General features: G+C 35.3%; 3 protein-coding genes across 5 annotated transcripts; 2 read left to right on the top strand and 1 right to left on the bottom strand.

Annotated features, from left to right (window-relative positions):
* Positions 1-46059: 46059 nt before the first annotated feature.
* Positions 46060-59318, top strand: LOC107775273 (phospholipase D zeta 1). 2 transcript variants are annotated; one of them, XM_016594990.2, is made up of 21 exons: positions 46060-46390; positions 47722-47823; positions 47946-48061; positions 48165-48306; positions 48762-48932; positions 49799-49972; positions 50799-51041; positions 51120-51236; positions 52002-52141; positions 52285-52434; positions 53482-53638; positions 53710-53956; positions 54043-54185; positions 54613-54723; positions 56244-56390; positions 56458-56655; positions 56933-57034; positions 57813-57944; positions 58136-58201; positions 58559-58620; positions 58764-59318. In XM_016594990.2, the coding sequence occupies exons 1-21, from the start codon at positions 46196-46198 to the stop codon at positions 59011-59013; spliced, it is 3165 nt and encodes a 1054-aa protein (XP_016450476.1). In that variant the 5' UTR covers positions 46060-46195; the 3' UTR covers positions 59014-59318. The 2 variants fall into 2 exon arrangements, with proteins under 2 accessions (XP_016450476.1, XP_075073742.1); XM_075217641.1 differs by lacking the exon at positions 54613-54723.
* An 847-nt stretch (positions 59319-60165) lies between these two features.
* On the top strand, positions 60166-61417 carry LOC107775275 (deoxyuridine 5'-triphosphate nucleotidohydrolase). Its single transcript, XM_016594994.2, has 3 exons — positions 60166-60461; positions 60546-60637; positions 60884-61417. The coding sequence occupies exons 1-3, from the start codon at positions 60280-60282 to the stop codon at positions 61126-61128; spliced, it is 519 nt and encodes a 172-aa protein (XP_016450480.1). The 5' UTR covers positions 60166-60279; the 3' UTR covers positions 61129-61417.
* A 1730-nt stretch (positions 61418-63147) lies between these two features.
* On the bottom strand, positions 63148-66690 carry LOC107775274 (putative protein phosphatase 2C 34). Of its 2 annotated transcripts, none has more exons than XM_016594991.2 (6): positions 66403-66690; positions 65451-65741; positions 64903-65211; positions 64203-64320; positions 63899-64122; positions 63148-63385 (listed from the first exon to the last, which is right to left on the bottom strand). In XM_016594991.2, exons 2-6 carry the CDS (start codon positions 65700-65702, stop codon positions 63173-63175), a joined length of 1116 nt encoding a protein of 371 aa, XP_016450477.1. In that variant the 5' UTR covers positions 65703-65741; positions 66403-66690; the 3' UTR covers positions 63148-63172. The 2 variants fall into 2 exon arrangements, with proteins under 2 accessions (XP_016450477.1, XP_016450479.1); XM_016594993.2 differs by having other exon boundaries at positions 66400-66679.
* Positions 66691-72089: the final 5399 nt, after the last annotated feature.

Genomic DNA, 72089 nt, shown 5'->3' with positions numbered 1-72089 from the left:
CAAGAAAAGGAGAGATATGTCCATGTCCTAACCATGGAAATATGAAACACGAATTGGCATTTGGTTCTCCATTAACATATCCATGAATTGAAAGACTATTTTTCACTCTTTGTTCTCTCTTTCTGATACTAGTGATGTGGATGAACTGATTTTGTGATGAAGAGCCTTAGAACTTATAACGAACCTCGATATTGTTATTACGGTAATTGTTCATATGAATAGAAAATAGTTTTAAAGTGGAAACTTTTTTGCCTAAAATGTGTAAAATGAAAAGAGAAAAGTTACCGAATATACACGATGAAGCTCATTTACTTCCTAAGGATCCCATTTCTTGCCTTATAACATAGTATTACCCTTATTTTATTGATTTTTTTTTCCTTATTTGGATAAAGTAATTAAGACAATTGGAGAGAGAAAAAACAAAGAGTTGGATTTTATTGTTAAAAATATATATCTAGCTACCAAATATTTAGACCACCTACTATTGGTGCAACGCTAGAATCTCAATTAGCTAGTATGTACTTTAATTAAATCCAACTTGTTATAAAACGATAAGGAGAGAATGGTCTAAGTTCGACTTATCGTGTGAAAACTAAAATTAATCGTATAACCTGCTACTATGTCTTTTTCAAAAGAAATGTAAAACTGAGAAACATTAACTGGGACGGCAAAATTGTTTTTACATGAGAGCTCGTATCAAGTTTTTTTTTCTCTCATTAAAATTAATGGCCTCCAGGTCCGGGTCTAGGGCATGATCATTTGCAAATTGCCTATTTTTTCTAAACTAAGTTATTTTAATCATTCCACATTTTCATTTACAAATTCTCTAATTTCTTTTGTACATATAAGTCATTTTTTCTACATTGAACGACAATGTTATTCAGTTTAATCCTACCAAGAAGCTATTTCACATTATAATTTATAACACTGATCACGCCCAATTATGCCTTATAAAAGGACTAAGCGGTCGTTACAAATATAATCCGGTTAGAAGTTTGGAGTCGAATCCCACAGAGAACTAAGGCTTAGCTACAGTTGTTCAATATCGCTAAGGAACACAAGTCCAAACAATTTCCTAATTATAAAGATTATAATGTTTATTTTTATCTAATTAACTAACAAATACTAGAAAGTAGTAAAACTAACAATTAACAAGGATAAGGATTGGAGACAAGATTAAGGAGGTCTAGAGTTATGATTTCCCCTATTGTCGGAATCCGTTCCGCTAGGTTTCTACAAATTCTCCTAAGTATTCTCTACCGATCATGAGCGCTCTAACTGTCGTAACTCTCTCCCGAGTAATTACAATAATTTACTAGACATATTCTCCCAAATTATGCTAGCTGGCATTAAGTACCGCTCACTCGGATCGCACCCAAGGTTTTGTTATCCCTAATCCCACCTTTAAACCCTTCGTATTGATCTCCCATATACATTAGGAGTGATGTTGTTCAACAACTACCAAAATATGCACTCTCTCCCGAGTAATACACACAAAATAGGCATAGTCGATTGAGAGCTCTTCAACCAACCACAATAATAACGTAGTTGAACAAATAGAGAAAATACTACAACAAATCTATATTAACGTAACAGGAAAATCATCCTCCAATAGGTTCCATCAAAACCCTAGATAACAAATTAGCTATTCATAATAGTATGCATAACTACAATACTAGCATTCATAGCAAATAGTGAAAATAGGAAGAAGGAAGTGAAAAACTCGTAGAAAAATTCTCCGCCTTGATCCTAGTATGTTCTTGCCTCCTTAGGTCGAATCTCCGGCCTCCTTAGCCTCCTTAGGTCTAAATTATGTCAAAAGTATGCCCCCTCCTTAAAATAACGTTTATACATATATTTATACCAAGTAGGGTCGGTCCAGATGAAAATACCTTCTCCCGCGTAAAATAGGACTCTGGCTCTATAAAATTTGCACAGACATGCCGCATGCATCGCCGCACTATGCGGTGTGCTTGTGGGGAAGTTTAGAGAGCTGATTCTGACAGACTGCACGAGAATTCCAAAGGCGCGGTGCACACTGTGCCGCATTGTGCAGCGCGGTAGTGAGAATTTGCGAAAATGCAAAACATGAAGGTTTTATCCCTTTCAAATATCTTTCCAACGATATATTGTGGAGCCCAAACGGAGTTCTGAGCAAAACGTTATGTGCATTTTACTAAATAATGTGTTGTATGCTCGCTCGCTTCTTCGTTTCGTTCTTAACTATCATCCATTGATCCCCAAACACAATCTCGGCTTAATTTCTTGGGCTTTTACTCAGACTTCAAAGCTCCAAATCATTTGAATTCATTCCATAATATCTACATAGCACGGGGTATTGAAATAAAACTGTGTATGTATTTAATTTTTCCTCCATTGTATCTTATAACCATAGTTAGTTTAGCTAGCTTAGTTAGTTAATCATAGTTAGTTGGTAGTTAGTTGTGTCCTAGTTGTCAAGTTAGTTGGAATTAGTTAGTGGAGTGGTACCCCACGTGTATATATGCACTATTAGAGATTGTAATGTAATACAATTTATCATTCTCTTTCCCAGATAGATCTTCTTCTTCCTCCGGCTCATGTGAAGCTTCTAGAACTCATCAATGGAGTCTCTAACAAATGGTGAAGCTTGAGCCAAAGCTACAGCTTGACATGGTATTAGAGCAGAGGAATCTCCGACTCAGTCGTCGCCTAGATCAGAGGATCTGAGCTGTGTTCTTCGTCTTGATTCAATTCTCAATCAATCCGGACAATGTGAGCTTAGCCTCGTCTTCAATTTCATTTTCCTAAGCTTTCTCCTTCTTCTTTTACTCTGTATTCCTTGAATTTCTTAATATGGCTATTTTCAATCAAACCGATGTAAATGATAATACTCCAAATGTCAAAAATGTTGAAGCTACTGTCAATTCTGTTCTAGATCCTAGTGATCCTCTCTATCTGCATCCGTCAGATAATCCTAGAGCTATGCTAGTTAGTGTGGCTTTTAGTGGAATTAGATATAGATCCTAGAGGCGTGCAGTTTTGTGTGGCCTTTCTGTCAAAAATAAGAGTGGTTTCATCAGTGGAGAGTGTAAGCGTCTAGATCCCCAATCTCCTAAGTTTAGACAGTGGGAAAGGTGTGATGATATAGTGACTTCTTGGATTCTAAATTCACTCTCAAAGGAAATATCGGATAGTGTAGAATATGTAAATGATGCTATTGAATTATAGAGAGAATTGGAGGATCGATATGAACAAACTAATGGTGCGAGATTGTATCAAATCCAAAAGGAGATTAATGATCTATCTCAGGGAGTTCTAGACATCACAAGTTATTACAATCAATGAAGAAACTCTGGGAAGAGTTAAGTACTTTGAGTGCCAAACCTCAATGCAGCTGTCAGTGTACTTATGGTGCTAAGGAAGGTATGCACAAGGCTGAACAGAATAGGAGATTGATTCAATTCCTCATGGGGCTCAATGAGGTATACACTGCTGTGAGAGGTAGTATTCTCAGGATGAATGCTCTCCCTTCAATGGCACAAGCCTTCTCTTTGTTGATTCAGGATAAAAAGCAGCATGAGATGAGAACTTCAAATCATATGGTTGCAGAGTCAATTTCACTTCATGCTAATGCTACAGGAAATGCCAACCATTCCAGGAACAATAACTTCAGGACTAACTACACTCCTAATTCCAATTTCCCAAACACAAATAGGTCAAGACCTTTTTGTGACTACTGCAAACGTCTAGGACATATCAAAGACAAGTGTTTCAAACTTCATGGTTATCCCTAGACTTCAAACAATAATCATAACTTGAAGTACAACAGGAACAAAAGAGATATGTCCAATGCACACTCCAACTTGTCTGATGAGATCCCTACCAGAGCTGAGGAATTTGGACCCAGGGATGAAAATCAGAATCTGAACCTATCCAATGAGCAATACAACCAATTGATCAACATACTTCAGCACTTCAACACCAGTAGTGGAGGAGAAGGTTCTCATAACACAAGTCATGGAGCTAGCTATGTGAACCTTGTTGAAGGAAACATGAACTTTACAGGTATAATAACTTGTACATCCTCTATTGATTTTGGCAAGTTATCTTGTAAATATTTCATAACTTGGACTGATACATGGATTTTAGACTTAGGAGCCTCAAACCACATGACCTTTAATAAAACTACCTTAGTTGATATTAGGATTTTACCCTATCCTTTGCTAGTCACTCTTCCAAATGGCCATAAAGTTAAGGTAACAGAAATTGGCAATGTGAATCTTGCTCCTCAAATCACTCTACACAAAGTCATGTTTGTTCCCTCTTTCAAGTTTAATCTTATCTCCATATCCTCTTTAACTGCACAGCTTAAATCCTTGATAGCCTTTACTGACACATGTTGTCTGATGCAGGCCCCTTCAAGAAAGAGGCCTCTGGAGATTGGTAAAATCAAGGATGGTATGTATCTCTTGTGCTCCCTTTGTTTGAAGAATGTTAGTACTTGTTCTACATCTGTTTCTTCTTTTCCTACTTCATGTCATGCTTTTGATGTACATAGCTTGAAAACTCCATCTAGTATCTGTGATCACAGTCCCTCATAGAGTCTTTCCTTCTCAAGTGTAAATAATTCCATTTGCAGTAAAACACATGATTGTGATTCTTTCTTGTCTCATAAAGATGATGTTAATGTGTTATGGCATAATAGACTAGGCCATGTTCCTTTTTCAAAGATGAGAAATATCACCACTATACCTGTTGTCTTTTCTAATAAACAACCCTTTTATATGTTTTATATGCCCCATGGCCAGACAGTCCAGGTTGCCTTTTCCTAGCAAAACCAGCAACACTAAACAAATTTTTGATCTCTTACATGTTGATCTGTGGGGACCTTATCATGCCCCCATACATGACAATTATAAGTATTTCTTAATCATAGTGGATGATTATAGTAGGTCTACATGGATTCCCATTTTGTCCAGTAAAAGTAATGCCCTGCAAATCCTTAAAGCCTTCATATCTTTTGTAAAAACTCAGTTTCACCTGACCATTAAGTTAGTAAGATCAGATAATGGTTTGGAGTTCACCAGTATAGAAGCAAATTCTTTCTTTCAAACTCAAGGAATTGTCCACCAAAGAATTTGTCCATACACACCATAGCAAAATGGTATAGTTGAAAGAAAACATATATATCTTCTAGAGACAGCTAGAGCACTCTTGTTTCAATCAAAACTACCTATAAAGTATTGGGGTGAGTGTGTCCTGACAGCCACATACATTATTAACCTACCACGTACCTTAACAACAAATGTCCTTTTGAAATCCTATACAAAAAGAAATCAAATTACTTCCATTTGAGAAGTTTTGGTTGCCTATGTTTTTCCACTATACCAAAGATTCATAGGGACAAATTTTATCTCAGAACTATGCCTCATGTCTTTATTGGATATCCCTTTGAAACTAAAGGATATAATGTGCTGAACTTGCAGACCAGAAAAATTCACATATCCAGAGATGTAACCTTCCATGAAAATGTTTTTCCTTTTGTTGTGTCACCTGTCAAGGGTTCTTCTTTCTCAATTTTACCATTTTTCATCTCTGACCTATACACTACCACATCTCAACCTATAAAAGGTAGTCCACCAAGCCCATTCAATCCTGAGACAGGACATGATCGCTCTTTATCTGATCATTCACCACTTAGCCACTTTGCACCTTCTTCCCCAGAAATACAATCTCATTCTCCTGAAGCCTTGCCAGAAAATCCTCTTAATTCCACTTCACAAAGTGAGCCTCTTATCTTAGAGCCTAGGAGATCTGGTAGAGAACATAAGTTACCTGTACACCTATAGGATTACATCTATTCCATTCTCAGTTGAAACCAACTTCCATTCCTCTATCTACTAATCCATCAGCCACTCCAACTTCCCTTGATGCCTTATTTTCTTTACATAGTCATATTCCTACTGGTTCTTTAGTCTATGATAATCAATTACTTCTTATGAATGTTTGCAATATTTTTTAGCCATCTTCATATGAGGAAGCTGCTCTTAATCCTGTCTGACAAGCAGCAATGACACGGGAGTTTGAAGCCCTACATGCAAATCACACCTGGGACATAATGCCTTTGCCAAGTGGAAAGCAGGCAATTGGTTGTAGGTGGGTATACAAGATTAAACATAGAGTTGATGGTATAGTAGAAAGGTTCAAAGCTAGGCTGGTAGTGAAGAGATACACCCAGCAGGCTGACATAGATTACACAGAAACCTTTAGTCCTATAGTGAAAATGACAACAGTGAGAGCTCTTATAGCTACTGCAGTAAAGAAGCAGTGGCACATCTTTCAATTGGATATGAACAATGTGTTCCTTCATGGAGACTTGCATGAAGAAGTTTATATGCAAATACCACCAGGATTGGAAGTCAGCTCTACAGGTTTAGTTTGCAAGTTAAATAAGTCCTTGTATGGCCTTAAACAGGCAAGCAGACAGTAGTACTCTAAGTTGACTGAAGCACTTTGCTCAATGGGCTATGTATGTTCTCTCAATGACTACTTACTCTTATACAAGAATATAGACCATTCTACCATTTATATAGCAGTGTATATAGATGATGTTATCATCACTGGAACAAACATCTCAGAGATTGCACAAGTTAAATGCTTCTTGCATGATCAATTCAAAATAAAAGACTTGGGGAAACTATACTATTTTCTTGGTTTAAAGATTCTTTACACCAATGATGGGGTAATAATATCTCAAAGGAAGTTTGCACTGGATTTACTAAAAGAATGTGATTGTCTTTCTTATAGCATCTTGTCTTCTCCCCTTGATCCAAATGAAAAACTCCGGGCCAAGGAAGGAGCAACTTTGCAAGACCCTACTTACTACAGAAAGTTGGTAGGCAAATTAAATTTCCTCACTAATACCAGACTTGACATAGCCTTCAGTGTATACTGTATAGCACCTCAGCCAGTTCATGTAAGACCCCAGGGAGCCACATTTGAAGGCAGCTTTTCACTTACTTAGGTTGTAGAGTGATCCAACTCTAGGAATTTTTCTATCCAATGATCATGATTGCAGTTTAAAAGGTTATTACGACTCAGACTAGGCTGCTTGTCAACATTCTAGAAGATCAGTTACTGGCTACATAGTCCTGCTGGGCAATAGTCCAATTTATTGGAAGTCCAAGAAGCAAGAAACAATGTCCTTATCTTTAGCAGAAGTAGAATACAAATCCTTGAGGAAGATTGTTGGTGAGATAACTTGGTTATGCAGATTATTTGATGAACTCACTATTCCTTATCCTAAGATTGTCTTAGTGTTTCGTGATAGTCAATCTACTCTACACATAGCTCGCAATCCTATTTTTCATGAACGGACAAAGCACATCGAGGTTGATTGTCACTTTGTACGAGATAAGCTCTAAGAGAAGTAAATTTCTCTTTATCATATTGACACTGGTGCGCAGTTAGCAGATGTACTTACTAAAGCTCTTACTGGTGTCAAGCATTCTGCAATATTGAGCAAGTTGGGTGTGAGAATCTCACCTCCAAATTGATGGGGGGTATTGAAATAAAACTGTGTATGTATTTACTTTTTCCTCCATTGTATCTTATAACCATAGTTAGTTTAGCTAGCTTAGTTAGTTAATCATAGTTAGTTGGTAGTTAGTTGTGTCCTAGTTGTCAAGTTAGTTGGAATTAGTTAGTGAAGTGGTATCCCACATGTATATATGCACTATCAGATATTGTAATACAATACACTCTATTATTCTCTTTCCCAGATCGATCTTCTTCTTCCTCTGGCTCATGTGAAGCTTCTGGAACTCATCAATGGAGTCTCTAACAAATGGTGAAGCTTGAAGTTCCAAAGCCACAGCTTGACAAAATCACTCCTACAAGGCATAAAATATACAATTAGTGCAAAACACTAGCGATTAAAGCTTAAACTCAATTAAAGTAGAATACATTAGAGTATAATAAGCAACTAAAATACTTAATTGATAAGTTGAGGAATTTGGACCCAAGGATAAAAATCAGAATCTGAAGCTATCCAAGGAGCAATACAGCCAATTGATCAACATACTTCAGCACTTCAACACTAGTAGTGGAGGAGAAGGTTCTCAAAACACAAGTCATGGAGCTGGATCTATGAACCTTGCCATAAGAAATGTGAACTTTGCAGGTATAATAACTTGTACATCCTCTATTGATTTTGGCAAGTTATCTTGTAAATGTTTCAGAACTTGGACTGACACATGTATTTTAGACTCAGGAGCCTTAAACCACATGACCTTTAATAAAACTACCTTAGTTGATATTAGGATTTTACCCTATCCTTTGCTAGTCACTCTTCCAAATGGCTATAAAGTTAAGGTAATAGAAATTGGCAATGTGAATCTTGCTCCTCAAATCACTCTACACAAAGTCATGTTTGTTCCCTCTTTCAAGTTTAATCTCATCTCCATATCTTCTTTAACTATATAGCTTAAATCTTTTATAGCCTTTACTGACACATGTTGTCTGATGTAGGCCCCTTCAATGAAGAGGCCTCTGGAGATTGGTAAAATCAAGGATGGTCTGTATCTCTTGTGTTCCCTTTGTTTGAAGAATGTAAGTACTTGTTCTGCATATGTTTCTTCTTTTCCTACTTCATGTCATGCTGGTGATGTACATAGCTTGAAAACTCCATCTTGTATCTGTGATCACAGTCCCTCACAGAGTCTTTTCTTCTCAAGTGTAAATAATTCCATTTGCAGTAAAACACATGATTGTGATTCTTTCTTGTCTCATAAAGATGATGTTAATGTGTTATGGCACAATAGACTAGGCCATGTTCCTTTTGCAAAGATGAGAAATATCACCACTATACCTGTTGTCTTCTCTAATAAACAACCTTTTATATGTTCTATATGCCCCATGGCTAGACAGTCCAGATTGCCTTTTCCTAGCAAAACCAGCAACACTAAACAAATTTTTTATCTCTTACATGTTGATCTGTAGGGACCCTATCATGCCCCCACACATGACAATTATAAGTACTTCTTAATCATAGAGGATGGTTATAGCAGGTCTACATGGATTCACCTTTTGTCTAGTAAAAGTAATGCCTTGAAAATCCTTAAAGCCTTCATATCTTTTGTAAAAACTCAGTTTCACCTGACCATTAAGTCAGTAAGACCAGATAATGGTTTGGAGTTCACCAGTACAGAAGCAAATTCTTTCTTTCAAACTCAAGGAATTGTCCCCAAAGAATTTTTCCATACATACCACAGCAAAATGGTGTAGTTGAAAGAAAACATAGATATCTTCTAAAGACAACTAGAGCACTCTTGTTTCAATCAAAACTACCTATAAAGTATTGGGGTGAATGTGTCCTGACAGCCACATACATTATTAACAGACTACCTACCACGTACCTCAACAACAAATGTCCTTTTGAAATCCTATATTAAAAGAAATCAAATTACTCACATTTGAGAAATTTTGGTTGCCTATGTTTTTCCACTATACCAAAGATTCACAGGGACAAATTTTATCCCAAAACTATGCCTCATGTCTTTATTGGATATCTCTTTGAAACTAAAGGATATAAAGTGTTGAACTTGCAGACCAGAAAAATTCACATTTCCAGAGATGTAACCTTCCATAAAAATGTTATTCCTTTTGTTGTGTCACCTGTCACAGGTTCTTCTTTCCCAATTTTACCACCTTTCATCTCTGACCTATACACTACCACATCTTAACCTATAATAGGCAGTCCACCAAGCCTAGGCAATCCTGAGATAGGACATGATCACTCTTTATCTGATCATTCACCACTTAGTCACTTTGCACCTGGTTTCATTCTCCTGAAGCCTTGCCAGAAAATCCTCTTGATTCCACTTCACAAAGTGAGCCTCTTGTCTTAGAGCCTAGGAGATCTGGTAGAGAACATAAGTTACATGTACACCTGCAGGATTACATTTATTCCATACCTCAGTTAAAACCAACTTCCATTCCTCTATCTACTAATCCATCAACCACTCCAACTTCCCTTGATGCCTTATTTTCTTTACATAGTCATATTCCTACTGGTTATTTAGTCCATGATAGTCAGTTACTTGTTATGAATGTTTGCAATATTTCTGAGCCATCATCATATGAGGAAGGTGCTCTTAATCCTGCTTGACAAGCAGCAATGACACAGGAGTTTGAAGCCCTACAGGCAATTCACACCTGGGACATAATGCCTTCGCCAAGTGGAAAGTAGGCAATTGGTTGTAGGTGGATATACAAAATTAAACACAGAGTTGATGGAATAGTAAAAAGGTTCAAAGCTAGGCTGGTAGTGAAGGGGTACACCCAGCAGGCTGACATAGATTATACAGAAACCTTCAGTACTATAGTAAAAATGACAACAGTAAGAGCTCTTATAGCTACTGCAGTAAAGAAGCAGTGGCACATCTTTCAATTGGATGTGAACAATGCATTCCTTCATAGAGACTTGCATGAAGAAGTTTATATGCAAATACCATCAGGATTGGAAGTCAGCTCTGCAGGTTTAGTTTGCAAGTTAAATAAGTCCTTGCATGGCCTTAAGCAGGCAAGCAGACAGTGGTACTCTAAGTTGGCTAATGCACTTTGCTCAATGGGCTATGTGTGTTCTCTCAATGACTACTTACTCTTCTATGAGAAAATAGACCATTCTACCATTTATATAGCAGTGTATGTAGATGATGTTATCATCACTGGAACAGACATCTCATAGATTGCACAAGTTAAATGCTTCTTGCATGATCAATTCAAAATAAAGGACTTGGGGAAACTATACTATTTTCTTGGTTTAGAGGTTCTTTACACCAATGATGGGGTAATAATATCTCAAAGGAAGTTTGCACTGGATTTACTAAAAGAATATGATTGTCTTTCTTATAGCATCTTGCTTCTCTCCTTGATCCAAATGAAAAACTCCGAGCCAAGGAAGGAGCAACTTTGAAAGACCCTACTTACTACAGAAAGTTGGTAGGCAAATTAAATTTCCTCACTAATATCAGACTTGACATAGCCTTTAGTGTATAGCACCTCATCCAGTTCATGTAAGATCCTAGGGAGCCACATTTGAAAGCAGATTTTCACTTACTTAGGTACCTGAAGAGTGATCCAACTCTAGAAATTTTTCTATCCAATGATCATGATTGCAGTCTAAAGGGTTATTGCGACTCAGACTGGGCTGCTTGTCCACATTTTAGAAGGTCAGTTACTGGCTACATAGTCATGTTGGGCAATAATCCAATTTGTTGGAAGTCCAAGAAGCAAGAAACAGTGCCCCTATCTTCAAACAGAAGCAGAATACAAATCCTTGAGGAAGATTGTTGGTGAGCTAACTTGGTTATGCAGATTATTTGATGAACTCACTATTCCCTATCCTAAGCATGTCTTAGTGTTTTGTGATAGTCAATCTGCTCTACACATAGCTCGCAATCCTGTTCATGAACGGACAAAGCACATCGAGGTTGATTGTCACTTTGTACGAGATAAGCTCCAAGAGAAGTAAATTTCTCTTCATCGTATTGGTACTGGTGCGCAGTTAGCAGATGTACTTACTAAAGCTCTTACTGGTGTCAAGCATTCTGCTATATTGAGCAAGTTGGGTTTGAGAACCTCACTTCCAACTTGATGGGGGGTATTGAAATAAAACTGTGTATGTATTTACTTTTTCCTCAATTGTATCTTATAACCATAGTTAGTTTAGCTAGCTTAGTTAGTTAATCATAGTTAGTTGGTAGTTAGTTGTGTCCTAGTTGTCAAGTTAGTTGGAATTAATTAGTGAAGTGGTATCCCACGTGTATATATGCACCATTAGAGATTGTAATACAATACACTCTATCATTCTCTTTCCCAGATCGATCTTCTTCTTCTTCTGGCTCATGTGAAGCTTCTAGAACTCATCTATGGAGTCTCTAACAAATGGTGAAGCTTGAGGTTCCAAAGCCACAGCTTGACAAAATCACTCCTACAAAGCATAAAAACACAACTAGTGCAAAATACTAGCGATTAAAGTTCAAACTCAATTAAAGTGTAATACATTAGAGTATAATAAGTGACTAAAATACGTAATTATAGCATATCATCAAACACCCACTCTTGCATAGCATTTGAATTCGTTTTTTTTTTCCTTTAATAGTTTAGTTTACTTTAACGTGAGGGTTCAAGTAATTTGTACTGGGTCATCGATGCTGGTTTATCCGATCTGAAGAGTTGATAAGCATAGCACCGACAAAAAAGGAACGTGTCATATAACAAAAGCTTAAGTTGTACGCTTCATCACCGTTTAAAATTACATATTATAGTTATTTATGACAAGCATTAATTGATAACCTCATAGAAATGGTAACTAATATTCCATGTAGTTAAGATTCTTCTCATATATAGGACATTGAACAATACTAAACTCAACGAGTAACGTAACTAAGGGTGACATTCTGAATTCTAAATCTACTAAAATTGACCTAATCAAGGACTAATAATGGAAACTATACAAATCCTTCTGGTACTGCCTAATATAACACTAGGAGAAAATAGTTCTGTAATTTAATTCGCTATAATTGCCTTTTGTAAATTGTAGTATATATAATTAATTCCAGACGATCTCCTTTCTTACAATAAGGAAAAGACTTATTGCCTTAAGAAGCATCCAATTAATAAGCTGAAGCAAATGCAGAATCAATGTACAATATTATGATAAAATATTCATTAAAAATCATTCAATTTTACCGTTGAGATTGTTCTGTGCAAACTAAATTCATCTCGGCCATATAAATTTGCTTAAATATGCATTTTAACTATTTTATATTATTGGGTATCAATGTATCAGTACTCTAATTCTGTCTTAAGTTAAGCCAACGCTTTTATGGAGTTTTCTTTTTTACAGCTGAAAAGAGAGATATTTATATAAGATCTTTTCTTTTTTGGTCAAGTTAACTTTAGTTATATTATGGAGGAGGTGCAGGGGCATATCTAGTATAGAAATTATGAGTTCATCTGAACTTTAAATTGTATATATTTATCTAAAAATTTATTAAATATGTACAAATAATATATTTTGAATTCATTAAATTAGATGTGATACGGTAGAATTTCGAATATGAGCTCATAAAGTTAAAATTTTAGATCTGCCTTTAACGAGGTGGGGTTGATTGATTTGGATATACTTGGAAATCTTTATAAAATCATGTGCCGAGAATAGATTGACAAAGAATCAACATTTAGGATTCATAAATCGTATGTTTTTACATTTTAAAAGAAAGAGATATCATGCCATTATTTTCTGATTCTGCTTTTCTTTCTTCATTTATTTTAACTTTTTCCCATTTTTGAAACTCTTAGTCCATTACATAATGGTTCATACATTTATATTTTGACCTACTTAATCCGCAAAGCAAAGTAAACATTTTTAATTTTCTGTTGGAGCGGATGCGGATTAGGGTTAGGATTCAAAAATTAATTTTCTGTTGGAGCGGGTGCGGATTAGGGTTAGGATTCAAAAATTAATTTTCTGTTGGAGCAGGTGCGGATTAGTGTTAGGATTCAAAAATTCACAAAATTATATTACTATAGCTTTTCAGGCTACTGTTCTTTAACACTTTCATTGAAGATGGCTTGCTTATTTATATTTGTTTGAACATGTTGATAGGTAGAGTGACGAATTCTATTTGAAGGGATGTGCTAAGATTTATGTTACTGGAATAAAAAAGTTCTGTCCTTCCACTTCAATTATCCAAACTCTTTGAGTTCTTCATTGGTTTATTAGGATTTAGATCATTTTATCATCTCTCCTATAGTCTAATGCATGCATTAAAGTCCAAAACTATGGGTATTTGCACTTAATTTCATTTCCAAATGTTGATAGGTAGAGTGACGAATTCTATTTGAAGGGATGTGCTAAGATTTATGTTACTGGAATAAAAAAGTTCTGTCCTTCCACTTCAATTATCCAAACTCTTTGAGTTCTTCATTGGTTTATTAGGATTTAGATCATTTTATCATCTCTCCTATAGTCTAATGCATGCATTAAAGTCCAAAACTATGGGTATTTGCACTTAATTTCATTTCCAATTGTATCAGAACTGAAAAGCATGTCGTTTTACGTCAATCGTATTCCATGGTGAAGAGACTTGGTCATGAAAAAGCTAACAAAATAAAAGAAACAAAAAAAACTTAAGCAAAGCGCGCGGGAATAGAACCCGCGCGGAACAGCATCACACCGCTTAGGCGCTTACTATTCTTACAGCTTAGGATCATCGATCTAAACAAACAAGTTTAGCAATTCTCATAAGAAAAAAAGACATATTTTACTATAGTTGAGAGTGTGATTTAATCAAAGTGAGAACGTATATCAATTATATAAAATAACTGTTACATTTTCATTATATTGGCGTAAATATCATATGTGAGTAACATTTATTTATTCGAATAATTCTCCAAATCCATTTCAGAAGAGAAATAACTTAAAGTTTCTCGGGAAACCGTGAAGAGCCTTAATTGAACTTATCTGCAGCACCCTACTCCCCAAATTTGGTTTAATTATTTTACCTCAAAGAAATAATATAATTCTAAAGTTATTCTACGGGTAATATGTTAAACATTTTAAAAAATGCTTTATATGTTATACCGACAACTATTTTCATGAATTATGATTTCAAGTTGATATCGTTTCTTTAGTGTATCAGAAACAACATCTCGATCTTTACAAGGTAAGAATAAGATCTGCGTACACACTATCCTCCCCACACCCCACTTGTGAGATTACACTAGGTTTGTTATTTTTGTTGTTGTAAGTCAGATATTGTTTCTTTCTAATTTTTGTCCTTTGATCTTGAGTCCTTTTCTAATATCAATTTTTTTGTTTAGTTATGGTCAATGGATAAATAATTTCCTGGAACTGACTCTTGCATTGGACCATAGCCATCAACCCATTTTAAAGTGGGCCGATTATGGGTCACTTGCCCGGTATTTGGGGGGGGGGGGAATGTGTCCACATATTTTGAGGGGAAATAATAGAAATTTATTTACCACTTTTCTATAAGTTCCTTAAAAATTATATTCTCTATCTATATTTACTACTTATATACAAAACCTTAATAAAGAGAGTCCCTTAAAATTAGGATGTAACTGAAATAGTCCCCCTCTCACTTTCATATATATTAGTCATACAAGGCCCCTAAATCTCGTTTTCATCCCATTTTCAAAAAAATTTCAAAAAATTTCTTAATCTTCCATACAAATCTCTCCCTATTCACACAATTCCATGAACATTATTTCTAAAAATATAGCAACAAAGTATTCTCCATTGACAACTATTAAAAAGCTTTGAATTCAATATTTGGATTTTACGAATTTGTGATTTGTTTAGATTGTGTGTTCTTACAAATGATTAAGAATATACCTTGGAGTTTATATCTCAATTTTGGGGGAGATTGGTTAAGTTTAGATGTATTTTTAGATAAAATTTCATATTGAAACTCGAAAAAAGAAGAAGTTTCATAATTGTATCATGATTGTATGATAATTGTATCACAATTGTATCAATATTCGGGTTTTATGAATTTGTGATTTGTTTTGAATTGAGTGTTCTTGCAAACAATTGAGAATATACTTTAGAATTTATATCGAGAGAGTTTGGTTAACTTTAGAGTTCATTTTAGGTAAAATTATATCGAAACTCGAAGAAGAACAAGAAGTTTTAGAATTGTATTACGATTGTATCATAATTGTACCAAATTTGTTTCATAATTATATCACAACTGTATCAAAGTTGTATATGTTACATCAATACCTAAAATAATACATGATACAATACTAATACAATTATAATATAATATTGTATTAGACTTTAAGTTTAGAGTTGTGATTAAAACTTGAAGAAGATGAAGATCAGAATTGTATCGTGATTGTATCATAATTGTTGCAAAAATTGTATATCAAATGTATGATAATTTTATATTGGTTATATATGGCCATGAGGTAAGTTCGTGTCCAATTTCACATTTGGATTTGTACGAGCCATTATCCTATTAATAATAGTTTTGCTAGAGTTTAAGGATTTTTGAATTGTTGAAGAAGCTTGGTTAGCAACTGAATATTTGTTATATCGCTGACATTTCCGTGTGTATAGATTTGAAACTGCACAAAAAAGAAAATTTGATTCTATTTTGGAAAGTAATCCCGTGTTATTGGATTTGTTAGATTAGGGATCACTTTCTTAATATTTTAAGGATAATAGGAACATAGAATTTTCCTTTATGACATTATACCCAGTATTGGATGGTTCCAACCAAAACCATTCAATAATGAAGCAAAATTACCAGCTTCTTATTGAAGACGTACAGCTATCAAAGAGAGATAAAAGAAGATTTACTGAAGAAATTAGGATGCAAGGAATGAGGAGAAGAGAGAAAAAGGAAATGATATAATTAAATTCCTTAATTAAAGGCATTATTAATGGGGTGGGAGCCTTTTAAGGGGAACATATACAATTTGTAAGTAAAATTTAGATACTTTTTAAAAACTACAAAACCTTAAAAAATTTGGTAAATAAGTTCCTATTATAGTATATATAGTAATGCATAACTTCTTCACTTCTAGCTTTGGCAGGGAGTCTGTTACATATTATTATTCTCTAGTTAGATGATGATAAAGACAATAATTATCTTCACATTTTATGAGATTTCGGCATCTAATACATACTACTCATCTTTTATTTGCTTTTAAGTTAAAATAAACCTCTTCTCTTAAACTTGGTGTGACTAAATTATAAATTAAGAGGCAATTGCACGATTTTGCCTGCTCCTTCAATTTAGCAAAATTGTTCGTCAGTTCCATAATGAATGCAGTTTTAGTATATATAATATGCGTCGTCGGTATAACACAACAAAATTAACTTTTAAAACAAAAAACAAAAAAAATTGTTTCAAAAGTTGGTGAAAAGATTTCTAAACTTTTTATTCAGTTTTGCTTTTGCAAGAATACATGTTCTTTTTTCAAACCAAATACCAATAAAGAAAATATTCTCCAGTTTTTGCTTACTGCAGCCATGCTTTCAGTTTTTGCCAAAAATGAGAAACCTTCTTCACTCTTTTTCGAGCTCCTTATATATATATATTTCTTTCCCCAAAAGTTGGTTTTCCGAGTGATATTAGAACTCAAAGTAGTCTGCTAGATGATAACAACAGCTATCCATTGTTATTATGCCTGTATTTGTAAATAATGATTTTGGAAATTAGAACGTTAGCTTATAAACGTAAATATAAATAAAATAGAAATTAATTCGAACCCACTGAATTCACAGTGTTTCCTTAAGGAATTTACTTCCCTCCTAGTACCCAAGGTTATGGATTATTTTCTCCCAGGATAGAACGAATTACACACTGGTGTAGCGGTACTTTAAACCCCAGTGTTTCAGCGAACACAAAGTTCGGCAGCAAATCACATTTACGAATGCTTTGTTTATAGTTTAAAACAATGCAGAACAAGGGAGGAGAACTCAGAAATCGAATGGAAATTCTGAGAGGAAGGAATGCAATTTATAGCCGATATTGAGTTCTTACTGAAGAGGATATCAATAGTTCTGTAAACTGAAGAGGAACGATTTCTTTCTGTGTGTTTTCAACAAGCTGCTTGCACCATCTATTTATAGTGCAGTTAGCTGCTAAACACGGACTCGTTCCCACTCATTTAGTGGAGCACTTGGCCATGGTGGACGGAGCACCAGGCTGCTAACTAATAGAGCAATCACTTGCTATTATGGAGCAAGCATTTGGCAATGGTGGGAGACGCATTAGCCTGCTGGAACAAATCCACGGATTGGAACATATCCATTACAAACACGGATATTATTACGTTAATATTTACTATTAACAAATAAATTTGGTCCAAAAAATTAATCAATCAATCATTTGACCAAATCCGAAGCCGAAGCCGAAGCCGTAGCCGTAGCCGAAGCCGAGCCGAGCGAGCGAGCGAGCGACGACGGCGCGAGACTTGCCTTCTTCCTAACTCTTTAAGAGCTACATGAAGTGCATTTGTATATAAACCCACCAAACTCCTTTTCCTCTACTAATGAGGGACAATGTCTCATTAAAAAGAGAGGGAAACTCAAAATTTTACTCAAAATTTTCATTTTCCCCATTTCCCATTCACCCTCTTTTTAATACCTTTCTATATTAAAAAGAAACTCAACAATCCCCCACATGAATGGGGAATGGCGATATCATGGAAGTATGTATGAAAAACTTGTGTGATTTGCAAGCAAGGATTAATTGCATCTGGATAAGTAGATTTCCCTTTGAACTTTCTGTAGTGAACTTATGTCGGATATACTCGGTCAATCGGTAGATTTGATATCTTTGAACCGTCGAACTTTAGTGTATACCTAGACAACCATAAGTCACATAATCAATCTTTTAACCGTCTTTGGTTCTCATTGTTGTGTTCGTTTCAGCCATGAACACTGCCTGGTTTCATAAGTGCGTAGAGAATTGGCCTTGCAAAATTCTCCTTGAAGCGGCTAACACTTCACACTTACATAGGTGATTCTTAAACATGTCATCCCGTAGATACACTATTTGATATACCCTGTATCAAATTTAGAAATCATTAAAATGCTTTAATGCTTTATCCTTGGTACTGAACATTGTCTCATCACGAGAATGGACCAAAATTTTTGTTGACAATGTTGAACCGTCATTAATGACTTTGTTTGATCTCCTTGAACCTAGATCTTGGGATCTCCAGTCTTCTAGGTAGAGTTACCGCCACAATAACTTGTTCTCGGTCATAGTCCCATTCCCCTCGATGATTTCTCAACTATCTCTCTAGTTAGGCCTTTTGTAAGTGGATCCGACACATTATCACTTGACCTTACATAGTCGATCGTGATAATTCCTCTAGAGAGTAGTTTCCTAACGGTTTTATGTCTTCGTCGTATATGACGAGATTTACCGTTATACATAACACTCTCATCCCTTCCAATTGCTGCTTGGCTATCACAATGTATGCATATTGGTGCCAACGGTTTGGGCCAAAATGGAATGTCTTCCAAGAAATTTCGGAGCCATTCAGCTTCTTCACCGGCTTTATCTAAGGCTATGAACTCAGCCTCCATTGTAGAGCGGGCAATACATGTTTGTTTGGACGACTTCCAAGATACCGCTCCTCAACCAATAGTGAATACATATCCACTTGTGGACTTCGAATCAGTTGAACCGGTGATCCAATTTGCATCACAATATCCTTCAATCACCGCAGGATATTTACTGTAGTGCAAATCAAAGTTTTGGGTATGTTCTAAATATCCCAAAACTCGTTTCATTGCCATCCAATGAGATTGACTTGGATTGCTCGTGTATCGACTCAGTTTACTTATAGCACAAGCTATATCTGGTCGTGTACAATTCATGATGTACATTAAGCATCCCAACACACGAGCATAATCCAATTGTGATATGTTTTGGCCTTTGTTCTTTGCTAATGCAAGATTCACGTCAAGTGGAGTCTTTGCAACTTTAAAGCCTAAGTGCTTGAATTTTTCAAGTACTATCTTAATATAATGAGATTGTGACAATGCCAGACCTTGAGAAGTCTTTTGGATCTTAATCCCCAGAATTAAATCCGCAACTCCCAAGTCCTTCATATCAAACTTGCTAGTTAGCATACGCTTAGTCGCATTTATGTTGGCAATGTCATTACTCATTATCAGCATATCATCCACATATAGGAAAACAATGACTATGTGATTTAGAACATTTTTAATGTACACACATTTATCACATTCATTTATCTTAAAACCATTTGACAACATTGTTTGGTCAAATTTCGCATGCCATTGTTTGGGTGCTTGTTTTAGTCCGTAGAGGGACTTAACAAGTCTACATAGCTTCTTTTCTTTACTTGGAACTACAAATCCTTGAGGTTGTTCCATGTAAATTTCTTCCTCCAAATCTCCATTTAAGAAGGCTGTCTTTACGTCCATTTGATGGATTTCAAGATCATAAACTGCAGCTAAAGCTACTAGCATTCGTATGGACGTAATTCTCGTCACTGGAGAATATGTATCAAAGTAGTCAAGACCTTCTCGTTGTCTGTACCCTTTGACAACGAGTCTTGCTTTAAATTTATCAATAGCGTCATCATCTTTCATTTTTCTTTTAAAAATCCATTTACACCCCAAAGGTTTATTTCCAGGAGGAAGATCAACCAATTCCCATGTATGGTTGTTCAATATGGATTCTATTTCACTATTGACTGCCTCTTTCCAGAACAATGATTCCGAAGAAGACATAGCTTCTTTAAATGTTCGAGGCTCATTTTCCAATAAGAAAGTTACAAAATCTGGTCCAAACAAAGTAGACGTTCTTTGACGTTTACTACGTCTTGGATCCTCCTGATAAAATGTACTTTCTTTTGTTTCTTCCCGGGGTCGTTTAGATCCTTCACCAAACAACTCACATTCCTTTTTATACGGATATATATTTTCAAAGAACTCAGCATTATCTGATTCTACAACCGTATTATTATGAATGTCAGGATTTTCTGATTTATGAACCAGAAATTGATATGCTTTACTATTGGTTGCATATCCTATGAAAACACAATCAACTGTTTTCGGTCCTATTTTTACTCTTTTGGGTTTAGGAACTTGCACTTTTGTCAAACACCCCCACACTTTAAATAATTCAAGTTGGGCTTCCTTCCTTTCCATTTTTCATATGGAATGGATTGTGCTTTGCTATGGAGTACTCGATTTAGTATTCGGCTAGCCGTAAGAACAGCTTCCCCCACAAGTTCTGTGGCAAACCAGAACTTATCAACAATGCGTTCATCATCTCCTTTAATGAACGATTCTTTCTTTCCGCAATCCCATTGGATTGGGGCGTGTAAGGGGCTGTTGTTTGATGAATAATTCCATATTCTAAACATATTTTTTCAAAAGGAGATTCATATTCACCACCCCTATCACTTCTTATCATTTTGATTTTCTTGTTAAGTTGCGTTTCAACTTCATTTTTGTATTGCTTGAATGCGTCTATTGCTTCATCTTTACTATTAAGTAAGTAAACATAGCAATATCGAGTACTGTCGTCAATAAATGTTATGAAATACTTCTTTCCACCGTGAGATGGTATTGATTTCATGTCACACCTCCTTTTTCCGCCCCCGCAAGGGGTGAAGGAGTTTTTCCAATTAAGGACGATCGAAACGGGATTTGTTTGTTTATTTCAGAGTCGCCACTTGGGAGATTTAGGGTGTCCCAAGTCACCAATTTAATCCCGAATCGAGGAAAAGAATGACTCCATATTACAGTCCGCGAACCAAAAATCCGGATAAGGAATTTTGTTAACCCGGGAGAAGGTGTTAGGCATTCCCGAGTTCCGTGGTTCTAGCACGGTCGCTCAATTGTCATATTAGGCTTGTTTATCTGATTTTATACAATTATGAGCTCATGTGCAAATTTTAACTCTTTACCGCTTTTATTATATTTTTAAAGGAATGTGAACATCGTTTTAAAAAACATGTCTTTGGATTGCGTCACATGAAATGCACCCGCAATCCGGAACATATTTTATTCAATGTTTTGGGATTTGGATTTGGGTCGCATGAAATGCACACCCGAGTTTAAGAAGGTAAGATTATTAAAATGCGCCTAAAGAGACTAACGCGTTATTATCTTTGGGGAAGGCAGTGAAATTCACTAAACAGTCCATCCCGAATTCTAAATATTCAATTAAAAGTTTATTGAGGGCCCCACAATTGGTGCATTTTATCGGGCGAGGCTCATCTCATTTATTTTTAAAGGACAATCCTAAAATGTCTACATTTTTCTCTATTAAATTTGTCTCTACAAAATGAAAGAGAAAATGTCTTAATTTATTTACATGCTTGAGTTATTAAAGTTGGGTTTCGAATATGATTCATAAAATCTGAAAATGATGCAAACAGGACAGTCTTTTGCCAATGCGGGCCCAGGCCCAACATGTATGGCATAAACTAGACCTGGGCCATCTTATTCACATGTTACTACCTAATTACATTATACTAGACATGTTCACAGTTTGTTAAATTAAAAAAAAAAACTTAGCAATCTAATTTTAATTTTAAACCATTTACATGCTGAAACTAACCAATAGTATTTAACTAAACAACATTTCTACAAGTTCCAAAATGGTCTATTCGCTTGATGAACTAACGTGCTTTTTGAGACATGGTAATCATCCAACAATAACGAATTAACTAGACGAGGTTACTACACCATTTATTTATTTTTAGGGAATATGTAGATAGTTCGTCCGTTAAGCTATCGTCAGATGTTTCACTATATATATTAAACAGCTACATGATTCTGATTAGAGTAAGCTAAATAATTTATATATACAAATAAAATTCATAATATAATTAAAATAAATTTAGAACTTCAACTCTTCATTTTCGTATTCATGCTACATGTTTCAGTTTACAATAATCAACGTGTCAGTTGTGTACCTGATATTGGAAGCAAAAGAAAAGTGAGATCAGCAGAAATTCAGTAGCATACAACAACAGCAACACCCAGCAACCAATAACCAGCAACGAGAAATCAGTGACAGATTTTGAAATCAAGATAAAAATCCAGAAACACCAACAACAGTCAACGGACAGAAGCCAAGGGAATCTTTTCAGATTTGAAAGACTAATTAATTGTTCAACCCTTAATTTTTGAATCCGTATATCAGAATATTTAGATTGTATATCAGGTGTATACTATTCTTCTATTAAATTTCCAGAATGTTTTTCTTTTTATTTTTGGAGTCTTAGTATTTTCGGAATTTTTCTCTCTATCTTCAATATTCAGCTCTCTCTTTTTTTATCTCTCTCTGTCCTCTTTCTTTTCTATCCTCTCTAAAATCTGATCAAGTCTCTTATTTATCTCACATCCCAAATCATTTAATCAATTATTAAAATAACTACTTTCTCCAACCAAACACACTACTACATAGAAAATACAATTATTATTTATTTAAACAATTTTTCTTGAGCCCCGCAATCTCACTATGTCTTGTTCCCCATGCTTATATTAAACAAATACATTATTCTCCCCCATTATGTCTTGTCCCCCATGCTTGATTATTTTAATATTATTTTAATCCTAATTGACAGCGCACTCAAAATAAATAATTGTTCAGAATTTTAATTCCAAAAATACCCCCTCTAACCTTACTGAAATTACCATTTTACCCCCTGAACGAACTGCAAATTACCAAACTACCCCCATCAGCTATAACCAATTCACCTAATTAATTTCAACCAAAATACAGCAAATATGACCAATTTCTAAACAATTTTCAACAACAAATTCAAACTAAATGATGAACAACAAAGAAACAACTAAAATTATTTTGATTGAACAATATTTTTTAACAACAAACAAACCTACTTTCAGATTCAACAACAACAACAAACAAGTATATTCAGATTTCTAAATCCAATAATCATTTGAACTTAAAATTAAATCTAACAACATTACAACCAATAATTTCTATATTAAACTAAACAAGATCATGAAACAAACTGAAGAAATAATCAAAAATGATAAACAACAAACAAGAAAATCAAACTTATACTAATTTCGGATTCAAGAACAATCAAACAAAGTATGGACATAAATGAAAAGATTCAACAACAATAACAAGCAAGTTTTATTCAAATTCGAATTAAACTCGAATTAAGCTTAAACAAAACAAATAAACATATTCAAATCACTAAACTTCAAATAATCAATTGATCTTTTTAAATTAAATCCAACAAAATTATAACAAAGATACATTGAATCAAAAAATTAAAAACCAAAACATAACTTCACATTAAATCACTGAATTAAAAACGAACTTTAAACAAAATGAACACGAATTAAATCTATATTAAACAACAAACAACGGATTCAAGCGATTTAAACTACCACTCTTCTACATTAAAATTAAATCCTTTTAAATTAATAAAACAAACTGAAAATAATTAATTGAATCTTCAACTTAAATCTAGCAACATTATAATTAAGCTAATCAATTTCTATCAAAAAATAAATAAGAAAAAATGAAACAAACTGAAGAAATAATCAAAGTGAAAATAACGAACAAGAAAAGAATCAAACTTATACTAATTTCAAATCTGAAAATATCAAACAAAAATACGGAAGAAATAAAACTTAGAACAACTGACCGTAAATGACCAATGACGAACTCGAACGAACTTAAACGAAACCAACGAAACCTTGACATAAACGGACTTGAAGAAGGAAATCAGCGGACATCAGCAGTCGAGGTGAAGGATGAAGAAGACGCAGCAGTAGTCGAGGTGAAGCAGAAGCAGAAGCAGCAGCAGCTGGAAGTAGCTGAAGAAGCCGCAGCAACGAGATGGGGAAGCCATGGCTAACCGGGAGACAGTTAAGCAGAAGAAGCAACAGCGACGAGCTTGCAGCTCGTCCATGGTCAGCAGTGACGGGCTGGAAGTTCAGGTGGTCGTCCGACATGGTCGTGGTGGACGTGAGGACTGTGGTTGTTTGGGTTTGCTGGAGGGGTCGTTTGAGAAGGTGAAGCAGCAGCGATGGCTTCTTGAGATGCAGCGACGATGTTCGTCGACGATGGATGGAGCTCGACGGATGGTGGTGCGATGAAGACAACGCAGCAGGGGTGGTGGGGCAGCCATGGCAGCTGGAGTTATCGTGGTCGATGAGGGTGGTGAAGGGGTGGTCGTGGTGGTTGTCGAGCAGCAGTAGCGTTTGGGTGGCTGCAGTTGCTGGTCGGAGCAGAAGAAGAAGCAACAATGCAGCGGCAGCGGGGGGGAAAGCCATAGGAGCCTGGGTTTGGAAGGAGAAGAAGAAAGAGAGGGGGGCAGGTAGTTTTAGGGTTTCTTATGTTTGGATTTCAACAAGAAATGAAAAATGGGAGGGGGTTGGGCGGATAATTTAGTTATGGGGCAGACCGGGTCGACCCATGTTGAAATGGACCGGGTCATGGGGAAGGTTGGGTATTTTTTGGGCTTGTGATTTGAAATTTGGAGAAGAGGCCCAATTCCGATTTTCTTTATAATTTTTGCTCTATTTTCTTATATTTTCTAATTAATAAAACTAAAATTCTAAATTAAGTTATAAACTAAATTAATTTATCAAAAATACTAAATAATTCCCAATAACTATTATCGCACATTTAAATAGCAATTAACGATAAAATCGCACAATTTAGACGTTAAATGCTAAAATGCAACATACGTTACTTTTTATGATTTTCTCATTTTTTGTAAAACAAACTTAAATACTAAATGAAAATGCGACATATTTTATATTTTTATTAATTTAAACAAATAAACATGCACAGACAAAAATACAAATAATTATACAAAAATACCACAAAAATTCAAAAATTGCACACCAAGGAAAAATCGTTTTATTTTTGAATTTTTTGGGAGTAATTCTTTTATAGGGCAAACATCACGTGCTTACAGCTGCCCCTCTTTTCCCGAAGACACGAAGGGTTTTCGTGCAAAGATAAAGTGAGCGATTTTTGCCCATCCGAGTACTCCGTGTGAAGCATTTTTTTGAAAGATTTGACCGAACCTTTGCTTCAGAGGTTTCCTACATATCCTGGGCTAAAACAGGAATCAGGTCAATGTAGTTCGGGAAGTTTTGGTAGTTGGGACTACCGTGGGACTGCAATGTTGCTGCTGTTGCATGCTACTTTTACTTGTTTGCTGACCTCCTTATTACACCTTGCTTAAAAGAAAAATCAAGAAGTTAGGCTAGACTACGGATTACAAGATCCCATCTATCTTCCATTTTTTCTTGATGCCTTGCTTTCTTGTCGGCTTGCATCGATTCTGATGCTTCTTTCTTCCGAGAACTGACGGGGGTGACACCGACCTTTTGCTACTCTGAATACCAATTCTCACTGTCTGGTTTGGTCCGCTGGGGATATGGCTTTCTTCATTAATCTTTGTTATGCTGGGCATAATTCAATGTTCACAGGCCGCTTCTTTCAAGATGTGTCTTTTCTTCCTTTTGACTCATGCGCTTGATTTTGCGCTGGGATCTCTTGTTGCAACCTTCCACTTTCCGGTGCTGGGGATTTTTATTGTTTCCCGCTGGGGATTCCTGTTGGATTCTTCTGCTTTACTGACTTTCAATGTATTCCTCTATTATATGGGTGGGCTCCCAACTTCAACCAATAACTTTGAAAATAAATTCGCCATTCCTCTCTTCAGGCGGGCTCCTGACTTCATCAACAACTTTGAAAAATAAAACATCTTTCCTTTCTTCAGGCGGGCTCCTGACTTCAACAACAACTTTGAAAATAAAGCGTCATTCCTTTCTTCAGGCGGGCTCCTGACTTCAATAACAACTTTGAAAATAAAATGTCATTCCTTTCTTTAGGCTGGCGTGATTTCAACAACTAAAACGTCTTTCCTCTCTTCAGGTGGGCTCCTGACCTCAACAACAACTTTGAAAATAAAATGTCATTCCTTTCTTTAGGCTGGCGAGATTTCAACAAATAAAACGTCTTTCCTCTCTTCAGGCGGGCTCCTGACCTCAACAACAACTTTGAAAATAAAATGTCATTCCTTTCTTCAGGCTGGCGAGATTTCAACAACTTTTTTAAAAAAACGTCTCTCCTCTCTTCAGGCGGGCTCCTGACTTCATCGACAACTTTGAAAATAAAATGCCATTCCTTTTTTTAGACTGACGTGATTTCAACAACTTTTAAAAATAAAACGCCTTTCCTCTCTTCAGGCGGGCTCCTGACTTCAACAACTTTGGAAATAAAATGTCATTCCTCTCTTCAGGCGGGCTCCTAACCTCAACAACAACTTTGAAAATAAAATTTCATTCCTTTCTTTAGGCTGGCGAGATTTCAACAATTTTGAAAATAAAACGCCTTTCCTTTCTTCAGGCGGGCTCCTGACTTCAACAACTTTGGAAATAAAATGTCATTCCTTTCTTTAGGCTGGCGAGATTTCAAAAAAAAGTAAAACGCCTTTCCTCTCTTTAGGCGGGCTCCTGATTTCAACAACTTTGAAAAATAAAATCCTATTTGAGGGCGGATGAACCCAACATATCCTATTTTGAGGGCGGATGAACCCAAAATATCCTATTCGAGGGCGGATGAACCCAAAATATCCTATTCGAGGGCGGATGAACCCAAAATCAGGAAGTGTGTCTTCTAGTGGTAAACTCTCATTTTTAGGAAGTGCGTCTTCTAAAGCAAAAATATAACCTGAAAGACCCAAACTAGGAAGCGCGTCTCCTAGGGGTAAAACTTCAATGATACAAACTAGAAAGTGCATCTCCTATAAATGAACTTAAATGAACCAGACTAGGAAGTGCGTCTCCTAGGGGTAAAAATAAACTTAGGAAGTGCGTCTCCTAGGGGTAAAAATAAACTTAGGAAGTGTGTCTCCTATGGGTAAAACTCTAATAGTTTTAAACTAGGAAGTGCGTCTCCTATTAATGAAATCTTAATTTAGGAAGTGCGTCTCCTATGCATGAAATCTTAATTTAGGAAGTGTGTCTCCTATGAATGAAATTAAACTTAGGAAGTGCATCTCCTATGGGAAAAAATAAACTTAGGAAGTGCGTCTCCTATGGGTAAAACTTAATGATTTTGAACTAGGAAGTGCGTTTCCTATTAATGAAATCTTAATTTAGGAAGTGCGTCTCCTAAGCATGAAATCTTAATTGAGGCAGTGCGTCTCCTATGCATGAAATTAAACTTAGGAAGTGCATCTCCTATGAGAAAAAATAAACTTAGGAAGTGCGTCTCCTATGGGTAAAACTTAATGATTTTGAACTAGGAAGTGCGTCTCCTATTAATGAAATCTTAATTTAGGAAGTGTGTCTCCTATGAAATTAAACTTAGGAAGTGTGTCTCTTATGGGTACAAAAATAAACTTAGGAAGTGTGTCTCCTAGGGGTAAAAATAAACTTAGGAAGTGCATCTCCTATGGGTGAAACTTTAATGATTTAAACTAGGAAGTGCGTCTCCTATGAATGAAAATAAACTTAGAAAGTGCATCTCCTATGGGTAAAAATAAACTTAGGAAGTGCGTCTCCTATGGGTTAAAATAAACTTAGGAAGTGTGTCTCCTATGGGTAAAACTTTAATGATTTTAAACTAGGAAGTGCGTCTCCTATGAATGAAATCTTAATTTAGGAAGTGCATCTCCTATGCATGAAATCTTAATTTAGGAAGTGCGTCTCCTATGCATGAAATTAAACTTAGGAAGTGCATCTCCTATGGGAAAAAATAAACTTAGGAAGTGCGTCTCCTATGGGTAAAACTTAATGATTTTGAACTAGGAAGTGCGTCTCCTATTAATGAAATCTTAATTTAGGAAGTGCGTCTCCTATGCATGAACCATTTCCTTCTTCCTGAATTACCTTCTTACAGAACTGCTTTCCTTAAAAACTTGTGTTGTCTTCCTTCGAAACTGCTGGGGATAACACTGCTGGGGAATTATTTACTTACCTGTTGGGGGATAAAATGTTATCAGCTGGGGATAACGCTGTCGAGGATAACACTGCTGGGGATTTTGATTCCTTCAAAACTAGTGCTTCATTCTTCGGAAGCCTGCTGGGAATGACACTGGCCTTTTGCTTTTTTCGAGCACAAGTTTCACCTTTTGTTCTGTCCCCTCGGGAACAACTTCCTCCATTGAAACTTATTATGTTGGGGGCAACACTGGTTCAAAGACCACTTCCCTTGAGACTGGTGTTATCTTTATTCTTCCCCGAATGGGTACCTAACTTCCAGAAAATTTTCTAAATGGAAGGAAAATTTTCTGCCCCAGTTTGATAATCTTTCTTGTGGCAGGCATTTCCGTCATCAATGCCATTTCCTTTACCTGTTTCAAATCAAACAAAATTTGATAGTTTAAAACGCAGTGGTTGGTTGTGATACTCCTGCTGGGATGACTTTTCCCTTTCTCCTTCCTTGCTCTGCGTTCCAAAACTTGTTGGGGATGATATTATTTGTTGGGGATAATCCCTTTCTGCTGGGGATATCCCTCTTCTTTTGTGGTATAGCTCGGAAACTTGCATTTCCCCGACCTTTTAGTCTCGTATGAATTTCCCAAATCATGCTCATTGCTCTCTTTGCTTTGTCCATGGGCCTTGGCCTTGAGTTTTAATAACCTTTGATTTCGGCGGGGATATCCTTCTTGGAACTCGCCCATCCTTTTGTCCATCTCCTTTTGCGGGGGATATCTTTCTTGACACTGGCCTCGCGCTTGTTCCTTCCTGACTTAGACCATTTGGATGTTCTAATCGGATCTGGTCTTGCATAATTGAAAAGCTGATAGCAGATTTTGAAGTCATTTCTCACTTGTTCTGACCAAACAAACTCTACTGGGGAATTTTTCTATGAAAGGAGAAAGATAAACAAAAAGGGAACAGAATAAAAGACAAAGGAAAAAGATGACTCCTTAACAAAAGAAACTATAAATAAAAACCTATCAAACGCAGATACCGACTCTAATGGTCATGACATGCACATGTGGCCTATCCTCCGCCGTCAATCGTCTTTCAAGATCTTCATTTGGCGATTCCCCATCTGATTCTCAATCTTATTCGACTTGTAGTGCCCGAAGGGTTTTCACTATCAAGCCTCTCTCATTTTGGTTTTTCTCTCAGCTTTCATCGCCTTATGGTGCCCGTGAAGATTTTCACCGATAAGACTCTCTCATTTGTATCACTTTCCAGCTGGGGATTTGGAGTGTTGCCGATATGACTTTTTCTGCTGGGGATTAGAGTCCTTTCTGATGTGGATCAGAGTGTTATGTTCACCGGTAAGACTCTCATTTGTCTGACTTGGCATCTTTTGAAGACTGATCAGAAGGTCTTTCTTTGGATCGTAATGTGGGTTTTTGGACAGGCTAAAAAAGGGTATTAAAGGCTCAAAAAACAAGTCAATTTGGGGTTCAAAATTACAACCTTCGGAACCATATTTGTCTACATCAAGCGTAACCCTTGCCCCAGTTTCTTGCTTGAGGATTATTATTATTTTTTTTTTCTAATTTTTGTTACATGATGACCGAGCCGTGAGGCGCCTACGTGTCCTTTTTGAGGAATCAGGTCAAACGTAGTTCCTAATTCCTTTGTTTTCTTCTGACTTTCTTTTTTTTTCTTTTTCTCTTTTGTTGTTGTTTTTTTTTTGTTGCTTTCTTTTCTCTTTTTTTTTTCTTCCACGTTTGTGTTTCTAACCTGTTGCTACCGATTCCGAATGAGGGGTATGAAAAGAAAAATAAATAAGGCTCAAAAGGGGTAACGAAGGATAAAGTGTTTAGGTAGCAGAACAAAATGCCTTCGTCATTCCAGTCTTCAAAACACGCTAAGTTCAAACAACACAATTAAACAAAGATTTGTAGCCTCTTCTGATGGTGCTGGACTTGACAATTATATTCACACATTTGCTTTTTCATTTGTCCTCTCTAAAGCACCGTTTGGCAACACTCTCACTTTCATTATCATGAACGACCCTCATGTCAATTTGGCGAATCTTGCTTTTAACGGTTTTCTTTATGTTTTACTTGCCCTAGTTCTGCATGACTCGAGCTTCGAATAATCTCAAACCGTCCTTATTTCCTTTAAATGTTTTGATCACCTTTCCGGGGTTTTATGATTAACTTTTAAGATTAGGCCCAAACTGTGTGCGCATGTCATGTCACTAGAATCGGCGCTGAACCAAAATGATAAAAGGACTAAACAAAAAGATGACTAGAAATAATAAAAGACCCGATTTTGCATTAGACTAACGGTAAAATGGTTTGAATAACAAAACAAACAAAACAAACCAGAATAAAATCCTAAAACAACCTGGACAAAACTAAACAGACCGCTATGACAAGATAAGAAAGTTTGACACAAGACAATATCAGAATTACAACCCTAATAATCCGGAGAACAGAAATGACAACAAAATAAGCCACCAAAAGCTTCTCTTTTGCTAACCAAGGAACGGAGCGTCCTCCCACTTTATCAAAACTGACATCTTAGCCACTGAGCCTTGCATCAGTATTGCCCAGACCATTGCCAACTTCAATACCATCAACCTTAGTCAACAAGTCCCCAATAGGATTCGAGTGCTTCTGTCATCAGGCCTGATCCCCGCAAAGTGTGCTTCTGGATCTTGTCCGGCTTACCACAAACCAACCACCTTAACTTTCTTTGTGATTCAAAACAAAACAGGTTAGAATGGACTCAGTCGGTCCTCATTATTAACAACATCTTTTTCCTTTTTTCCCTTTTTTCTTTTTTTTCCTTTTTTTCCTTTTTTCGATTTTTTTTCATTTTTTTTCCTTTTTTTTTGTTGTGGTCGAATCTTATGGAGATTGCCTACGTATCATGATCCCCCATGAATCAGACCTTGCGTAGTTCAGACCAAAATGAAAGGTAACAACAATGAAACATTTTTTATTCTTTATTAATTTTCATAATAAAACAAACTGGGTTTCAAAGGTTTAAAGATGATCTACAAACTTGAAAATCAAACAACCCGCATATTCTATTCCAAAGATTTACAAACTCAAAAACAAACGGCCAGCTTCCTTTCCCCGTATGACAAATGCAACCAAATGGTTATTTTTTGCAATTGTGGCCCCTTCCAAATTTCACATGAATTTTGAAGCCGGGGATGATTATTTTATGACACTTTACAAACTTGTCCATTCTTCTACGAAAATAGCCTTTCGACAACTGAAAGATACTCTAAGGCTATTTCGGCAAGAACAGTTTAAGACACTGCCAAAGCTGGCTCGGCTTATTTTGACCAAAAGCCCAAACGGTATTTACCTGACCGCTGACTCTTTGTTTTTGTTTTCAAATTACAATAAAACCTGGTGTTGCAAACACGACCCTTCAGCGCCTCGGGGACGAAGATTTTTAAGGCTGTGTGGGTCAACTGGACCAAAATCCTAAAAAAAATTACCCAAAGTGGTTGTTTATACAAAGTCAGCCCTCCAACGTCCCTTTAGGGAACATTCGACTATCTTTGACAAAAACAGCATCACCTAACTTATTTATGACTCTTTTTATCGTTTTTCAAACTAGAAAACTCAATATTACAAACACGACCTTTCAACGTCTCGGGGACGAAGATCTTTAAGGTTGTGTGGGTCAACTGGACCAAATCTTAAACATGACCCAAAAAGTGGCCGTTTATGCAAAGTCAGCCTTCCGGCGTCCCTTTCGGGAACATTCAGCTATGTCTTGACAAAACAGCGTCACCCGATTTCTTTACGACAAAATTAAAATTTTGACATTTTTTTTTAATTTTATTTATTGGTTTTTGGCTATTTTAGAAACATTTGCAAAAGGGGAGGTTGGACATCACCCGACTTATTTATGACAAATTAAAATTTTGACATATTTTTTGTTTATTTATTTGTTTTTGGCTATTTTAGCAAAAGAGGAGGTTGGACCCGATGAGGGTCGCCTACGTATCTCACATCCGGTGAGAATCAAACCCGCGTAGTTCGGGAGATCACGAATAAAGTAAATAAACTAACTTTTTTTTTTTAAATTTCATTTTTTGAAGGAAAGACTTATAAAGAAGAAATGGAGCATTTTTGCAAAGAAGGATTTCTAAAGAAAAAAAATTGAATTTCGAAAAAAAAAACTTCTAAAGAAGAAAGAAAGTATTTTTGGAATTTTACTTTCAATTTATGAAAATGCTTCTAAAAAATATTTTTGAATTTTGAATTTTCTTTTCAATTTTGAAAGAAGAATGAAAATATTTTTGGATTTTTTGGAAGAAATTAAAAGAAAATATTCTTATTTTTATTTTTATTTTAAAAAAAACAATTAAAAAGACTTTCCAAAGAAATCAATAGTGGACAATATTTTTGGATTTTTTTTGAAAATTGGGTGTCTAAAAAAGAACTTTTCTAGAAAGGAAAGAAAGAAAAATACTTTTTGGATTTATATATATATATATATTTGCGACAAATAATAAAACCACGTTCAACGCACGACTCTTTTTATTTTTATTTTTTGCATTTTCATAAACAAATAAATAAATAAAAACCATTTTAAAAACAAGACTCTTTTTCATTTTCATGGCAAGACAAACTATTTTTTTTTCTTTATTTTGAAAACAAGACAAAGTGAAGATTTTTTTTCCCTTTTCGTTTCACCAAAATGACCGACCTATTCTTCCAAACTTAAAATAAAAGACTCTTTTTTTTTGAGTGAAATAAAATAAAACATTTTTCTTTTCTTCATTTTTTCCCAAGATTTTCGGCAAAATTTCGACAGTATTTGGGCATTGGGTTTTTCCAAAATAAACAATTAACTCCCTAACCGCTATTTCTTTTTTTCTCAATTGCACAATATTTCTGATATTCAAAAGCTGGTCAACACACAATTCCGAATCAAATAAATGCACAAGTAGTAGCAAGTAAGATGCATCAGGATGGTCATTTTCATTTTTTGGTACACCTGTCCTAGACAGACCCAACCCCTGTGTTGAGCCTCCAAAGTCAGATGCACGTGATGCAAACAAACGTTCCTACTAGGGATCCAGCATGAAGCTGAGTTATTCTAAGTTCATAACCTGGGTATTTGTTCTAGACTGTGTACCCGAGCGGACAACTCGAGTCGAGGAGGGGGCTACGTACCGGGGACCCGCGGGATTGTCCGGCTTTGTAACTTGTCCGGCCTATTTCTTATTTCAGGTATTGACACTAATAGAATAGAGAGTCTCGACCAGTGAGCTTCTCCCCGGAGGTAAGAAGAGAAGGGTTTCGGCACAGTTTATATACAGTTCAAATAATATCAAAGCGGTAAAAGCATCATTTAGCACATTGAGCCCAAACATGTAACAAAATCAGATAAAACCAAATATAACAATTTATCTAAGCTCGAATTTCTAACCCTGAACCAGTGGTTCTGGGTTTATATCCCTAGCAGAGTCACCAAAGCTGTCACACCTCCTTTTTCCGCCCCCGCCTCCCTAACCGCTATTTCTTTTTTTCTCAATTGCACAATATTTCTGATATTCAAAAGCTGGTCAACACACAATTCCGAATCAAATAAATGCACAAGTAGTAGCAAGTAAGATGCATCAGGATGGTCATTTTCATTTTTTGGTACACCTGTCCTAGACAGACCCAACCCCTGTGTTGAGCCTCCAAAGTCAGATGCATGTGATGCAAACAAACGTTCCTACTAGGGATCCAGCATGAAGCTGAGTTATTCTAAGTTCATAACCTGGGTATTTGTTCTAGACTGTGTACCCGAGCGGACAACTCGAGTCGAGGAGGGGGCTACGTACCGGGGACCCGCGGGATTGTCCGGCTTTGTAACTTGTCCGGCCTATTTCTTATTTCAGGTATTGACACTAATAGAATAGAGAGTCTCGACCAGTGAGCTTCTCCCCGGAGGTAAGAAGAGAAGGGTTTCGGCACAGTTTATATACAGTTCAAATAATATCAAAGCGGTAAAAGCATCATTTAGCACATTGAGCCCAAACATGTAACAAAATCAGATAAAACCAAATATAACAATTTATCTAAGCTCGAATTTCTAACCCTGAACCAGTGGTTCTGGGTTTATATCCCCAGCAGAGTCACCAAAGCTGTCACACCTCCTTTTTCCGCCCCCGCAAGGGGTGAAGGAGTTTTTCCAATTAAAGGACAATCGAAACGGGATTTGTTTGTTTATTTCAGAGTCGCCACTTGGGAGATTTAGGGTGTCCCAAGTCACCAATTTAATCCGAATCGAGGAAAAGAATGACTCCATATTACAGTCCGTGAACCAGAAATTCGGATAAGGAATTCTGTTAACCCGGGAGAAGGTGTTAGGCATTCCCGAGTTCCGTGGTTCTAGCACGGTCGCTCAACTGTCATATTAGGCTTGTTTATCTGATTTTATACAATTATGAGCTCATGTGCAAATTTTAACTCTTTACCGCTTTTAATATATTTTTAAAGGAATGTGAACATCGTTTTAAAAAATATGTCTTTGGATTGCGTCACATGAAATGCACCCGCAATCCGGAACATATTTTATTCAATATTTTGGGATTTGATTTGGGTCGTATGAAATACACACCCGAGTTTAAGAAGGTAAGATTATTAAAATGCGTCTAAAGAGTCTAACGCATTATTATCTTTGGGGAAGGCAGTGAAATTCACTAAACAGTCCATTCCGAATTCTAAATATTCAATTAAACGTTTATTGAGGGCCCCAAAATTGGTGCATTTTATCGGGCGAGGCTCATCTCATTTATTTTTAAAGGACAATCCTAAAATGCCTACATTTTTCTTTATTAAATTTGTCTCTACAAAATAAAAGAGAAAATGTCTTAATTTATTTACATGCTTGAGTTATTAAAGTTGGGTTTCGAATATGATTCATAAAATCTGAAAATGATGCAAACATGACAGTCTGTTGCCAATGCGGGCCCAGGCCCAACGTGTATGGCATAAACTAGACCTGGGCCATCTTATTCACATGTTACTACCTAATTACATTATACTAGGCATGTTCACAGTTTGTCAAATTAAAAAAAAAACTTAGCAATCTAATTTTAATTTTAAACCATTTACATGCTGAAACTAACCAATAGTATTTAACTAAACAATATTTCTACAAGTTCCAAAATGGTCTATTCGCTTGATGAACTAACGTGCTTTTTGAGACATGGTAATCATCCAACAATAACGAATTAACTAGACGAGGTTACTACACCATTTATTTATTTTTAGGGAATATATAGATAGTTCGTCCGTTAAGCTATCGTCAGATGTTTCACTATATATATTAAACAACTACATGATTCTGATTAGAGTAAGCTAAATAATTTATATATACAAATAAAATTCATAATATAATTAAAATAAATTTAGAACTTCAACTCTTCATTTTCGTATTCATGCTACATGTTTCAGTTTACAATAATCAACGTGTCAGTTGTGTACCTGATATTGGAAGCAAAAGAAAAGTGAGATCAGCAGAAATTCAGTAGCATACAACAACAACAACACCCAGCAACCAATAACCATCAACGAGAAATCAGTGACAGATTTTCAAATCAAGATAAAAATTCAGAAACACCGACAACAGTCAACGGACAGAAGCCAAGGGAATCTTTTCAGATTTGAAAGACTAATTAATTGTTCAACCCTTAATTTCTGAATCCGTATATCAGAATATTTAGATTGTATATCAGGTGTATACTATTATTCTATTGAATTTCCAGAATGTTTTTCTTTTTATTTTTGGAGTCTTAGTATTTTCGGAATTTTTGTCTCTATCTTCAATATTCATCTCTCTCTTTTTTTATCTCTCTCTGTCCTCTTTCTTTTTTATCCTCTCTAAAATCTGATCAAGTCTCTTATTTATCTCACATCCCAAACCATTTAATCAATTATTAAAACAACCACTTTCTCCTACCAAACCCACTACTATATAGAAAATACAATTATTATTTATTTAAACAACTTTTCTTGAGCCCCGCAATCCCACTATGTCTTGTTCCTCATGCTTATATTAAACAAATACATTATTCTCCCCCATTATGTCTTGTCCCCCATGCTTGATTATTTTAATATTATTTTAATCCTAATTGACAGCGCACTCAAAATAAATAATTGTTCAGAATTTTAATTCCAAAAATACCCCCTCTAACCTTACTGAAATTACCATTTTACCCCTGAACGAACTGCAAATTACCAAACTACCCCCATCAGCTATAACCAATTCACCTAATTAATTTCAACCAAAATACAGCAAATATGACCAATTTCTAAACAATTTTCAACAACAAATTCAAACTAAATGATGAACAACAAAGAAACAACTAAAATTATTTTGATTGAACAATATTTTTTAACAACAAACAAACTTACTTTCAGATTCAACAACAACAACAACAAACAAGTATATTCAGATTTCTAAATCCAATAATCATTTGAACTTAAAATTAAATCTAACAACATTACAACCAACAATTTATATATTAAACTAAACAAGATCATGAAACAAACTGAAGAAATAATCAAAAATAATAAACAACAAACAAGAAAATCAAACTTATACTAATTTCGGATTCAAGAACAATCAAACAAAGTATGGACATAAATGAAAAATTCAACAACAATAACAAGCAAGTTTTATTCAAATTCGAATTAAACTCGAATTAAGCTTAAACAAAACAAATAAACATATTCAAATTACTAAACTTCAAATAATCAATTAATCCTGTTAAATTAAATCCAACAAAATTATAACAAAGATACATTGAATCAAAAAATTAAAAACCAAAACATAACTTCACATTAAATCACTGAATTAAAAACGAACTTTAAACAAAATGAACACGAATTAAATCTATATTAAACAACAAACAACGGATTCAAGCGATTTAAACTAACACTCTTCTACATTAAAATTAAATCCTTTTAAATTAATAAAACAAACTGAAAATAATTAATTGAATCTTCAACTTACATCTAGCAACATTATAATTAAGCTAATCAATTTCTATCAAAAAATAAATAAGAAAAAATGAAACAAACTGAAGAAATAATCAAAGTGAAAATAACGAACAAGAAAAGAATCAAACTTATACTAATTTCAAATCTGAAGATATCAAACAAAAATACAGAAGAAATAAAACTTAGAACAACTGACCGTAAATGACCAACGACGAACTCGAACGAACTTAAACGAAACTAACGAAACCTTGACATAAATGGACTTGAAGAAGGAAATCAGCAGTCGAGGTGAAGGATGAAGAAGATGCAGCAGTAGTCGAGGTGAAGCAGAAGCAGCAGCAGCTGGAGGTAGCTGAAGAAGACGCAGCAACAAGATAGGGAAGCCATGGCTAACCGGGAGGCAGTAAAGCAGAAGAAGCAACAGCGACGAGCTTGCAGCTCGTCCATGGTCAGCAGCGACGGGCTGGAAGTTCAGGTGGTCGTCCGACATGGTCGTGGTGGACGTGAGGACTGTGGTTGTTTGGGTTTGCTGGAGGGGTCGTTTGAGAAGGTGAAGCAGCAGCGATGGCTTCTTTAGACGCGGCGACGATGTTCGTCGACGATGGCTGGAGCTCGACGGATGGTGGTGCGATGAAGATGACGCAGCAGGGGTGGTGGGGCAGCCATGGCAGCTGGAGTTATCGTGGTCGATGAGGGTGGTGAAGGGGTGGTCGTGGTGGTTGTCGAGCAGCAGCAGCGTTTGGGTGGCTGCAGTTGCTGGTCGGAGCAGAAGAAGAAACAGCAATGCAGCGGGGGGGAAAGCCATAGGAGCCTGGGTTTGGGTTTGGAAGGAGAAGAAGAAAGAGATGGGGGCAGGTAGTTTTAGGGTTTCTTATGTTTGGGTTTCAACAAGAAATGAAAAATGGGAGGGGGTTGGGCGAATAGTTTAGTTATGGGGCGGACCGGGTCGACCCATGTTGAAATGGACCGGGTCATGGGGAAGGTTGGGTATTTTTTGGGCCTGTGGTTTGAAATTTGAAAAAGAGGCCCAATTCCTATTTTCTTTATATTTTTTGCTCTATTTTCTTCTATTTTCTAATTAATAAAACTAAAATTCTAAATTAAGTTATAAACTAAATTAATTTATCAAAAATACTAAATAATTCCCAATAACTATTATCGCACATTTAAATAGCAATTAACAATAAAATCGCACAATTTAGACGTTAAATGCTAAAATGCAACATACATTATTTTTTATGATTTTCTCATTTTTTGTAAAACAAACTTAAATACTAAATGAAAATGCGACATATTTTATATTTTTATTAATTTAAACAAATAAACATGCACAGACAAAAATACAAATAATTATACAAAAATACCACAAAAATTCAAAAATTGCACACCAAGGAAAAATCGTTTTATTTTTGAATTTTTTGGGAGTAATTCTTTCATAGGGCAAAAATCACGTGCTTACACTTCATATCATAAATATCTGTGTGAATTAAGTCTAAAGGATTTGAATTCCTTTCTACCGACTTATAAGGATGTTTAACATACTTAGATTCCACACATATTTGACATTTTGATTTTTCGCATTCAAACTTAGGCAATATTTCCAAGTTAATCATTTTCCGCAAGGTTTTATAATTGACATGACCCAAACGTACATGCCATAAATCATTTGACTCAAGTAAGTTAGAAGAAGCTGGAGTCTTATTATTATTGTCAACAACTATTACATTGAGCTTGAAAAGGCTCTCGGTGAGGTAACCTTTTCCTACAAACATTTCATTATTACTTATTACAACCTTGTCGGATAAAAAAAATACACTTGAAACCGTGTTTTACAAGAAGTCCATTAGAGACTAAATTCTTCCTAATTTCGGGAACATGAAGGACGTTGTTCAAAGTTATGACCTTGACAGAAGTCATCTTGAGAAATATCTTCCCATATCCTTCAATTTTTGTTGTAGCAGCATTTCCCATAGAAAGCGTCTCTTTGGGTCCAGCAGAAGCATAGGTAGAAAATGCTTCCCTCACAGCACAAACATGGCGAGTGGCTCCAGAATCAATCCACCACTCCTAAGGATTTCCTACGAGGTTGCATTCAAAAAGCATGGCACACAAGTCATCAACATCATCATGCTTTTCTACCATGTTTGCTTGACCCCTTTTCTTGTCTTTCTTCCGAGCACGACACTCCGTAGATTTGTGTCCGGTTTTCCCACAGTTGTAGCAGTTTTCACTGAACCGCTTCTTGCTTGGGTTGTATTTTGGGCCAGAAGCCTTCTTTCTCTTTTTGTTATCTTCAACAATATTTGCTCCCATTATTGTTGAATTTCCATGGCCTCTCTTTTCAGCAGCTTTATTGTCCTCTTCGATTCTCAATCGAACAATGAGATCTTCAAGGGACATCTCCTTTCATTTGTATTTCAAATAATTTTTGAAGTCCTTCCACAATGGAGGCAACTTCTCAATTATTGTTGCTACTTGGATTGCTTCATTGATGACAAGACCTTCAATGAAAATTCCGTTAGTAAAATTACTAAAAAATTTACTTTCAACATCAGTATTATTTTGAAATATACCTTCAGCAAGTAGATCATGAATAATTACTTGTAATTCCGGGACTTGGGTAATAATAGGCTTGTTATCTACCATTTTGTAGTCCAAAAATTTTGCAGCGACGAATTTCTTCATCCCGGCATCTTCAGTTTTGTATTTCTTTTCAAGCGCATTCCACAATTCTTTTGATGTCTCCACGCCACTGTATACATTATACAGATTATCATCCAGTCCGCTAAGAATATAATTCTTGCACAAAAAATCGGAATGCTTCCACGCCTCAATCACGAGAAAGCTTTCATTCTCTGGAGTTTCATCTGGCAGATCAGGAACATCTTCCTTGATGAACTTCTGTAGACATAACGTAGTCAGGTAGAAGAACATCTTCTGCTGCCAGCGTTTGAAATCAATCCCGGAAAATTTTCCGGGTTTTTCTGCCGGTGTTCGGCTTGTCGATGTTTTGGCAGTCACCATCGAAACAGCTTGATTTCCGTTGTCATTCGCGATTTTTTTTTTCTGAAAAAAAAAATGACAGAAACAAACGTTTAAAATTGGAGTAAAAAATCACGTAGATTTTAATCTCCAACAAAACGCCACGAAGGCTTTACTTTCCAAACGGGAGTACACAAAAACCACAAAGTGCATTTGTATATAAACCCGAGGCTTGCCTTCTTCCTAACTCTTTAAGAGCTACATGAATTGCATTTGTATATAAACCCACCAAACTCCTTTTCCTCTACCAATGAGGGACAATGTCTCATTAAAAGGAGAAGGAAACTTAAAATTTTACTCAAAATTTTCATTTCCCTCCATTTCCGTTCACCCTCTTTTTAATACCTTTCTATATTAAAAAGAAACTCTAACACCCATTTCACAATTTGGTTTCATAATGACTTTCAATTTGCCTTCCTTTTATTAACCCTTATTTAGTGGGTACTATTTGATCTTGGTTATGACAAGTGCAATTTTGAAGTAAACTAAGGGAAATTTGAAGCATAATTTTACAATTCCAGCTCTTGTTCGGCCTCATAGCCATAGGTCTATCAATCTCTTTCTGCCCAAACATTATTAGGACCCACGAGAATATTAAGAAACTGAAAAATGAATATCGCATATGCTCCCTTTATTACTGCCTTGATGTCATTTGTCTTTTTAAAGATGGCTCACTGTTACCTATAACCTGCAGACATTATCTTTGTAACCAACGCGATTTTGTAGTGCTCCTTTAAATTAATAAAGAACAAACAAAATGATGGAACTCGATCAAGGATGTGTTGCTTCGTCATTTATATATGTTTCATGTACTGATGCACTTGAAAGAGTTTAATTTCATACAAACACAATTTTATGCTAGACATACACTTTAAATCACTATTAGGGCAATAGCTATTTAACAGCTAGTGAGATGAGAGAAAGTTTTAAGATTAATAAAACCTTTTATATATCTATATATATATTAAAGCTATAAAGTTGCCATATATAATTGATTATGTAGTTAAGCCAAGTGGCAAATTAATAAATATCAATAGTATATGATAACTTTATTCTATATTTGACTATTCTATATTTGATTATGTTAGTCAAATATATATATAAAAATTTAAATTTGAATTAAAATAAAAAAAATATCTTTTATTACCATGTTATCATACTTAATTCGGTTAGTGATCATATGCAATTATATTAGGAACTTTTGTTATCTTAATTCAAAATATGTAAATACTACGTCGCCTCTGGCAAAAAAAAAAAAATACTCCACATAACTATAAACTCTTTTACATTTAAAATCCTATAATTATAATTCTTTAAAACACTATAGCTAGATTTGAATAAAGCGAATTTTTTTTAAAATAAATATAATATATAAGGTACACGTCTATGTTTATAACAAAAAAAAAGTTTAAAAGTTGATAAAAATTTACTTGCATATATAATGAAGTAAACCTACATGTTGGAGAAAGAAACATTACAAAAATCAATCAATATTCAACACAAGTTGTTGTTTTTTTCTTTTTGAAAAATGTTTGTTTGAAGAGTCAATTTATATAAATGGACATCAAACAAATAACAAAACTTTGACTATATAATTGATTAATTTCTATTTAACACCTTCTAGGAATTGAATCAAAAGGAGAAAGTTTCTCTCATGTAGACTCCATTTTTTCTATGTAATCAAGAATTCAAACTGAAAGTGAAAAATTTGAACTCTATGTGAATTTTGCTCATCTGGGTAAGCGTTAATTACCTAGTTGATGAGATTAACGTTGATGATTCAACCGGCGACAAAACTGGAGAGAAGGCGATAAAAACAAGGGCAAAAAGAATGAAAAAGTAAAAGCTTTTGGTTTAGAACTGAGAGTTTTTTGGCTGGTGAATTTGGTTAGGTTTGGAGAGACTTGATGAGGAAATTAAAATGAGAGGGGGAGAGCAATATATGGAGGAGCTGAAAGGGAGTGATGAATGAAGGAAAGAAGAGAGAAAGGGGAGAGCAATATTACACTTACAAGCATCGTCGACAACAGCCTCGCCGAGATCCTCCCTCTCTCCGACACCCTCCATCATCGGTAATAGCCTCTCCGTCCAGAATCGTGGTTATGGGGTGGTGTAATAGTGGGGTCCACGTTGATTTTAGGGGGAAAAAAGAAGATAAGCCTAATTTTAAAGATCTTCACGCGCTTAAACGTAAGTGTAACACACAAAATTTGTCATATCAGCGTAAGGGGTTTAAGAGAATATACTTCTACCAAGCAGAGGTGTCCATCTAGTCACATGACAAGTTAAGGTGTTCAAATAACCGTTGTGGACAACTTGGAGGGGCTGTTTATGTATTTCGCCTATATAATAATAATCAATTAATCTAACATTTAGTGATTCAAAGAACAAAAAATTTGTATATGTATAGGGTATTCAAAATTTAAAATTTGTGGCTAGAGATATCGATAAACCCAAAATGGAGTCATACTGAAATAAAATTTACCGTCTAAAGAATCATTTAAATTTTTAGCTAGTCGATTAAAGTGGATTTTAAATTAAGGATAATATCTTCACTTGCATCATTATAAAAATAATTATTTTATTGAAATATAGTATATAATTTTGTAGAAATTGAAATTTCAAAATAGAAATATTTCATTTAAACATAATAGCATACCAAATAAGAATTTAAGTAGTAGTAAAAAAGTCACGTCGTAACCAAAGAATCGTTCATATTGTGTCAACCTTTGTGCTTTTCCAAAGCTCATAAATACGAGTTATTATTTCGTGACTATTTTTAGGTTCCAATGACACCAATAAGAATGGTACAAAAATAAAATTATCACTGCGAGATTTGAGAAAATGTTAGCCTTTTTTCATGTAGTGTTTCATAAACAATATCTAACGATTATCTGTAATTACCTAGAATATTTAAATTTTAAGGTTATTTACATATAATTCAAATAACTCGTATATTTAACATGGTTAATATCAAATATCAAATATAAAAAAGGAGTCATACTAGAAAGAAAATCACTGGCTAAAGAACTTTTTAAATTTTAGATAGCCGACTAAAATGAGTTTTGAATTAAGGGTAATATTTTCACTTATTGAGCCGAGGGTCTTTCGGAAACAACCTCTCTACTCCTTCGGGGTAGGGGTAAGGTCTGCGTACACACTACCCTCCTCAGACTCCACTAGTGGGATTACACTGGGTTGTTGTTGTTGTTTTTATTGTTATAACAATAATTATTATTGAAAAATAAAATTTTAGAAACTGAAAATTTAAAATAGAAATAATTTTAGAATATATCAACACACCAAATAAGAGTTCAAGCAGTAGTAAAAGAGTCAAGTCGTATCCAAAGAGTCCTTCATAGTCTCAACCTTTAATTGTTTTGCCATAAATATGAATTATTATTTTGCTTCCTGAATATTTTTTTGATCCAATGACACATGTGAGAATGGTACTAAAAAAGAAAAATAGAATTATAACTAGGAGATTTGAGAAATGTTTAATCATTTTCATGTCTTAATTAATATCTAATGATTATCTATATTTATCGAGAAAGTTTAAATTTTAAGATTTTTTACGTATAATCCAAAAAAATCAAATATTTAACATGATTAGTGTCTGCGCATCTGCGCGGGTGCTAATACTAGTTCTTATAAAATAAGTATGCTTCTAAAAAATTTGATAATTGATTGGGAATTTCTTTTACTGCTAAATTTGAAAGTTTAAAAAAAGAATTACAACGTCATCGTCCAAAAGTTATGCTCATTTCAATTGTAGTGTGGCGTGTTCTAGTAAGGAATATGGGCCGAGTTAATAAAAAATTAAAAACGATTAAAGAAAATGTACACTATTGCTAATAAATTAGCAAATCATTTAATCTATCACTCTTATTGTATTTCAAGGTTATCACTGCACTTGACGACGACCATCTGATTATCCAGCTAAGCAATACTATAAGATTGTCCTAATAATTGGGTTTTGATTATCATTTGTTATTAGGAATAATCTATGGAATATGATTTTGATACCTCTGACAAGTGTTTGGTGGCTATTTTAGCATATACTCCATTTAAGTTGGATATTCTATTATTTATTCTCTTATGGGACATACAAGCTTTAAGGAGAAGGTTAGGTCCATCGACATTGAAATGACGAACGTGCCCTTTGTTTAACTTGTCAAAGTCCTACTTGTGAAACGTATACATTTTTGCCATTTGCAGTACGAAATTTCGCGCCTTGAATTATTTTAAAACTGTTTCTTTTTTCCTCTTCAGTTGTCATATTTTGTATTGAGAGGATTTTATATTTAAAAATGTTAGAAGAAAGTTAGTACTACATAGTTCATCCAGGGACGACTTGACATAATTGAGGGCCTAAAGCGTAACTGCAATTAAAGCCTCAATTTTCATAATCGCCTTTTTAGTAATTATTTTTCAATTAATAATATAGCTAACCGATTTAATTATTTTTGAGACATTGATTTTATGTATTTTTATTTTGAAAATCTTCTTTCCGTTGAGGCAATTGTTAAGCATTTGAAAATGAATCAAGCCTTTTTATGTAACTACTTATATCGATTAGAGTACTGTCTTCTATTTGTACTAATTCCCTTAGCACTTTTAACTCAAAATACAAGTCTAAGCCATCAATATTAGAGTGGCTATTATGCTTTAAGGATCATCAGAGGTTAATACAATAATTTTTTTCCCCTTCAAATTTTCATAATCTAGCAATCTCAATTTTTAATATAATACTTATAGGTTTTAGTGGTCAGAATGTAAAATAAAATAAAATGAAGGTTACATCAAGTTTAAGGAAATTATAAAGATATGCTTACTTTATCAAAGGGCTTTTTTCATTCCTCAATAATCACATCAACTTCATAACGTATAATTTATTTCTTCTAAAATTGCAACCCTCGAAATTGAGGCCTAAGGCATATGCCTTACTTGCCAAGCCTTTTAAGCCGGCTCTGAGTTCATCGAATTATGATGTTCTTTTCGTTGATAGAAAATATTATGGACGTACAATGCCATAAAGTTCGTAAGTGAAAAAAGAAACGAAAGGAAAATTGAAAGTTCCTTGTTTTTGCTGTCTTATAAAAATGTACAACAAAAAACAAAATATAACGTGCAAGTAAAACATCACTTATGCTTCTGCCCTATTATATTTAATCACATATACTATGGGGTAATTCTGTCATTTTGTTATATGGTTAGGACCAACTATCTATCTATAATATTAGCACACAACAAAATACTCCCAATATAACACAAGACAGCATCAGTTTCCAAATTGCACTATAGCAACCAAAACCCATTACCGCAAACGAATAAACATTTACCACGTATACACTGACCCCACTCCACCAAAACCTACATCCACGTGTCTCCATCACAAGAGAGCTTCACGTGAAATACATGAACTCACCTGTCACCCTCCCCTAACTTGCGCCACTTGTTCTCCAACTATATTACGCCTTTTTGCTTCCGTTAGAAAAACGAAAGACGAAATAACTTTCTTAAACTCTCTCTCTCTCTCCTGCAGCTTCAAATTTTTAATATACTATCCGTATAAGAGAATATTCGTACAAATTCTGTGTTCTTTAAATGCCAAAGGAGTTTCTTATGTTGGATAATTTGAAATTAATTCAAGTTGAAGTAGCAAATAGCAGTAGCAATGTCGACGGAGAAACTGATAGAAAACGCGCCGGCGTCGGCAATGTCATCGATGCATTCGCTTCGTTGCTACGCCGAGCCGGCGACGATCTTTGAGGAATTGCCCAAAGCGACTATCATTGCGGTTTCAAGAGCAGATGCTAGTGATATAAGCCCTTTGCTTTTGTCATACACAATTGAAGTCCAGTACAAGCAGCCACAACATGGGGAAAGGTAAATAGAAGCTGAACAGGGAAATAGTACCACAATAGCGTTTTACTTTAAATACTAGGAGTAGTTATTATGTATAGCTCTGAATGTCGTGAACTTTGTGTTTCTGCTTTTCTTTTCTTTTCATTTAATTTAATATTGTAGTTGTTATAATCCATGAATAAGGAAGCACTTCCTCTGTTCGTTTTACTTGTCAGGTTTTACTAAAACTAGTTGTTCCAAATTTCTTGTCGATTTAGAAAAACAACAGAGAATAGATACCTTTTTTTTTTCTTCCAATTTTACCTTTAATAAATGTGGCAAGAGATCAATGCGGTGAAAGCAAGAAGTAGTATTAAATTGAAATCAAAGAATAAGTAAGGTTAACTTAGTCGAATTATTCTTTTAATTAATGTTTTCTTAAGGGCCCTGCCAAATGAAAACATGACTAGTGAAATGGAACGGAGGGAGTACATGATTTTACAATGATTTTTTAAAATCTCGTGTATGAAGCAGTTCGGTTTAATTGGATTAAGAAAATGCGATCATTGTGGTCTAAGTTGGGAAAAGCGTTTAGAATATATATTTGTTGATTTATTTTACTACTAGGTGGTATTTAAATGGGCATATTGGTACAGTATTTTTCCTTGGTGACTGGGAACAACATGCGGATTAGCGTTTAGATCATTTTGTAATGGTGTAGTTATTGAAATGGGCATCATATATACTGTTAAGACGGGTTGTGGTGGTTATGAGGAAAAGTGAGAAAAAAAATGCGATCAATTTTTTCTGGTGGAAGGGACGATGGAAATATATATATATACTGAGTCATCAAATAACTTTGTGACGTGGGAATGTCGGATTTAATAAACTACGGCATGTGTGGATATAGAAACTAATTAGTTAGGCCTATGATACTTGGTGTATTGAAGTTCAATAATTAAGTTACTAGAAAATATTCCTTTCCAGAATAAAGTTTTGGGTGACCCTATTCAAGAATGCCTCTTCTGCTAGCTAAGCCTTTAGTTGTCTATCAGTCTTTATGCTAAAATAATGAAAGAGTGAGCAGTTAACATTTTGGAACTCGTTTTTTTGTGAAGTCTTTATTTAATTGTAGATTTGATTCTTTTTCCATTACACTTTACCCTCCCCAGACCCCACGTGTGGGATTTTACTGGGTTGTTGTTGTTGTTGTTGTTGTATTCTTCTTCCATTAGTGCATTCCCTGATAACAACTAGTCAATAAAATTTATTTTCTAGAGAAAAAATCTCGTATTCACATTATCATTTTTGTTCGCATTACATGACCATCTCCTCTTTTACTTTTCCAATAAGCAGTTCAAGTGGCGCTTAGTGAAGAAGGCCTCACAAGTTATTTATTTGCACTTTGCATTGAGGAAACGTGCAATAATTGAGGAACTCCATGAAAAACAAGAGCAGGTTTCATCTCTCTTTGCTTTCACAAATATGAGACGTTTCTGCGCCTTCTTTATTTCTTCATTCTATGAGTATAATAATGCTAACTGTCTAAGAGTCTTACTTCTCAAATCCTTTGTGAAAAGGTTAAAGAATGGCTTCACCACATTGGTATAGGAGAACAAACAGCTGTCATACATGATGATGCTGAACCCGATGATGGTGCCGTGCAAATTTACAGTGAAGATAGTATTAGAAACAGGTGTCAAAAGGTTTCTGTGTGAATATAGTTATGCTTAGCAGGTGGGACCTTGCATACGTTCTGCAAATAGCATATATGATTCTTGCCCATGGGTTATTTGCAGGTATGTTCCATCCCGGGCTGCTTTATCAATCATTCATCCAGCATTGGGCAGGCAACAAACCGTTACAGAAAAAGGGAAAATCGCTATGCAAAAGTATCTGAATCATTTTTTGGGGAATTTGGACATTGTAAATTCTCGAGAGGTGTGTACTGTATTCTGCTTCAATCTCCAGTAGTTTGTTCTCTGACAGATACCTTTTGACTAGAAAGTTTGTCTGGGATATTGACATTTGTTGCAAAAGTAAACTGTTGGCAGGGGTACTCACTACCATCTTGGAAGCCGTAGACTAGTTAATCTCTGAAATTACATGTTAATACAAATTATTATGCCTGAATCTTGAATTAAGCATGGGGACAACTTACATGTCTATGTAAGTTATTACGTCATATACTTCCTTTGGATTAGCTACTGCCTCTAAGTGATGATACATTTCTCTATAGCCTGAATCTGGAATTATCTCCCCCTGGGTGGGTAGGGGGTCGGGGAGCAATTTTTGGTATTCATAGTTAAGAAACAGTATATTTGGTTCTTTGAGAGTTTCTGCTGTTAATGCTTATTTTCCTTGGTTGTAACATATAGAGAATTTTTAAACTTTAGGTGTGCAAGTTTTTGGAGGTATCCAAGTTATCATTCTTACCAGAATATGGCCCAAAGCTCAAAGAAAATTACGTAATGATTAAGCATTTGTTGAAAGTTCCCAAAGACGAGGAGGATGCGGGATGTTGCATATGTTATTGGTCTGGCTGTTGCAAGAGCAAGTGGCAAAAGGTAAACAATCACCATAGTAGTCTGCTGACAACATTTGTGGATATATGTGAATGCACACTATACAAAAACTTTTATGCACATAAGGTTTTCTGTCTATCTGAAAGTCTATTTATTGACACGTACTATCTTACAGAGGTACAGTTGAAGAGCTGATTTTGTTCTGGCATGAAGATGGACATACCTCATTTTATGTTGCGTTCAGATTCGAGAAATGTTATTACATTTAGAATGTATCCCTTCCTCAATTCCTTCCAGACAGACACAAATATAGAAACCTGAAAAGCATACTTCCTCTTTACTGACAAGATGAATTGACACTTGGTTTGTTAAGAACAAGACTGAAAATCACTCGTGTTACTTTTGAACTCAAAGTAACATAGTGAATGAGGAATGTCATGAATGAGTGGAGGTGGTCAGACACTAAAGATAGATAGCCACACATGTATTTTAAGAACTCATCTTGGCAACGTTCAGGTCTCCACAGTTCCATGGTTGTTATCATGTTCTATCTGACTAAGATTCTGCATCTACTAACATTGTCCACTTTCATTACCAATTTGTCTACGTCCAATCGAGAACATCCCAATAGTTGGACTAACACATTATTTAACGCTGCATGAGTGAACATTTGTTAACTGAAAATCGGGAGTTGTAATTTTGATGAAAAAAATTGCGACTATAGCAGACACCAATTGGGTACACGTAAGTGTAAGGCTAAGGCGATCTTTTATCTTTTGTGCTCTCCTGAATCATCAATGTGTCTGTGAAGCAAGTGTTATCTGAATATGTTGTGTCCTCCACAGTGGTTGACTCTCTTAAACTTTTTTTTGCTTCCTTGTCTTAACTATTCATGCTATGTTATGCAGGTTTGGGCTGTTTTAAAACCTGGTTACTTGGCCTTACTAAACAATCCTTTTGATGCAAAATTACTGGACATTATTGTGTTCGATGTGCTTCCAACATCTAATGAGAAGGGAGAGAATCCAGTATACTTAGCAGAGGAAATAAGAGAAAAAAATCCTTTGCGATATGCATTTAAGGTCTGCTTCCATTCAAACTGTCTAATCTCAAATTTCAACCATTACAATTTCTTAATTCTTGGTTACTTGTTCATTTTATGAGTGCTCTACTACTACACAGTGCTAAGTTTATTATTAAAAACACATGTCATATATGGGCAACAAAGTTGTGTATTTCGGGTGCTCATCGTGCCACGCTCACCTGAATATGCCTGAAGCTGAGAGTTATCTCGTTTTTGATATTCAAGCAAGTGATTTCGTGACACTTACTGAAGTACTAGTTTAAGTTTAATCAATTAGATGTTCTGTCCCTGGACCAGTAAGATACTTAAAAAAGAATTTGTCAGCTTGAATGAAGATTATAAATAATTCAGATTCAATCAGCTCTGCATTATAACATAAGGCAATGATTGAGCTTGTTTCACAGTTTGCACTGTTTACTTCTTTCTTCCCATAATTCCACCATTCAAGTTTATGCATTGACAGATTCTACTACTTCTTAGGAAGTTTGATTCAGGAAAACTGCGAAATAAATTTAGTCAAGCTAATGGATTTTCTGGTTAACTGTCCAGTAACTTCTTGGCTAACAAAGATTTGTGGGAAAATCACTTTTTTCCTTGACGTACCTTTGCCATTCTCTTGGGAAATCCATTTTCTGTTACTACACTCTCAACCAAATAAATTCATAATGGATCAGTGTGTCAAATTATGAAGTTACATGTTGAGTGCATCAATTACATCTTTCTGTGTTTTTAATTTAGCTTATAATCACTGAACTTACTTCTCAACGAGTGCATCTTGTTTTTGTTTCCTTTTACATAAAACTGACAGTTGTAATGTCTGAAAGGTTTGTTGTGGCAACCGCATTGTAAAGTTTAGAACCACGAGCAATGCCAAAGTCGATGATTGGATATCTGCAATCAATGATGCTGTTCTTAAACCTCCGGAAGGATGGTGTAACCCTCACCGCTTTGGTTCTTTTGCTCCATTGAGGGGGACAAATGATGATGCCACTCAAGCTCAGTGGTTTATAGATGGTAAAGCAGCATTTGAGGCAATTGCTTCTTCAATAGAGAGTGCAAAATCTGAGGTTGATCTCTCAACTTGTTACTCTCAATCAAATATTTTCTTGCTGCAGAGAGTTCCACCTAATTTAATTTTTATGCAGATCTATATAACTGGATGGTGGCTTTGCCCAGAACTGTACTTGAGACGTCCATTTCACAACCATAGCTCATCTAGACTTGATGCATTACTTGAGACTAAAGCCAAAGAAGGGGTCCAGGTGCATATGCAACCGATCTCTTCTAGTAACATGTTTTGACTTTACAAATAATTGAATAGAATTTTGCAAGTATAATTCTTATTCTGTGATATTCGCCCACAGTCTTATAAGTCGCACTTTTGTTGAGAGATATTACTCAAATCATCATGCTCAGTCACTTGTAATAAATATTAGGAATCGAGCATTTTGTCTTGTGTCTAGACACATTGTTTTCAACAGAGACACAATGAACCTAGAATGTATAATATGTGACTAGCTGTACCAAATGATTTTAATATGCGTTCTGCTGATACTAAGACTTCTAGTGCTTTACTTGCTTTTTGAATTTATAACGAATATAATGGATCGACTTGAGTATCTTGCGGAGATAGTCAACAATTGCCATTTGCTTAATCTTAAAAAGATGGTATATCGAGAAGTTATAGCAAATGTCTATGTATTTTCTTTCTTTATTTTTTTCCAGAGAACGTAGTATCTGTTATTATATTCTACATTCAAAAAGTAAATATATAAGTACTTTATGTGTTATTTGACCAGAGAAAAGGTAGATGGTACTGGGTGCAATAAATGGTTGACAATATTTCGCTTGATAATGATCTTGACTTCTCTTGTTCTTATAAAAGAAGAGATCATGCTTACTCTTTTCCAGTGTTCGCTACGAGATTTCTTTAAGTTAGAAGGGATACCAAGAGATGTGCTTTTTTCTACAGATCTTCCATTATGATTTTTAAGATGGAATCTAACTTCTAAATATATGTTATGCAGATTTATATTCTTCTCTACAAGGAGGTTTCTATTGCTTTAAAGATTAACAGTTTATACAGTAAAAGACAGCTTCTGAAAATTCACAAAAATGTTAAAGTCCTGCGATATCCGAACCATTTCTCTGCGGGGATCTACTTGTGGTAAGCAGTTAATTTTTTTTATACAACATAAACTCTGATGTAATCATGATATAGAATGGAGTTTCCATCAGATCTACGCTCAATATTCTTTTTTCCTTCTACTTGATAAGTTTATTAAACTAAAACGTGCTTGCCACATGCAGGTCGCACCATGAAAAGATTGTCATTGTAGACAACAAGATTTGTTATATTGGAGGGCTAGATTTATGTTTTGGCCGTTATGACACAAGAGAACACAACTTGGCTGATCTGCCTCCTTCTATTTGGCCTGGGAAGGACTACTATAACCCAAGGTAATCTAGCTTCAATATGTATACGACCAGGTCATAAAATTGAAGTTTCCTTTGGCAAGTTTGGATTTATATTGATGCCATTATTTTGTCAACAAGAATTCTTCTCGAACTCCGTAGTTGGTATGTGTTCGAGTAATAGGTTTCCATTAGCATTCAGGTGATGGACTATGTAGATTTTGAAAAGAATCCACCATGACATAGAACATGAATTATATTAATGTCTTGGTGAATTATATTAAATCGCCCAGACAATGTGACAGTTTGAGAGATTACATTATCGTGTTTGGTAATGAGGAGGCAAAGGAAACTAGTGAAAAGTTGAACAATTTCTGTCCCTTCCATGAAGAGGAGAAAATTACTTCCCTCTAGGACTCACATAGTTTAATGTGAAAGAAGGAGGTTAAGTGAAGATGCAAACAATTCTCTTCACTTTGTCCCCAAGTTTCCTTTTCGTACTCTTCTTTTCATCATTTCCTAACAAACCGTGTGTAAAAAATTGAAACGCGTTTTTAGTGCTATGAGCACTATTTGTGGTGGTGGTGGGGGGGGGGGGACGAAATATTGAAGCAATCGATTGAGTTACATGATTGTACTTTACTATCTCCGTCCTATGAGCGTGCAATTTAGGATGTTAATGTGAATTATATTATATATAAGAGATAATGAAAGAAAATGTTAAAGTAATGGAGTACTAAATTTTAGTTCGATAGGGAAAGCGTCTTATCAAAATTTGAATTGATTGATTAAATAAATTTCAATTCATGTAACTAGTGAAACTCATATCAATAATATTAGTAGTAGTGGTGGCAACGATCTTGGGATGTCCTAAAATGTAAGAGTATCATGTAAGAGTAATATTCTAGACCTCCAACTAATTCAAATGAAAATCTATTTTAGAGTGAGATGCTTCAAGTTAATATCTATTTCATAGATGGAGAAAGGAAAGAATTAGAGCGTTCTCTCAAGTTTGACTGCCTATAGAAGGCATTCAAACCAATATGCAGCAAATGTGATATTGAAATTTGATGAATAATCATTATTATGCAGAGAATCCGAGCCAAATTCTTGGGAAGATGCCATGAAAGATGAATTAGATCGAGAGAAATATCCCCGAATGCCATGGCATGATGTCCACTGTGCTCTATGGGGACCACCTTGCCGAGACATTGCCAGACACTTCGTTCAGCGCTGGAATCATGCTAAGGTTCTTTTCTGGTCTTCAGCATACTTATTTAAGAAATTTCAAGTTGCTAATATTTCTGATAATTGATGCAGAGAAGCAAAGCTCCAAATGAACAGACAATACCACTGCTTATGCCACAGCATCACATGGTTCTTCCGCACTACATGGGGAGAAGCAGAGAAGTTGAGGCCGAAACTAAGACAGCTGAGCTGAAACCTGAAGACCTGAATGGACAAGATCCATTTCCGTCTGGGTCACCACCAGAAGACATCCCATTACTTTTACCCCAGGAAGCTGATTGTGACAAGGAGGCCTCCAGTGAGGATGAGAAGTTGGCTGGTCTGATGTCTAGTCTCTTGCTTCAGCTTGATTTATTTTAAGTTAGCATTGTGACATTAGATCTGAAGATATTTTTTTTTTTGCAGATGATCTTCATCGCCCAGATCTCCAAAGCCAAATGAAAACTTACCAACAAGATAATTGGTGGGAGACACAAGAGCGTGTAGCAGAAGTGGTTTCAACAGATGAATTAGCAGATGTTGGTCCTCGGGTCCGTTGTCACTGTCAGGTTAGCTCTAACAATATAGTACAAAGAGGATGTGACAATGTTAAGTAGCTGGTCTTTATTGCTGAAGGATAACCAAAACTCGGAGAAAATATCAGCTAGTATTAGAAACTTGAAGAATTCTGAAATACAAAATCAGGTGGAGGATAATATCAGTCAGAACCCCCCCCCCCCCACCCACCCCCCTCTGGGTGCTATTGTTATAGGGTAATGATATTGTGAGCAAATGAAGGTAGAGATTAGTAGCAGCTATTTAGCTAAAAAATACTTCGAATATTTATACTTTCTGCTGATAATGTTTCGGTTCATAATATTCCTTCAAACTATTTCCTTTAGATGATTCGAAAATACAATTATCTTTTTGTTTTTTCAGTTTCGCATATGTCTCAGTTAATTTTCCATGACATTTCATATGGCTAACATGTCCTAGGTCATTAGAAGTGTTAGCCAATGGTCTGCTGGAACAACTCAAACTGAAGAGAGCATTCACAAAGCTTATTGTTCTCTTATTGAGGAAGCAGAACATTTTGTGTTCATTGAGGTAACCACTAAATACAGCTGATAATTAACCACAAAGATAATACTGATTGTCAGAGCTTTTCTCTTTGAGATACTATAGGGCAGCACACACTATTTCCAGCTATGCCGAGTTTATAATGCTTTCTTCTGATTCAATCTCTAGACTATGGAAAGGTAATCTCCATCTGTCGTCAACATTATCTTGACTGCCATCAGTGACTTCAGTAGGTTTCCTGTTGTTACTATCAAGTCACAAGTGTAATCTTCTTGTTCAGACTGCACCATTACTCCATTCAGCAGTTGCTAGAGAAAAACACTTGAGAAAGAACTATAACAAGTTTGTACATTTAAAGTGAGTTTGCCATGGAAAAAAACAAGAGTTATGGAAATCTGGAAGCTAGAATAAGGTACAATCATAAATAATTACACTGAGCACTCCCACTAATTTGGAAAAGAGGTCGTAGTAAGGAACAATCAAGTATTTCCTTCAAATTTCAGTCAAACACCTTCATGTTTTCCCTGATTGCTCAAGTATTGACAAATCATTCTGTGGCCGCAAAAGAATCAAGTAGAAGGTACAAGCAATAAAAAGTAATTTTAAAAGAATAGCCTAATATAACCAGGAAAAAGTTTTCCTAAAGTACGTTTCATTTACCCATACACTATAGTCAAGCTGGATCAACCTTTTATTGATAGAGTTACACAAAAGTATGTAGTTTAACTGTTCTTACTCCTTCAAGAGGGGATGTCAGATAGCATGACACCATTGTTTGGAAGCACATGTCCGAATGTGCATCTGCAAGTCATTACAATTTTAAGAAGATTCACAAATAAGAGTCAATTGATGTTCTCTTCTGTGTTCATTGATCTTCTTCAGCCCCAGAAAGTGTGTGCTTTATAGGAGCCTCCTCTAACTTTCCAAGTAATATGGGAGGATTGCTGGACATAATATTTGCTAATGGCCTTTATATACACCCTGTCGGCTGTCACATATAGCCACTAACTAAATAGTACAACACCTGATTGCTTCTGACTGATTGATACAAATGGGTTTTCACACATGTGCTTGCTATTATATTATAGCAGCCTACACATATCAAACCATGAGAACATGAGCTGACCTGATCTTCCAAATTTGCTTCTGTACTTTTTCAAGCAATTTCTTTCTCTCAGCTTGATGGATTAGTGATGACGATCTTTTGTCATTTTCTTTTTCCAGCTGCTAGCTTACTCAAAGTTTTAGCTAGTAGTTTATGAGCTGGAACCTATGATAATTATGGTTGATGTCAATCGTCATTCAAAACTGATTCTTTTGTTAACCAAGTAGCTACGTCAAGCCACAAATGTGGAAGATTACATTTCTCGTTTATTTTCATTGAGAAGCAATATGAAATTGTGATTTGTTTTCCTAAATACTGATAACAATCTTTTTGTTTTTCTTAGTTCTGATGTTTTATGATTTTATGTACAAAACTCTAGTAAAGAAGCTCACTTAATGGTGTTAAATGAAACCTTTTTTTTTTTTTTTTTGCAAACTTTCAGAATCAATTTTTTATCTCGGGTCTTGCTGGAGATGAAACTATAAGCAATCGTGTAGCTGATGCTTTATACAGACGTATACGGCGAGCACACAAAGAAAATAGATGTTTCAGGGTTATAATAGTCATCCCACTATTACCTGGTTTTCAGGTAGGCATCTTCCATTCACATCGGGGACTGACTATAAGTTGGTTTTGATCTAGCTTCAAAATTACAGGGAGGTCTTGATGACATTGGGGCAGCAACTGTGAGAGCCTTAATGCACTGGCAATACCGGACAATTTCCAAGAGCAACAGTTCAATATTGCACAATCTTAATGCTCTGTTGGGTCCAGAAACCCGTGATTACATATCTTTTTATGGTCTCAGGACGTATGGCCAGCTTTCTGATGTTGGTCCCATGTTCACCAGTCAGGTAATTCTTAAAGAGCTAACACTTACAAAATCAATTAACTGCAATTCACTTATATAGTAAGATTGTCCATAGATTAGCAATTATTATCTTTGAATTGCTAAGAGCCAGTCAATGTCCTTCTACTTATTCGTAGGAAATGTTCATCATCATTTGTCAATGTTTTCTCTTGACTTTCTAATATGCATCATGTAGTATTGCAAGTTCTCTTGATCTTGATTGTTCGGACTTCGGAGATTTGGTGTTCAATTGCACCTAAAGTTCTCAAATTTCACCACAGGTTTATGTACATAGTAAAGTGATGATAGTGGATGACCGTATAGCCTTGATTGGATCATCTAATATAAATGACAGAAGTTTGCTTGGATCTCGCGACTCTGAGGTAAATCCTTTTTCTGTAAGACTACTGTTCTAGGCTTTTAGGATTTGAAGAACATGAAATCTTAGTCTCTATAAGATAGTCTTTTCCTCTTCGAGGAAGAAGAGAAACAAGCATTACTCCCCGGAATAGCTTGTCTAAGTTCACAAAGGTGGTAGGACAAATAAATATGGGGATAATTGTTAGTCAAGCAGTTATAACCCTTGCGGACTTTTGTTTGCTAGCAGTCTAATGTAGTGTACAAGAACTTGTCACTTGGAGTTTGTAGACTTTTTTCTTCGTTGAAGGAAATGTTTTAAATAGAACAATAGGAATGAATACAGCTTTTAGGGCTAATCAATGCTTTTATCCTGTAAGTAGAAGTAAAACTCTAGAAACTGCACAAAAATAAGAACGCACATATGGCGTTTACCTGCATAAATTCTGCTTTCATTTGTGAATTTGTTCATCTATCATGGGAAACTGTAAATTCATCCCATTTCCACCTTGAATTGCTGGCTGTCGATTTACATAGTTGGTTCATTCATTTATGCTGCTTATACCATGCATGCTGCTTGTGAATGAAAGTTGTCCATAGTCAAAAGATAAGTATGACCTTTCCATCTTTTCAATTGCATGAGACTGCACATATTAACTTCGACCTTGGATATCTGCACTTGAATTCTTTCCGCTACTTATCTGCAAAAGCAGTATCTTGTTCTTAGATACTTTTAAACATTTGATTTAAAAAAAAGTATTTTTAGAAAAAAAGAAAATTCTGACAGAAAATCGGTTGTTCCAGATTTGTGTAGTCATTGAAGATAAAGATTTCATTGATTCATCCATGGACGGAAAGCCTTGGAAGGCTGGAAAATTTTCTTTTAGCCTTCGGATTTCTTTGTGGGCAGAGCACCTTGGTTTACATGCTGAAGAGGTAAGTGATGTTGCAGAGTCAGACTTTGAATGCCGTTAAAACTTCCTCTCTTGGATGTCACCATATCTTCGTTAAAAATTAGCAATGCCTGAGCTCCTTGGCACTTGCCATTGTTAGCCCTGACATGCAATACTTTTTCATTTGCATATGTTTTGAGATATAGCAACTAAAGGCTATCCTTTCTTTTCCAGATTTGTCAAATCAAAGATCCCGTTGCTGACTCTTCTTACAAAGATATATGGATGGCAACTGCAGAGGTGAGACTGGTATTTCTTATGTTGCTGTATGTTAAGTGCTTAAAAGAACTACCAAAACAAGATTGTACTACTTCTTGAAAAGAAAAAAAAAGAGAAAAAATTTCTTTTGGTAGAGATGCATGGACATACTAACATAGGAAGAAAGCTTTCTGGTATAACAGCAGTTTCATTATCACTCTTCTCTTCTGGTTTTAGTTACTTAGTTGGTCTTTCTATAACTGCCCATTACCGAATATCATTTCTATGTATGCCATGTGCGAGATCTTGTCCAGACTTGCACAATCTGGTCCCCTAGATTTTCAGATTTTCATCTCAAAGCTTCAATAACTCCTTAATTTTGTATTTTTTATGTTACAGTCGAATGCCACAATTTACCAAGACGTGTTCTCTTGCATCCCAAATGATCTTGTTCACTCAAGGTACTTGACAGCCACACTATGACTTTCCACCTCTATCTTTTTCTCTTTTGTGGGGGTTGGGGTGTGGGTGGGCGATATAACTCGTTGATCTTGTTCACTCAGGCTCAATTGCTTATGTTTTCTAATGTCATCCTGGAATGCAGATCTGAACTTCGACAATGTAGGAATCACTGGAAAGATAAGCTTGGGCACACTACTATTGATTTAGGTGTCGCTCCTGATAAACTTGAATTTCACGATAATGGGCTAGTAACTGTAGAGAATACGAAAGAGAGGTTAAAGTCAGTCAAAGGACATCTTGTTTCTTTTCCATTGGAGTTCATGCGTGAAGAAGATCTGAGACCGGGGTTTATCGAGACTGAGTTTTATACTTCTCCTCAAGTGTTCCATTAAGCTACAAACTTAAGACATGAAGCATCTGTACAGCAACGAAACGTAGATATAGGCTTTGTGTGTGCGAAAGTGTACAGATATTCCTATTTGTGTATATTAGCAGCCATTGTAGGACGGAAACTAGACTGAAAATTCTTTTGTATCAAGATATCAAGCTGTAAGTCTTCCCTGGGTATTTTAGAAACCAACCATATTCTTTTAGAGTTAGTATCGGACTGGTTCCAATTAGTATTGTTTATAACTTGTACCCTACATTATACTTAATTGTGTTTTATGAAAAAAATATATATGTGAATTGCTGTTCAGATCTTCTTTACAGTTTATGGTACAGTATACATTATGCTTTCTCATGTAAAGTGTAAACATGACAATATCCCTGGTAACCCAAACCCCCAAAATCTTCACTGCGTTAACTTGCTTGCGTAACTTGAAGCTGCTATTGGTTCTGGTTCTATTTTTCTCTTCTTTTATTTTCTTTTTCATGGGAAAAAGGAAAAGAAATAAGTTGCTCGGTTAAAGCAACTTCAAATCATTGAGGCGTCATCTCATGAACAATACCAAAAACATAACAGCTTGATTTGATATTCTCCAAGGTAAATTGATTTATATTAGGAATTGATAGATTAGTTTTTCTATAATATACAAGGGTTACTAGAAAAGCAATATGACGTCCCTTTGAGCAAATAAATATTAGACACTTCTATTTACAAAAACATTTGTACCATGTTATAAGTGACTTGAGCATACCAGCTTTTATAGATTGAGACTTTTCAAACAGAAAAAAAAAACAAATTAAGACCTTTGGTTGAGAATTAAGCCTCCGGCCACAATAAGTGACCAATTTGTTTTTTTATTTTGGTCCAAAATAAGTATTCATTTATATAATCAAAAAAGTATTCAATTTATTTTTTCAAAATTACATAAGCATCTCTAAAAAGTTTTTTACTCTTCATTCACACTAACTATTTTTTTTCTAGAATTTAGTATTTTCTTAATAGCGTGTCCGATGCAAATTGGACTGGAGGAGGGAGTAATAGAGTTCGAAGCAGCCTCAAAATTTGATTGCAGTTTCATTCTGGTTTGTGAATTAAATACTAGGTGGAGCAAATGGGAATTTTGTATCCCCATTTCCCTATACAGAAAAAGGCGGGAATATTTGGCGCCATTTCATTTTTCTCGGCTGAAATTCCCCACATAAACCTCCCATTCACTTTTCAAAGTCCTTGCATTCTCAGAAACTTTTCTTCAACAAACCAAATTCCAAAAATGGCAGAAAATGATATAAACTCCCCTGAGATCAAAGAGCCTTCTCCAAAAATCCAGAAATTGGACAAACCCCAGAACGGCGTTCTCCTTGAAATCCCCTTTTTCCGAGTCAAGAAACTCTCTGAAAATGCTGTTTTGCCCTCCAGAGCTTCACCTCTTTCTGCTGGTTACGATCTTTCCAGGTTCGTTTTCAGATTTTATTTTAATTGAACCCATTTAGCAAGATCAAAAAACTTCTCTAAACTGTTTGTTTTCTTCGTATACAGTGCTGCAGAGGCTAAAGTTCCCGCCAGAGGCAAGGCTCTTATACCCACAGATCTCAGCATCGCTGTTCCTCAAGGAGCCTATGCTCGTATTGGTAATTTCCTCGACATTTTTGAAATATTTTTCCCGACCTTTTTATCAGGAAAACATTTTTTTATGAAATTAATTTCCAGTGTTTGGTTACTTTTAGTCATTTAACTTGTACACATTTTATATAAAACACTATTGTTATTTCCTGTATTACTTTGTAATCATATCCCCCATGGCACCCTCAAAGTGCTGATTTACCAGGACTGATACTTGTGTTTTCTGTTACTTTTTATTCTTTGTTTGGTAATAGCGCCTCGATCTGGTTTGGCATGGAAGCATTCGATAGATGTTGGAGCTGGAGTTATAGATGCAGACTACAGAGGGCCAGTTGGGGTTATTTTGTTCAACCATTCTGATGTTGATTTTGAAGTTAAGGCTGGTGATAGGATTGCACAGCTTATTATTCAGAAAATTATGACACCAGATGTCGAGGAGGTTGATGATCTTGATTCAACTGTGAGAGGATCTGGTGGCTTTGGATCCACTGGAGTATAAAAAAGTTTGTCCTCAACTTAGAAAATGGTGGTATTATAGTATTATCCAGTTTTAGATTTTGTAGGTTTTGGCTGTTATTTGGGTTCTACTTAGGTACTAAAAGTCTACAACCAATAGTTTGGTTAGTGATGAAGCAGTGGGAGATTTTGGAAGGTATATTGGGATCAAATGTATATCTCACTCATCTTAAATAGTAAGTATCAATTAGTAATCTACTCTTTTGTTCTATGAGCAGTCACATTCAACTCGACTATATTTGTTTTAATCAAAAGTTCTACAATTGTTACGCATATAGTTTGGTTCATTTCATTTTCCTGCTTGAGCTTGAGTGAGAAGTGCCCTTTGCTCTTGATTCCTGGCTCCAACTTTTGCCAGCCTGCTAAATGCTGCAATTCAGAGCCATATTTGTAATTTCAACACTTTGAGATAAGAACATCAAAGTGAAAATATGCTTCTTGAAGAAAGTGACTTAAAATTGCACATCGAATTAGCAACTTGATAAGCAATTGGGTTCAGCATTAAACTCTCCCACAGCTAGGGGTGGCAAAATGATTAAAAATGTTATCCACTAAAACATGGGTTGAATAATAACTTTTTAAAAATGGGTCAAATATGGATAAGAATCATATTATCCTAATCAATGGGTTTAACTTTTACACTTGTAAAGTCTTAAATTGGGTATCTTGAGACAAAATTCTCCCAAAAGTGATCACATGCAAGAAGTTAACCCTTTTTTATCCGTATAATATGAGTTGGGTCGGATAATTGAGTTGTTTTTTCATTACCTGTTTTCGACCCGAATCATATCCGACCTAACAAGCTCGTTTGCCACTCCTACCCATATAGCTAATGTGATAGAATCAGAAGGGTTGCTTGTAGAAGTTAGTGGCCAGAATAGGACTTTTTGAGTTCTGATTTTTCTAAGATACCAAGTTGAATGTAGGTATTGATATTATAGGATGTGTTAATGGTGTAAGACAAATACTATCACTATCATAGCTGTTTGAATTGGATGATTGAATTATACAAGTATAGGCCTTAAAATACTTGTTTACAAAAGGTTGCAGCAAAATTGCATTTGTTTTCTTACTTTCTTGGGCAATGACTTTTCAGCCAGACGTGCATTTAACTCTTTATTTAGTCCGGTCCTATGTTAGGGTTGTTTGGAAGTCTTCCTTGAACTTGTGGAGCTGGAAATTTTGGCACTTCTCCTCCAATTGCAGTTAGTCTTCATTGAATGTCGGCTCTTTAAACTTTAGCTTGATCATCCAAGTTGCCTAGTTCTATCATTTCTGCACCACTTGGAAGTATTCTTCAACTGAAAATAGACTATGTAAGTAGAACTTGGCAGGACCAATTAGGAAAGCCTCCTAGCATTGTAAAGCCGATACTAGCAAGAGAAATGACGGAGAAAAAGTCGAAGAACATAATCAAGGAGGTTGAAGCCTATCTCAAACCTGCCTTAATCAGTGCGTGATTGTTGTTTTTATTAAATGGAGAAAAATGGATCTGATCCATATTAACATGGCCTTTTAGAATAATATATACAATCTTAACTCAATTAATACTGCTCGGGAACTATGTTTGGTGACGGATTCAGAATTCAAATGTTATGGATTCTGAAGGGGAATGAGTTTTGAAGTTAAAAAACAAACTCTATAAATATTTGGTTCACACATTCATAGGGTACAAGCCAAAAACTTTGGGTTTTGCCGAACAACGACCCTACATTTGGATCTGCCACTAATGGTGTTTATGCAATTTTTCTTTCTGTCACAAACCATGTGGACTAGGAGTGGAGTGCATCCTCTACAACAATATCTGAATTAATGAAGTTACATCCGATAGGTTAAAGATTCAATTAATTATTACTCCATTCGGAAACGATAAATGATTCATCTTTTTCATACTTCATGTAGTAGGAGGTTCACTTAAAGAGCGCCTAAATCTAAGGTTTTATGTTAATTCTAACATGTAAGCATGTGGATGAGTTCTTGGAGGCAGAATGTCAGCAAGAGAGAGAGAATAGCTTTTGCTATTTAAGTTATTTTGGTGTAGTTACAGGGTAAATATGCTGGCAGAAATGATTAGAATGAAAGAAGAGTACAATAGCAGAAATATCATCCACAGCTATCCCTCTCCTCTTGCGTTTCCAAGCGCGGACAGCGCATTGAACCAGGCACTTGGCCGCCTTCGCTCTATCTGGAGTTGTGGATACAATTTCTACAGCCTCTTGGTTGGAGACAACATCCCATACCTGCAAACATGAAGTCTACTCGTTAGTTGTCAACAAAGAATATACAGTTAAAACAAGATAACTCGAGCCTACGTAATACAATGTTCGTTTACTGTGGCCAAGCCCTTATATTAAACTGATGAATCTCAATCAATTCTATATAATTTTTTATCTCGGAGAAATCTCCTGTGGGCTTCTGGTGCAACTTCACTTGGCACGCAGGATCCAAACTCAGGCAACTATGAGCACATCCCTCTATCATTTTCCTGACTTAATACCTAATTTTGTCCGAAACACATGATGTGCGCCTAACCAACACAAAACATGTCGTGTTTCTTTTTTCTTTGAGATAACCAAAGCCCTAGGGGCAATAACTGATGATCTATTGACTTATGCTTACAATTGTTGACCTACCTACTTTTTGTTCTATGTGCCTAATTAAGAAATAAGGTACTACTATTAGTGATGAAGACATGATTGTCCTTGTTAGACTAATTCTAAAATTAGGAACAACCCAGAATGCACAAAACATACCCCATCAGTTGCCAGCACAACAAATTGATCTTTGCTTGTGATGCGCCTTTGAGTCACATCAGGCACTGAAATTAGACCAAAATCTTTAACGCAATAGTCCCCAAAGGCTCTAGACATCGCCAATCCAGGGGATTCTTCATCGGGTAGCCATAATCGGTGCACCCCGGATTCATCATCTAAGCAAAACACTCGACCGTTACACTGTATTATCCTCTCAGTTTCCTCTGCAAAACAAACATTGAAGTAGCTTATATATGGCTGTTTTGTGTCTAGTAGAGCAGAGAGGGGTATATAGAGGACTCACGAGGTAGATTAGGCTTGAAATCAATAGTTAGCTGAACTGGTACCAAGTTGCCGTCATCACAAGTGGTAGCCAATACCGCACGCGAGTCACCTACATTTGCTATAAAAATTACCTCGCCCTGCAACACAACGAACACCAATCTAATTAGAATATAGCTTATATATATTGGCATTACAAATAATTAAGCAAATATTCTTGATCGCAGAACTGCGGACTATGGAGTATATTTTGCTATATAGACATAAAAAGTTATGAATCTTTATCTTCATGCCCATCATCCAAAAGCTAAAAAAAAGATAAAGTAAAAACAAAAAAGGATGCTGGCTTTGCTATTTTTCAGGGTGAACATGCCAAACAGTTCTAGAGAAAACATCATTTCGCCTACCATTTCCGCACTCAAAAAGAGAAAGGGGTAAAAAAAAGAACTGACATACACTAGTCTTTATTGGCATTGCAAAAGAGCTCCCTTTACACATTGAGAATACAATAATTCAGTATATTTCTTACATTGAGTCTCAGTTCTAACTAATTTAGCAAGAGGGACATCCAAAAAACACAGTATGGATTTACAAAACAAGGTTAAAAGCTTACACTTTACAAGGCCAAGCTGGTAAAAAAAGGATAACCACACAAGAATTACAACACTGATGATTCCCAAACAGGAAGAGGGAAAAAAAAACACTAGAGCTAACAGAATTACCTGTCTGACTATTGTCAAAGCAGTGGTTCCACTGTAAAATGTATCTATCTTAGGATGATGTTCCAGCTCTTGATCTACAGCTGCACATGCCTTTAGGTATGAGTCCTTCCATATATTAAACCTTTGAAGTTTCTTATCAGAATCTAAATCTAAATCTGGATCAACTGAAGCCTCGGCTAGACTCTCTTGCCAATTGCAAAGCAACGATGATACTATCGATTCTCGAACCTTCTTTGCCACAAAATGACCCCATGGACCATGCCCATCAAATATACCACAGAATATCATATCTTCTTGGCATCCAAATTCCTGCCATTCCCACAATGACAAAAACAATCGGTTAGGATATAATGTTGAGACATTATAGTTTCAATATAGTTTCAAGACGTAGGTCCTGAGTTTGATTATTTACTGTCACCCATTACCAAAAAGAATTTACCAAAAGCTACTGCTACAATCATAGATATCACAATTAAAAAGATCCACAGACTAGTATAAAACAAAGAGGAGATTTAGTAATCATAAATAGGATAATAGTGGAAGCATACCTCCCAAACAATGAAGCAATCTTGATTCACTCCTTTTTCACCTCTCCTAGAGAATAATGAAGTAAAATTCTTAGAGCCAACAACATTTACTGTCCCTGAAGACCTTAATATCAAGTCATTTTTCTTGGCTTCTTTAGCCATAGCTTCAACAGCTTCTCTACCATCATATTTCCCATTCCCAGTACAGTTCTTTCTTTTCTTCAAGGAAAAAGACCTTGCCAATCCATTAAACATTGAAGAAAAATGCCCCATTTAGAGCTTAATCCTTAGCTACTCAAATATGAAATACCCCTGCAGCAGAAAGCCAAAAAATTCTTGAGTTTTATAGGGACAACAACCCTCAATTAGGCGTATCATATTTAGTAAAAAAGTGACTAATATACACATACACCATCACATGAAGCCAAGTAATTGGATATACTTAGCTGAGGTAAAAAGAGATGTGATCTGACTCAGAAAGTTAAGCATCTGAAGGTTTTAAAATACAGAAATATCCAAAAATGATGAATCTGAAGTGAGAGTAAAGAACCTTTTAACAGTGCAAGAAAAGCAGAGAATATTCAAATTCCAACTTGGAATTCCATCAGAAGAAAAATGTCAGAAGAATGAACAGACACCCATCAATCCACTAAATCTATAGAATTCCACCTATGGTATTTTTGCATAAAAAAGACAAAGACAAATGCGTAACACTTTAAAAAGTTTGTCCTTTTTTACCGTTCTCTCAATTACCAAACAGAATTAGATAAGCAGAGGACTTAAATAACTCCTATAACAACCAAAACCCAAAAAGCTATGGAACAGACTATTAGAAATTTCAAAAAGTTATTGTTCTTCATTTTTATGGTAAACAAAGAAAAAGAAATTTTCCCAGAAATGAAAAAAACTTGATAAACCAAAGAACACCCGTATGTTATTTGAACTGACAAAAAGGAAAGACCATGTGAACCACCTTGGTTAAAGTTATACTTCCGGTGGAATATGGTCGGAGAAATGAGTGTTCAACTAGAACCAGAGGAGTTATTGAGGAGACTGAAAAGCTGAAAAAGATTGCCGGAAAATGACGAAATTCCGACGAGGTGAGCTGAGATTTCGAGAGAAAATATGAGAATCCATTAGAAGATTACGTTGGTAGATCCTTTTAAGGGAAAGAGAAGACAAGTTAAGAGGAGTTTGGTTATTGTGTACAGTGACATACACGGAGTGTACGTTAAACATGTGGTGTCCATCTTCCTTCGTTCCTGTAGTTCTTTCTTAAATTATATGCACATCTACTCAAATGTCTATATTGCCCTGGATTTCGTCAAGATATTCTTTTTCTCTCATTATTTGGCCATGACTCACTTGCAAATATTGTTTTGAACTCATAAGTTCTAAACTCGAATATTTAGGTGAACATTTTATTTATTGATTCTCAAAAAAGAAAGGATACAAGTAATGATGTTCAAATCTTATTTTACTTGTCCTAGTGCGAGGAAGATAGGCACTGTACTTTTTATATATGTTAACATTGGCGGAGCCACACAGAACCCCTCCGCCAGAAAATTATGCTATATTACTGGATAATTTTTTTTATGTATATTCTCTATACGTTCTCCTTTGGCTTTTCGATATAGCTAATTATTTATATTTGACACATATTGATGAAAGTTCTGGTTCCGCATATGGTGAGGATATCAAACCATCCTACTCACTTGCAATATTGAAATCATTATTTGTAAGTTGAAGCTTAGCTATCTTTATTTTAGTATTTGGAATAATGGTAAAAGCTTATTTAAGAAGTATTTTAAGTGAAAATAATATTTTTTACCCATAAAATTTAAACTTTTTAAAATAGAAGTCATGTGCAAATAAATTAACATCAAATGTTTTGCAAACTCATACAAGTAATTTTCCACGCACACAAAGAAAAAACTTAATTTCCTTCCTTTGATTTTATATGATGATATTTAAATGTAGAAGATATTAAAAAAACCTTTAACGCTAAGTACTTTTTTCTTTCATCTAAAAAATTAGAAAAGATTTTGACATGCATGTAGCAACAGTTGATGCCTTTTGTGAAGATTAAGTATGATTTATTGAGTTTTAACATTCTCGTTAAAAATAATGGAAATCTCATTTTTCATAACATGATGGAGTCATGCATGTAGGTTGTCAAATACTTTGTTATAATCAGCAGAGAATTATTGAATATGCATTATTTTCTAATTATTTATTTTGCCATTCAACTCACCATGTGAGATAAGGGCTGAGATACAATTTTTTTAATCCTTGTAAGCTGTCAAACTAAAGTTTTTTCTCATAAAACGAAAGAACAATTCTAACTAATGTCGAACAAACAATTATAAAATGATTAAAAGATAGAGATGTTCTTTAAATAAAATACGTGGATAAACTTGGAAGGCCAAACAAGATTGAGTCAATTAATTGATTATTTGGCTGTCCACATCGCAGAGTCTTCTATTATTATTTTTTATAGTTCAAAAATAATGCAATTATGTTGATATGATTAATTATTAGGTGTTGGTTTAATAACTTCTAGTAATTATTTGAAGCACAAAATTAGAGTTTTGTCTCCAGATGGCATCTGTAGAGATAGCTGAAGGTTAGCCAACAATTTGATGAATTAGTAAAAGTTACTATAAAAAGGAAATAAAAGGTGTCCAAGTAACAGCAACTGTCTTGGCCTAGAAAATGATACTATAAAATGTAAATTTCATTGCATCCAATCACAGGGCCGTGTAATAGGCGAACATATAATTGGTCGAAATTATTTTTAATTATTTATGTTCTACTATTGAATAGGATAGTCGTTTAGGGTAAAAATAAGAAAAGGAAAGAGCTTAGTAAGATTCAAATGTAACACCTGCAGCTATAACATATTCGTATATAGTAATAGTACTAGTAGTTTTACAACTAAGTTACCAATCAACCCTTGGTTTGTATTGCGCTTGCGCTTCTGACATAAGCAATAATGGCGTAGGAATGAAAATCTAATGCGAAAAAAGAAAGAAATAAAAAAGGGAGTCATGTTCATTGAATTAATCGGAAGAAAAAGAGATGTAGCTACATTATCTTCATGCTTAAACTTCCATATTAATTTAGTAAATGAAATATGACGAAAACATCATTAATCCAGTAAACTTAAGGATATTACACCAGTTTTATAGCATAGGGGGAACTGGGGTGAGGTTTGAGTAACTAAATGAAGCATCCAACAATTAATCAAAATAAGATACTAAATGTAACGTATCAAACCACAATGAAGATATGTGCTATAAAAACAAATCTTAAGAAAAATCTCTAAAATTATTTTTGTATATTATATAATTTTTTTTAATAATAGTGGTGTCCGAGCGAGCTTGCACGTACCTCGACAAATTCCACGAAATACATATCACCTCTCACGAGCAACAATTATCAGGTAACTCTGTCGACCAAAGGCTTGGACAAATGGGAAGAAATAACCTAGTATTTTTGTCTCTACTAGGGTTTGAACATGAGATCTCATGGTTCTCCACCCACTTCATTGACCATTAGACTATACTCTTGAGTTTATAATATATAATTGTTTTATCAAATTTAGTTTTCTAATCTCGATACGTTGAGTCCCACATCAGGTGGGAGTTAAATAATGGGTCTCCTTTGGCCGTTTTCAGGAAATTTCATGAACTAACTTTTGGGATCGAATTAGGCACAAGGTTATTTTTTATGAAATGACCAAAACACCCAATTGGGTAACGTCCATAATAATAATTCTAATAGAAAATTAAATAGGGAAAAACAGTTAAAAAAAAAGAGAGGTAATACCCCAAGGACTGAAATGCAATTAGTCCAAGATCTAGACTGAAGCGGGTAGCGGTGGGGTCGGGGACCCGGAATGAGATCCGACAATAACATAGGACCCTCCTCTTGTATTATGATATCATTATTCATTTTGTGCGTAGTATCGTTTTCAATGTGCATTTTTGCATGTGGACCACAATAACGTAGGACCACACTAATGTTCGAATGTGTACAACATCTTTGACAATTATTCAGAATTCCAAATATTGAGGGCCTCCAAGATCGAAGATATTAATGGCAAACAAAAATCAGTTGTTCCTTGGTCAAAATTAATAAACAGTTCAAATAAATACAAGCACACCTAACAAATGCCGCAAGAATTGATAATAATAATAATGAAAATTGAAGACTAGAAATCAAAGTTTAGCTCTTAAGTTTTGCACAATTTTCTTCAATCGATAATGTCAAAAAAATTGTGCACACAGTTTATAAACCTTTTACTTCAAACTATAGAAATATATTTATAATATTTGCAGAATAGCAATTATGATACAACTAAAAGAGATGCGTGCCAAAAAGGTGAGACATGACATTTAATCTAAACTCCTCTAAGAACTTCTAATTAGATTATCTTTCCTTAATAGGAAACTTCATTTCTTGGAGAATATAAAATTTACAAATGGACATACTGTAGTTGCCAAAGGGGAAATATAAAATGTGCCGATTACGAAGAAAGAGATATTGATCAACTACGAAATGTGTGGAGGAAATAGAAAGGTCGGAAAGAGGGCCCAATGTGCTTACTTTACCTAAAAATTAATTTAGTAGTTAATTTAATTGATGTCACTTTGACGACCAATTAAAGATTTTAACTAAAAATTGATGAAAGTGCAATTCCTTTTATTTGGCTTAGATGGTCACACTCTCCCATCAATGATTTATCGTGGACCCTAATATTTGTCACTAGATTCGGTGGGTCGGTAACAATTAATCCAACCCAACCCCTACACAGCTCAACAAATTAAAACTTTTATACTTTCTAAAATCATAATGAGAAGTGTTTGTTCCATAATAATAGGAATAAATAGAGGAACTTCTTTGTTTTGTCTTTTCTTTTTAAACTTTTATGCCCATGGGTAGAATTACTATTTCCTTTAATCCACAAGAGAAAATAATAAAGTAAAAGTAATTTTTTGTGTGGACGAAGAATAGATTTTTTTATTCTTAAGGTGGAATTGGAAAATTATTTATAACACAAAGTTAATTCAGACGTATTTTGTGGGCAGAAAATAATATGTTTAAAAGTAGTAACTTTTTTGTGTGGTTCCTGATTGATTAATATTTGAGAAGGAGAAAGAGATGGTGACACGTAAGCTGCCAACAATCAAGTGTGGCCTCTCGATCTACTTCTTTCCAGCATTGCAAAATTGACCCTTCATCCTCCTCTTTCAGTTTAGCGACCCAGAGGAAGGTATCGGGTTCATCTCAATCAAAAGTTTATGGGCTTGAAATTTCTTGATTCATAAAAATACGAGAAAAGTGTTGACTAAGTATGATAATGGTATAGGAATAACAACAATAGGCAAGTGGAAACAACTTCTTCAGATCGAGGCTCTCATATAAACCTTTTGGCCATTTACATCGATCCCACCTTTTAATTTGGCCATTTACAACAATAGTTTCATTTTGATAATTGCAGTAAAATTATTAAATTATAGAATAAGGGTGTCATCTATCCATTGGAGGGGGTAGTTTGCCTTTCCACGTCTAATTAATGACTTCCCCCAGCCGCAAAACGTGCGAAAATTGTACGCAAAAAGATCTCTTTGGAAACTTGCTGATATAATAAACTGTGCGCCAAGTGCAAATTTAAGTCTGTTCATAGCTCATATATTCATTAGCTTTCCATTTTAATTTGTGTATGTTCTTCTTTAGAGCAGATCTAAAAGAAGTAAAAGCATATCTAAACCACCTCCAACATTGTTACCTAAAAACGAAAGTTTGTCAAAAGAGAGATGCTTCCACGAAGCTGAGGCAAAAACTTGGCCCAATCATACATTAGCCAATGCAAAATGTACAACTTTTGATGCGGGATTAATCATCATTTAATTTGGTCATCAACCACTTCCACGTGAAATGTCGGAAAAGTGAAGAAGAATAAGGACACGCGGTGAAGCAGTATATAGCTATAGAAGGACTTGACTGATGACAGGAATGGATATTATCCAAGGCCATGCATCTGCTTCAAAGACAACAGAGACAATGACAATGTAATGTATTACCCATACTTTCTTTCACTACACACACATGTAAAAAGATTATATTCTAATGTATACGTGTCGCAACTATTCACAATACAACATATAGTCTTTGAAAGTTCTCACGTCTTCGAGTTTTAAATAGCAAAAACAGTCCCATTACACCACAAAATATTGAATAGAGTAATCACATTATCGAATTTGTAGTTACACTCTAGTTGCTCTAATTTCACCTTACACCATATAATTAAGTGCATGATTTAAATTTCACCGAGTACGTACTTTTTTCTTTCTAACTCTTCACGAGAAGTTTCCAATGGCAAACCATCAAGACCTATAGTGAAATAAATATATAATATTCCTTCAACTTTAATCAGACCTCAAACGTTTCGGACTCGAAACAGCGAGAACAAAAATATTTTGATAAGGAGCGCTTCATCATTTGATAAGCCTTTATATTGCAAATCCAAATTAATGGGACCTCAAAAAAACCAAAAAAAAAGAAGATAAAACACATTGGTGGTCCTAGCTCCCATAGTGGGTCAAGACAAAATTACTGCTAAATTCTGGCACTGCAAAAGTGTAGGAATTGTGG

Source organism: Nicotiana tabacum, chromosome 7 (assembly GCF_000715075.1).
Source record: "Nicotiana tabacum cultivar K326 chromosome 7, ASM71507v2, whole genome shotgun sequence".
Taxonomy (NCBI): Eukaryota; Viridiplantae; Streptophyta; class Magnoliopsida; order Solanales; family Solanaceae; genus Nicotiana; species Nicotiana tabacum.
The sequence above is the reverse complement of the archived record's forward strand: the minus strand, read 5'-3'. Positions and strand labels throughout refer to the sequence as shown.

What these genes read in the sequence shown, in the direction of transcription:
- LOC107775273 (XM_016594990.2), top strand. Translation starts at nt 46,196, where the DNA reads ATGTCGACGGAGAAACTGATAGAAAACGCGCCGGCGTCGGCAATGTCA. An exon ending in TTGAAGTCCAGTACAAGCAG is followed by an intron (nt 46,391 to 47,721) that starts CCACAACATGGG and finishes TCCAATAAGCAG; the next exon opens with TTCAAGTGGCGCTTAGTGAA. An exon ending in TAGAGAGTGCAAAATCTGAG is followed by an intron (nt 51,042 to 51,119) that starts GTTGATCTCTCA and finishes ATTTTTATGCAG; the next exon opens with ATCTATATAACTGGATGGTG.
- LOC107775275 (XM_016594994.2), top strand. Translation starts at nt 60,280, where the DNA reads ATGGCAGAAAATGATATAAACTCCCCTGAGATCAAAGAGCCTTCTCCA. An exon ending in GCTGGTTACGATCTTTCCAG is followed by an intron (nt 60,462 to 60,545) that starts GTTCGTTTTCAG and finishes CTTCGTATACAG; the next exon opens with TGCTGCAGAGGCTAAAGTTC. An exon ending in AGGAGCCTATGCTCGTATTG is followed by an intron (nt 60,638 to 60,883) that starts GTAATTTCCTCG and finishes GTTTGGTAATAG; the next exon opens with CGCCTCGATCTGGTTTGGCA.
- LOC107775274 (XM_016594991.2), bottom strand. Translation starts at nt 65,702, where the DNA reads ATGGGGCATTTTTCTTCAATGTTTAATGGATTGGCAAGGTCTTTTTCC. An exon ending in CTTTGACAATAGTCAGACAG is followed by an intron (nt 64,321 to 64,902) that starts GTAATTCTGTTA and finishes GTTGTGTTGCAG; the next exon opens with GGCGAGGTAATTTTTATAGC. An exon ending in TTGTGCTGGCAACTGATGGG is followed by an intron (nt 63,386 to 63,898) that starts GTATGTTTTGTG and finishes TCATGTTTGCAG; the next exon opens with GTATGGGATGTTGTCTCCAA.